The 72089-nt window shown below is 36.6% G+C and overlaps 1 protein-coding gene and 1 pseudogene across 2 annotated transcripts; one reads left to right on the top strand and one right to left on the bottom strand.

The window, feature by feature from the left end:
- Positions 1 to 22267: 22267 nt before the first annotated feature.
- On the top strand, positions 22268 to 43191 carry LOC145565076 (MLO-like protein 4; annotated as a pseudogene). Its single transcript, XR_014094960.1, has 16 exons — positions 22268 to 22332; positions 23988 to 24117; positions 24267 to 24324; positions 24836 to 25062; positions 25151 to 25265; positions 28824 to 28868; positions 29429 to 29520; positions 31763 to 31837; positions 32627 to 32712; positions 35455 to 35504; positions 35605 to 35645; positions 35760 to 35930; positions 36015 to 36050; positions 36632 to 36699; positions 37290 to 37350; positions 42599 to 43191. The product of XR_014094960.1 is annotated as an MLO-like protein 4 (transcript).
- Positions 43192 to 44579: 1388 nt separating this feature from the next.
- On the bottom strand, positions 44580 to 53308 carry LOC145565075 (uncharacterized). The gene is made up of 3 exons (XM_081625180.1): positions 52937 to 53308; positions 52798 to 52844; positions 44580 to 45297 (listed from the first exon to the last, which is right to left on the bottom strand). The coding sequence occupies exons 1-3, from the start codon at positions 53306 to 53308 to the stop codon at positions 44580 to 44582; spliced, it is 1137 nt and encodes a 378-aa protein (XP_081481306.1).
- Positions 53309 to 72089: the final 18781 nt, after the last annotated feature.

Genomic DNA, 72089 nt, shown 5'->3' with positions numbered 1-72089 from the left:
GCACCTAGTAAATCTATTGGACCACCGACTTGGGAAACCCAGACGGCAAGGGGCCAGGCTCTAGTCACCCGAGACGAACTCATGAAATTCATAACAAGTTTCAAGGGTGAAATCAAAGACTTGATCAACAAAAGGATGGCTGGCTCCAGTAAGGGTCAATCGTCCAAGAAGACTCCTCAAGCTAAAAGGAGGAAGCCAGTTTGGGACAGGTAGCCTACTCCACATCAAAAGGAGAAGGTCACGCCTGCAATTGACTCGTCAAAAGTTCTACTGCCCAAGAAGGGCACAAGAAAGGTCATCCGGAAAGTTCAACCGGATGGCAGCAAAAAATCATTCTCTGACACTCGACACATCATTGAGAACAAGAGAAACCAGCAATGAGTCGGCTTCTATGTTGAGCTTCCCAAACAACTTCAAAAACACTTACACAAGGAATTCTCAATCCTTGCATGAGAGCCATACAGGCGGCAAGACCATCCACTCTCGCCCTCAAATGATCGGGTCAGTCCCGTATGTGCCTCAGATGCCATACGGGCAATATGTCCTACCATTCATATAGTCGGTCCTCTTTGGAGGACAGGCGGCATACAATGTCCAGCCCCTAGATTGGCAGCTCCGTTTGCTCAGACTTGGTGAACAAACCTCTGCGTTCACAAGGGAAATAACCGAGGCGACACAGCCGGCCAAGGTTAAGAATGTTTTGGTTGGTGCCTAAGATAGTACCACCAACCTTGAGGATCACCTCATGGCCTACACCAACCTTATGCACATGCAGGGGTTGGACGATGTCATGGTGCAGATGCTTCTAGGCTACCTTGAAGGGCATAGCCCAACAATGGTTTAGCAACTTGCCAGCCGGATGTATTGATAGCTTCAAGAGGCTTGCCTTCTTGTTTGCTTCGAACTTCTCGATGAACATCCATGCCAAGAAAACCAGTCTCGATTTGAGCACCATCCGGTAGGGGAAGAGAAAGGGTCTTCGCTCCTACATCAAGCAGTTCAATCTGGTGAGAATCCGGATTCAAGGACTGTCTGACAAGGTAGCCTACACAGACTTCTTTAAGGGTTTGAAGGACGGGTCAACCTTTAAGTTTGACCTTGTCAGGATGAGGGTTTTCATCCTCCAAGAGGCGCTGATGGAGGTAGAAAGCTTTATACAGGCCACCGACCTTTGCTCGTCAAACAATCAATTAGACTCTAAAAAGTCTGACAAACAAAAGGAGAGCCGGTCTGCTCAATAGGCTTAGAAAGCTGAAGAAAGAAAAAAGAGAAAAGAAGTGTGGGTGGTTGATGAATCTGATCAGCCGACCTAGAAGAAAAAGAAGGAATTTAAACTATACGTCCCAAGGTACGAGTTTAATAAGGATTGCTACTCCATCCTCATGGAGATAAAGGACCGGCTGACCATTTATAAGCCGAATCCAATGAAGAGTTTTGTCCAGTCACGGAACAAAAATAAATATTGTCACTTCCATGAGGATGTTGCCCATGACACCAACGACTGTTATAGCCTCAAGCGGATGTTGGGCCGTTTGGCTGACAAAGGGGTGCTAAAATCTTACATCTTGAAGTCTAAAGTGACTCTCAAGACGAATCCTGGACAGTCGTCCAAGACAGCCCAACCTACTAGTAGCTCGAACACTGACAAAGAGCTAGTCTACACCATAGCAAGCAGGTTCGCTGGAGGTGGCCAGGCCATTCGGAGCACCAAGGATCATCTAAAAAGATGTTCAATGTTGTTGATGAGGGGCAGGCATCTACCAGCAGCACCTTCCTAGAGGTCGTCATTACTGAACGAGACCTGGGCAAAGTCCATCAGTCGCATGCTGACCCGGTTGTCATTGAATGTGAGGTTGACAAATAACTGGTTGGTCGGATCCTTATAGACACGGGTAGCTCCTCTAACATCATCAGCTACAAGTGTCTGTCCAAGCTGAGGTACAAGCTGGACAGCCTGCGCATCGTCTCCCACCCAGTTGTTGGTTTTGGGGGAGGAGTCTTGCACCCAGTCGGACAAATTGCCTTACCCATCCGGCTGGGAGAAAAGGGAAAAAGGCGGCATATGATCGTCCGATTTTCGGTGGTTGAAGAGATGACTGCCTATAACCTTATTCTGGGCCGTCCTACTCTGAACGAGTGCAAGGCCGTCATCATCCCAGCTCTCATGCTGATAAAGTATGAAAAGGATGATGGCTCTGTTGGCTCCCTGAACGGAGATCAAAAGACGGCCAGGGAGTGTTATCTCTCAGACGTCAAACCCACGGTTGTAGTAGCCGGGTAGGGGAAGGAGCTAATAGACCTTGATGATGTCAGGGACCCTAATCTAGCCCCACCAGCCGCCAAGAAAAGAAACCTAATCAGCTGGTGGAGGTTAAGAAGGAAAAGAAATAGCAATCACTGACCAAAGAATGGTCAGATAAACTTCGTCCCAAGCCAGCTGGTGATCACATTGATATTCCTCTAGATGACAGTCGTCCGAGCGAATTGTTGAGGTGGGGACGGTTGCTTTTGCAAATTTGGGTGCATATTTGCACTTTCTGCTGAAGGAATTCAAAGACATTTTAATTTTTCCTTTGAAGTGGAAGAGATGCCAGGCATCAGCCCGAATCTCGCTGTCTAGAAACTCGCCGTTGATCCTAAAAAGAAGCCCATCCGGCAAAATAAAAGAAATCACGACGAGGAGAGAAGTCAGGTGGTAGCTGCCGAGGTCAAAAAGCTGTTAGACGCAGGGTTCATTCGGCCATGTAACTTCCCTGATTAGGTTGCAAACGTTATGCTTGTAAAGAAGCCGAATGGTACCTGGCGCATGTGTTTAGATTACACTAACTTGAACAAGGCATGTCCAAAGGAATTACAGTTACCTGCTTCCAAAGATAGACAGTCTAGTCAACTCTATAGCCGGGTATGCTTTGATGAGTTTTATGGATGCCTACTCAGGCTTCCATCAGATTCCCCTGTGGAATAAAGATCAAGAGAAGACGGCCTTCTCACTGATCCGGGGTTATTCTGTTATACGGTGATGCCATTTGGCTTGAAGAATGCACCTGCTACTTTCCAACGGATGATTAATACATGCTTCATTAATCAGATTAGGAGGAATGTAGAGGCGTACATCGATGACATGATAGTAAAATTCAAGCAAGAAACAGATCACCTTGCTGACCTCCGAGAAACCTTCACAACACTCAGGTGGCACAAGGTCATGCTCAATCCCAAGAAGTGTGTATTTGGTGTTGAGTCAGGGAAGTTTCTCAGATTTTTAATTGATCAAAGGGGGATAGAAACCAACCCAGAAAAGATACAAGCAGTGATTGACATGAAGTCACCCCGCACTGTAAAGAAAGTTCAAAAGCTTACCGGTTCTTTAGCGGCATTGGGGCGATTCTTCAGCCGGTCAGGTGATAAGGCCTCTATTTTTTCCAAGCGATCAAAAAGAAGACAAGGTTTGAATGGGGGGATGATGCTGAGGCGGCCTTTCAGATGTTGAAAGAACATCTAAACTCTTTGCCAAGGCTTGTTAGTCCTCTTCCCAAAGAGACAATTTACATGTACTTAGCCGTCTCAGATCATGCCCTTAGTGCCGTTCTCCTTGCTGAGAGAGACGACATTCAGCTCTCGGTCTATTTCATTATCCATGTACTCAGAAATGCCGAACTACGATACCCCATGGTTGAAAAATTTGGTCTTGCTCTTTACATGGCTGTCAAGAAGTTGAAACCTTACTTCTTGGCACATCCGGTCGTGGTCTACACAAACCAACCTCTCAAACGGCCAATGACAACCTTGGAGTCATCCGGTAGGATGCTCAAATGGGCTATTGAAATGCAAAGTCTTGAAATCACTTTCGAACCAAAAAAGGCAGTGAAGGGTCAGGCCTTCACCGACTTCATTGTCGAAATGACAAGGTCAGTTGCACCGGATAATCCTGATTAGGTTTGGAAAGTGTATGTAGACCGGAGCTCTACCATGAACGGATGTGGTGCAGGCGTTATCTGTCAGTCTCCTGAGGGGGACAAGTACGAGTATGCACTACAGTTCAAATTCCAACCCTCAAATAACGAGGCAGAGTATGAAGCCCTACTAGCCAGTATCCGCATGTGTAAGGCGGCAAGGGCAACCAAAATTGACGCCTGCTCTAATTCACAGTTAGTCATTCGCCAATACTATGGTGACTATTGTAACACCCTAGAAATTCCTTTCCTTTAAAATACTTGTTTTGCTCTTTTTAAAACTCAAAATAGAAAAATCTAAGACATTACCGCCACCGTGAAAATGGCTAAGGCAATTATCAAAGACACACAGCGGAAGACTATCTTTAAGAACATTCAAAACAATTCAACTTAAAAGTCAACCAAACGAAAGTAAAGTCAAACCAAAGTAAAACGAAGTCAACCTACAACTTGGAACCATTGTAGGCCCTTAACAAAACCGAACCAACTCAAGATCTTTGTGTTAGTCTCACATGCATAATATAATAAAATAATTAAAGTAATAAACACATCATAAACTTATGGAAACTATCATGATTCGCTCTTCACTCATGCCTATCATGAATATGCTTCATCACCTGAAAAGTTTCTCTCTACTTGTTTCAACTAATCTCCATTAAAAATAGGTCATCATAGAGCCATGATAAAGACAAGGCCAAACAAACATACAAACACACAATCAGCAAAGCTGAGTACATAAGCGCAACTAAACACACTAATATGCTATCACCTATCAACACACAACTTACCTCGTTGCACCTGTTTACAAGCATACAACATCCAACATGACTCTTAATTAAGTAACTAAATAATTTATTTAGTATTGATTACGCATCGAACAGGTTTCCCCCTAACCTGCCCCAACAAAGGGGTACTAACACGGGAGCTAACCGTGCCAGTATAAAAGAACCACTCGTAAGTGGCGGAATTCCTGCGCATAATAAAAAGGAATATACAGCGTCCGGTACTCTGTAGACACCCAAATATGTCTCCCCAAAAACCAAAACCAGTGATTAATATCTTTCACATCATTTGATTATCGAACAAGGTGAAATGTGAAAAGTCTTGTGATGCGGTTGTTTTAATAAAAATACTTCTTTCTATTTTTGAAAACATTTCTTTTCTTACTCTATTTATGAAAGTAGCCAGTCCAATTTAGTTTGGTCCATGATGAAGGTCCAATAATAGTGTAGTTGGATTGGGCTCGAAAAGAGCTTTCCAACGATATATTATAAGCCCAATTTCGATGAATAATGAGGAAGTTATGGCCTAAATACTAAATTGGGCCCGAAATGAATTTTATATGCGGCCCAATGATCTAGAGGAGGGCCTATTAATTATTATTCCTAAAGTTATTAGGATTGATTTTAATCTTCTAGAATAATCTAGAAGGTTCTTTTAAATTCTAATAGTATTAGGATTGATAATTATTATTTTAAAGAGAGTTTTATTTGGAATAAAATAAATGTTTTATGATAAACCCAATTTTAATTTGATAAACGCGGAATTTGCTGCTTAATCATATTAAGAAGAGGATTCCGCGTGCAAAGCTCGTCTTGTTTTTGACTCAGCGCAAGACGACAAGACAGTCGCCTGGCGCTAATATCTGTCGCCTGGCGCTAGTTCCTGTCGTCCGGCGCTAACTCCTGTCATTCAACGACGAGAGGTATTTTATTCTGAATGGGATTTGATTTATCTTTTTTCGATTTTCGAACTTTTTTCTTATAAATAGGGTCCTAGATCCCCGTTTTCATTCACCAACAATCACCAATCATCTATTCTCTTCTCTCTTTAAAAGCTAGAAGCTCTCTCTCTATTCTTTTTCTAAACCCTCCCTCATACAAAATTCCACATTCACAAGTTCTAGACACACCTAGCCAAGTTCGAAGTTGCCTTCGCCCTAGACGTGAAAGGTTGATGATTTCTAAAGATTTGGTCCTAAATCCCTATTTCAATTATTATTTGATTCCTAGTATCACGTTTAGGGTAATAACTAATAATTCTAATATCATGCATGTTTCTATGATGCTTCCTTTTCTTTCTAATATCATGTTAGTATCGTGTTAGGGCTAAAGATTTGATCTTTAATGCTTAATGACATGCTAGGGTTTGTTATTAATCTTGTTAGTATCATGCCTAGGATCTTGCTAATATTATTATGCTTTGAGAATATTATTATGATGATGATGGTGATTGTTGTTGTGTTGCTTGATATATATTATTGTTGTTGCTTGATCACGCCCTCTCTTGCCGGATAAAAGGGAATTTGTACTTGTAATCATGCTTAATAAGATAATTAATAATCTTGTTTAGGTTAATATGGTTATAATTCAAGTGATCGCCAATAATAGTTTTGTTTGTGCATTAATATTCAACCAACATAGATTAAACAGGTTTAGGGTTAATCTATTGATTGTGTGTTAGTCAGAAAGCGCACATGAATATGAGAAGAATAAAGTAGAGGCCTATTTTTATGGCAGGTTCAATCTCTTTTAGGTTGGATTTGTACCTTCATCCCGGAATATCCAGTCATGGTTCCAGACCACTATGGAGTTAGCGATCTCATGGATCGTGAAGGGGTGTAACCTTCACCCTGTGAACGGTTTACAAGTTCCTAAAAACTTGTTGGCGACTCTTTTACTCTAGCTTCCTTCCCTTTGGACGCCACCATGCTTAACTGTATGATCATAGTGGGGCTCAAGTGTGGGATGCTTGAAATATTCCCTACATTTTTTTGGCGACTCCACTAGGGAGGATTTCTATTTTAATTCCTAAAATTTATTTTGGCAATAATTTAGAATGAGTAGATGAGACTCGAAAAGTTCTAAGTATTTCATGTGCGTAATTTTGATTAACATTATAGGCATATGCATAAAAAGGTCCGCATTGGAAAGACCATCCGTAATGCGTCAAAAACATAAGATCTTACACGTAGGAAATTAGGGAAATTTCTTTCACAACTAAAATCGAAATAACGCTGTGAAAAACTGGAAAATTCAAGAACAGAAAGCAGCTGAGGCATGTAGGAACTAGCGCTGAGAAAACAGCGCCATCGCCAAGTGATGGCTCTGTCTCCTGGCTACAGTAATTGTCGTCTGGCGACAGTGCCATAGTCTGGCGACAAGCACTATTGTCTCGTGCCGAGTTCTTCCAATACCGAGCCAGAAATGTACCATCTTGTTTCGACTAGTTCTAGTACTGTTTGCTCGGTTTTACTTCCTGATTGAGTTTTTTCCCTTTTTTCTGAAACCCATATGTGTTCTACATATGGCCATAACCCTCTGGGAATTCATGCTCCATCTACCCAATCGAACGCTCCTGGAAACGAAGGGTACATCCGAGTTTGTTGACTTCACCAAACCGTGGAGGCGCATTTAACTCGCGGGGTCCCATCCACTCGCGCCAACCCTTCCAAAGGTAAGGCTTCCGCGTGGTGCATCTGGACTCATAACCATGGACCCTCTTTGACTAACCCATATCCTTGAACTTTAGAGAACTAGAGTCATGGTTAGGTTGCAAACTCATTGCTTCATATTGTGACTATTTGACTACTTGTGCATTATTTGCTTGTGCATAACCTATGTGTGTTTACACTAACCGTTTGTTTGACTTGTGAATGAGTCTAAATGAACTAATTAATGACTAAGGGACTTTGCTAAATTAATTAATTAATATAAATGATTAAAGTCTAAATAAATTGATCGAACTTGACTTAGTACGACTTTAGGCTTGTCCCTTTAGAGTAAAATACTGAAAACAGTCCCAGACCAATGTTCCAGAAATGACGCAAAAGTTTAGGTTATAGTGCCACGCGCTAGTGATTAGCACCAGACGACAATGTTGTCGTCTGGGGCTGGTCTTTAGCGTTTGGCGACAGTCCTGTTGCTCCGGCGACAGTCCAGTTTTCTGCTCGAGTCTTCACGAAGAGTCTAATTAATCAATTTGCTTAATCGGTTTAACCAGTTTATTAATGACAGTAGTCATGTTTTAAATTGAGTCTAAGCGCATAGTCCCATGGTCTCACACAAGAGTCAAAGCATGTCACTCACACTCACTAGTCTTAGCACACACTTTGTGTATATGTCACCATGACCATGTTTTAGGTTCATGCATGAGTCGTTTTTCCGTCATTTGAGTTAGGGGCCTATCTATTCCTAATTCTCCCATATTTCTCTATCAACATCACTTTTTTCACACATATCATTCTTCTTTTTCTTCCATGATCTCTTCTCATTTACTGTATGTTCAGTAGAGCTTAAAGTCAAAAATAAAATTTACCCCCAATTTCCCTTTCCACAGCACTGGGTCAAGGAGAGAAGGGTGTTTAATAAAGGATAACACTTTTGTCCAAGTACTATTTTTTGATAAATCGATCCGACAAAAGAGAAAAGCTAAGAAGATAATGGCGTCTCAGGAAGAAGTCATCGAACTTAGGAAGGACGTGGCTAACATAACTGAAATGATGAAGGCTATGGAACTTCAAATCAATGACCCTGTGAAGCAACAACAAATGGAGCTCATGCAAGAAAGCTTGAGCAAACTCTCCAATGACTATAGGTTCCAGGGCATTAGCTCACAAGGGGTCTTAGTGGACAAGGAGCTTCTTCCGCAGAAGTTCAATGCTAATGACATCCCTAATTTAAGCCAACTGACAATCCTTATTTTCACTTAAGGGCTTTTGAAACTATAATGAACATTAAGGGAATTGATAGGAATATTTTTCACTCTTTGTTCTCACTATCTCTAGAAACTGTTTGTCAACATTAGTTCTTTTCTCTTGATAAAGAGAAGACCTCTATTTGGGATGGAATAATAAACGCTTTTATTAATAGATATAAGTGCAACATTCAAGTTGAAACGGACCATAGACAACTTGAGATGCTAAAGCATAAAGAAAATGAAGGGTTCACCTCTTTCTTTAACAAGTGGAGGGAAACTTCCGCTAATATGGTCGAGGTCCCTACTGAAAAGGAGTCTGTAACGATGTTCATCAAGAACCTTCAAGACAAGTATTCAAAGCATTTGAAATATCAACATAATTTGAATACTTTCAAGGCTGTCTATGACATAGGTATTGAAATCGAAGATGACCTTGCAAAGCAAAAATCTACTAACAATAGCAACAATAGTGGCTAGAAAGGAAAGAAGAACGACAATCCTTCTTCTTCTAAAAACACCCACTCTAGTAACAATGTTAGTACCGTTGACCTAAATGATGTCTTATGTATGGATAATCAAGGATCTAAAAAGAAACCAAAAAGAGAGTTCACGCCCATTGGAATGACTTATGATGTTGCTTTCGTTCGTCTACATGATCGAGGATTAATCAAACCAATTGGCCCTACTGAAGATCCAACACCAGAAAGGCGATCTTCAATATGGAATCCCAACTCTTATTGCAAGTACCGTCAAGGAAATGGTCATACCACGGATGAATGTTACAGATTTCAAAATCTCATTCAAGATCTCATAGAAGCAAACAAGATCCCATTGCCTCTAGCTAGCAAGAAGACCGGGTGATGATCAAGCAAACGACATAAGGCGAGCTTCAACGACAAGATCTCATGACCTCTTTTTCTTTTTTTATTTTTTCTATCCCCATTAAGTCTAGCATAGGCACCTTTTATTTTCCATTAGATTTATTTTGTAGGATCTTTCTTTTCCCTTTAATAAAATGAGCATTTATTTTCTTGCATATGATTATCGCATTGCATTGCAATAAAAAAAAAAAAAAAAATCCATGTCGAACTAAGCACAAGGTATACTTATGATTAGAGGCACCCCTTGTAGCCATATCATATTATCTTTCACCCTTCAAATATACAATCCTTTCTTGATAAACCACTTTGAGCCTCGTCTAACGATAGACCTTTCTTTCTTTGACCCACATCTACCTAACCTAGGGATGGGATGGTGTGCAACTTATGAAATTTTCAAAGAACAAAAGCTTGAGTAATTTCAAAAAATTAAAATTAGCAAAAATAATAAAAGTTTGCAAAAGGACAAGTGTTCCAATGCCTTTGATATGAATATATCTTTGATAAGAACACGTCTCAGATTGCGTCTCTTATCGAGTGCTAGGTACCGTGCCTGAGAAACATGAATGCCAAGTGAGTGATAGGCCGCATGATCGGGATTGCCCACACTTATCAAAAAAAAATGCAAAAGCAAAAAAAGAGAGAGAGTAAAATATAAACAAAAGAGAGTTCAAAAGTGAGGAAATCTCAAGCATACGAATATAAAGATTTCAAATGCAAGATTGCGCACCTTGGGGGCTTATCTAGGGTCTTGAGCCTTTATCACCTTTCTTCTCTAACCTTTAGCCTAATCACGTTAAAACCCTTCAAAGACCTCTTTGAGGTATACACACACTTGTGCGAGGTTCGGCTAGAGCTACGTTCGGCCTGATTCCTAACGGATACATAGGCAACCTCACATTGAGGTACGACCGTAATAAAAATGCATTCATTCACATTCATATTTACATTCATACATGATCATATCAAGGGATCTCCAATGCTCATCCTATCCATTTAGAGATAGACTTGGGGGCTTGATCCCTACATTATTAAATAACCTAGCCTAAGAGTCACCACTATTTGACTCTTTTCAAAAAAAAAAATTCATACACTTAGCCTTTGCAACCTAGCTTTAGTGTCACTTTCACACACATCACAGATACATAGACAAATAATCCTCCTCATAGAAACCCTTTGTCATGAAATCTTAACACAACGATGAAGCACGCCTTGTCATATCAAGATCACTCATTATCATAATTCTTATTGCATCACAAAGTATGAAGTACTTAGCCTCCGTGCCTAAGTTACCCAAATACTTTTATCATCGAGTCAACAATTGAGATAGCCTAGGATGAACTAATCTTTGCACTATGAGATACAACATCGACATATACATTTAACTAAGCTCATTCAAAATGCACCTCAAACACCCACTTCGATTCTTTTTTGTGTCTTTCTTTTTCAAGAGAAAGTCGGTACCCTCCACAAAAATGACAGAAAATTTTTGCTTTTCTACATTTTGAGTCAAACACATCACAATACAATGCAAACGCGAGTCATGCACATTGAGTCATGTCGTGTTCAAACACATTGAGTCAACCTCAAGTCAGTCAATCACGATGAGTCATGTATAACAAACCTTAGGTCAACCCTAAGAAAAACATGAGCAAAGTCCTATAGTCCAAAATATAAATGCAAGCACACTAAGTCCCAAACGAACAAGTGGTCTTTACAAATATTTTAAAGCAAAAGGACGCAAACAACTTAGAAAATCAACTAGAGTCAGATGGTCATATTGATTGATTGGGTTCCTTGGTACGCCAGTTAGCCCCTATAAGAAAATTGACATGATTAATAGTCGGCTCGATTATAATCGCAATCAGTGATCGGCCAGACGACAATCATCTCACTTAGCTTAAGCGCCTAATCATTGGCTCATTACAAGCACCAAGGCATTGGTTCAAAAGCAAGCACATCACCAAAACGACAATATTTCCAAGAGTGAATTGTGGAGCATCATTCTTCGGCGACAAATTTTCCAAGATTGGATTGTCCCCTTTGGCAATGTTTGCAAGCGTGGATTGTTGTACTCCTTCTCTATTTGGAAAGTTTTTCCAAGTTCGGATTGTCATACATTCATCAAATCTTCGACAATTTGTCCAAGATTGGATTGTCATCTCAAACTGGCAATGTTTCCAAGCATGGATTGTCGTGCTCCTTCTCTATTTGGCAAGTTTTTCCAAGTTCGGATCGTCATACATTCATCAAATCCTTGACAATATTTCTGAGATTGGACTGTCATGCATCAAGTTCCCTATGGAAAAATTCCCAAAGGATTGTCGTAGGTCGCTATTCATCTTAATATTTCGGCAAAGGTTCCCCAACATGGATTGTTATTGATTTCAGTAGTGGTAAATTTTCCCGAGACGCATTGTTAGTAGACTCTTTTTTGCAAATGTTCCAAGACGCGGATTGTCAATTGTGGCAATATTTTCCCAAAAGGATTGTTGCATAATATTGGCAAATTTCCAAGGTGGATTGCTTTCAAGAGTTATATTCCAAGACGTGAATTGTCAACCGTAGCAAGGTTCTTATGACAGATTGTTACGAAGCATTGGCAACTTTTCCTAAAATTGGATTTTGGCAAAATTTCTGAGATACGGATTGTCGCTTCATCGTGGCAACATTTCCTAGGATGGTTTGTTGCATGGCATTGACAACTTTCCCTAAATCGGATTGTCGTACATCATTTAAGAGTTGTGTTGGCAACTATTCCTAAAGAAGAGAGGATTGTCATCACCCCCAAAGGATTGTCATCACGCGTTTCTTAACTCTTTTATCTGTTTAACTAATGCTAGTTTGCAGGTATCGGTGTTACAAGAATGATTTAGGATTGCAGAACGTTCTGAATCATTCTCCGTCCCTATTGCTACTTTGACTTTTGTTTTCGAAACTTGCATTTCTCCAAACTCAGTCAAAGTGAGGGCTTCTGTAGACACCCAAATGTTTCTCCCCAAAAACCAAACCCAGTGATGAATATCTTTCACGTCAATTGATTATCGAACAAGGTGAAATGTGAAAAGTCTTGTGATGCGGTTGTTTTAATAAAAATACTTCTTTCTGTTTTTGAAAACATTTCTTTTCTTACTTTATTTATGAAAGTAGCCAGTCCAATTTAGTTTGGTCCATGATGAGGGTCCAATAATAGTGTAGTTGGATTGGGCTCAAAAAGATCTTTCCAACAATATATTATAAGCCCAATTTCGATGAATAATGAGGAAGTTATGGCCTAAATACTAAATTGGGCCCGAAATGAATTTTATATGCGGCCCAATGATCTAGAGGAGGGCATATTAATTATTATTCCTAAAGTTATTAGGATTGATTTTAATCTTCTAGAATAATCTAGAAGGTTCTTTTAAATTCAAACAATCATTATAATTATTCAAACAATTAAACATACCAATTTAATTCTTAATTAATTAGTGACCACATAATATTTAATGTTGAATCCTTTTTAATCTATCTCGGTGTCAAAGACACCTTAAACGCATAATGTGCCACAATTCCTATCCCTCGGTGTTGAAAACACCTTAAGTGCACTAAGGCACAAACATAAAATTTATTCCTCGTGTACATAGCACTTACATAGCTCCTTTCTCATGCTTATAGCATCAATAAAAATTGTATGAACCATAATAAAATTTCCTTTTAATATTCTAAACCAAATTAAACATCTTGTTTTATTAAACATGCTTTCTATCATGCCAATAATAAAAGTGTGGTTCATACATAACATGCTAAAATAATTATTTCCATCCAATAATCCATCACAAATAATCCATACTTCATAATTCAATCTCCAACATCAACCAAATAATAAATTCCAATCACATCGTATCATGATACTAGTTGGAATCACTTATTCAAAGCCTAGCATGTTCCTATATTACCAAATAAATACCAAGTACGCGAACGTACCTCAATTCGTCTTTCCAACTAGCCAAAATGCTAGAAATACTCAACTTAAAGTCTCCTACAATACCAAATATATAACTCAATTAATCCCTTGATTACACAAATTTCCAGCAACTTTTAAACACTTTAAAACCTCTCTAACAAGCTGAAAATTTGTTTTAAAACCCTTAAAACTCTTTCTTTAACTGGGTAATTAAAACCACAAAGTAAAAACATAATTATAGTGCTTATATTAAAATTCCAGCACACTTTTTAAGGTCTAAACCCCTCAAATAAATCTGAAAATTATATTAAAACCAAATAAAACCTTCTCCGCCTATGGTTAATCAAGCCCTTTTAATTAAAACACAAAAGTAGCACTGTATAATAAAATTCCAGCTATTTATTTTAAATAAAAACTCATTAAAAGTCCATAAAGATACAATCTTTAAGCTTTATTAACACTTCCAATCAATGGGTATATAAAACCCCCAAATTAATTGCAAGTTAGAACCATAAAAATTAGTTCTTTAATAATTAAAACCCTAACTTTTAATACTCTATAAAATCTGAAAATAAAACACTTTATAATATAAAATTAACAATCTTTAATTATAAAACATACTAATCATGTTTTGAAAATTAAAATCAATATCCAAAATATAAAGTATAGGAATAATAATAAAACAAGATAAAAGAGGAGAGAGAGAGAACCACTGAGGGGTGATGGCCGGCCGGCGGTGTTTGCCGGCAGGGATGACGTGGCAGGTGGTGGCACAAGGGTGGCGTCAAGTTGGGGTCATGGCATGACCTAACTTGGTGATGTTTCACGTATGAAACATGAAAGGGAGAATGAAAGAAAAAGTAAGGGAAAAAGAAAAAATAAGAAAAAGAAAAATAAGAATAACATTGTACAAATATGATTTTTAGCCTCTTGTGTGGGAAAATGAAATGGGTTATTCCAATAAGAGTATGTAGGACTAGCTTACATACGATATTTTAAATGAGCCCAAATAATTAATAAACAGTTGGCCTAAAATATAATTTACTTTTATAAAACTTTATAATTAAAATACTTTAGCCTTTTAAAATATTTAATTAAATTACTTAAACCCTTAAATATATATTTTATAAATACTTAAGTACTTTATAAAAATACATAAAAATACGGAGTAATACAACTATGAGGCCACCCATTCGGCTATGATCAAATACCTTCAGGCGGTGAAAGCTAAAGCTGGCACATTTGCAAAATTCCATCTGAGTCAAGTGCCCAGGTCTGAAAACAATCAGGCGGATGCATTGTCAAAAATGGCATCATCTGCCTCCTATGATACGCCTCGGTCAGTCTTCTAGGAAGTAATGGAGAAAAAAAGTATTATTGAAGAAGATCCCATTGGAGTACTTGACCGAAGCTCTACTTTGATGGATGGCATCCGGGCATACTTACAAGACGACACGCTGCCTGATTCAGTGGCTGTCATGAAAAAATGAGCTGCAAATTCGAAATGAGAAACAGAGAACTCTTTAAAATCGGTTTCTTGAAGCCGCTATTGGAGTGTGTTACCCCAGAAAAGGGGCAAGAAGTCCTCGAAGAGTTGCATGTGGGATACTGCACCTCCCATATAGGCGACAGATCCCTAGCTGTCAGGGCCTAGCGACAGGGTTATTTCTGACCAACTCTTGAGTCAGATGCCATGGAGATGGTTAAAAAATGTGACAAGTGCCACTGACCTGACGACAATCCATAGCCCTGTCCCGTTTGCTAAATGGGGCATGGACATCCTGGGTTTGTATACGCTTGCACCAGGCAGAAAACGGTACATCCTCGTGGCTGTGGATTACTTCACAAAGTGAGTGGAGGTGAAGGCGGTAAAAAACATTAAGACAAAGGATGTCGTCTCTTTCATTTAGAAGAACATCATCACCTGGTTCGGGGTACCTATGTCTAAGGTTTTTGACAATGACCCTCAGTTTGAGATGCCTCATCTTAAGAATTGGTTGGGAGATCAAGGGATCTCACATTATTTTGCATCAGTCGGTTGACCCCAAGCAAACAGCAAAGTTAAAGCCTTCAACAAACTCATCTCAGACGGTATTAAAAAGAAAATTGAAAGGGTCGGTGGTTTATGGGCAGAATAATTAATTCATGTCCTATAGGCCATCCGGACAACTGAAAAGGGGGCAACCGGTGAAACCCCGTTTCTCATGGTCTACGGTGCTGAAGCCGACTTGCACATTGAGCATTATGAGTCAACTCTACGAGTCATGCTATACGACGAAGAGGCAAACTAGGAGACCATGCGGTTAGCATTGGACTCACTCCCAGAACGCAGGGACAATGTTGCCTTGCGCCATGAGATTTACCTTCTGAGAATGACCCGTGCCTACAACAAGAGAGTACACAATGGCCCCTGAAAGTGGGTGACTTTGTGTTGCAAAAAATGGAGGCAACCGGTAGGGCAAATGAGCAAGGAAAGTTAACCCCTAATTGGAAAGGTCCCTACCAGGTCTATGAAGAAGAAAGAGAGGGCACCTATCACCTGGAATCTCCAGACGGTAGGCGGCTGTCCAGAACTTGGAATGTACACAATCTAAAAAACTACTACTTCTTAGAGTTGTAAATTTTTTGTAAATGAAAAGCCTATTAATTAATGAAGAGTTGCCTTTTGTTTTCAATTCTTTTGTTTATTGCTTTATATACATGCGGAATGTCTTAAGTGCCGCCTGTGCAATGTGCAGACAACCCACTTTTACGTACTAAATATAAGCTAAGTTTAAAAATTTAGTGGCTAAACAAATGTCTTGCAAAGACACGAGGCCAATGGCCGAGTAATATTCAAATTTATAAATCCGTCTGCTCGAACATGAGTATGGCGTCCGGGGACGCCCATCCGGGTGAATTTGTTGCAGAGAGAATCTCCTATTTGGGTGACACATTGCTCTATAAACGCATACAAACGGCCGAAGTTGAACGGCCTAATTGGCCAACTCATAGCCGTCTGACAAAAATAATCTAAAGAACAATCAAGTTTACGAGAACCAGATGTCTAAAGACATCAGCTAGTGACCAAGCGTAGTTCTAACTTAGATTATTTACTGAAATTATACAAGTCCACCCAATGGGGCAAACGGACATAGATTATAATTGGATTGAAACACCCTAGACGGTGGAAAAATAGTTATCCAAATCGCCTGGGCCAACAGCTTATCCGCCTGTGCGATTGGACGACTGTGTACTTGGTTTGGGGCAATCACTACTATGATTGATTGACTTATGAACATCTCATACTCTTTAAAGTATCAAAAGTTCCCAAGCTAATCAATCAAGTTTTGAAACCAACAACACAGCCGCTCAGGGGCAAAGTACAGCCGGCTTTCCGGTTGCCGCATGCTATTAACGAGTTAGGCAAAAATTCAAGTATATACGCAAAAACTAAAAATGCAAAAATTGAATCAAATTGAACAAAACCAATTCAGTCGGCACTTTCATAGAATAAACCCGATAAAACAGCTGGAGGAGAAATTGTTGCACCGGATCTACATCCGGCAAAGGAAATTAAAATTGCTGAGGTACCCGACTCCACAGTCGATAAAAACATAGATACACGGCACACAAGCCGGAGAAAAGTAATTGGCATACTGCCGTAGAGAAATCTAAAGTTGGAATTATTGAGGTGCAGACGGGTGACCCTGAGCGTCCTCCTCAGGCAAGGGAACAACGGAGTCTTGGAGAATGTTTTCTTCTGGCTCTTGCTCCTCTCCTCCTCCGCCGCATGAGCATATTGGTAAGCCATGGCCCAGATGTCGTATTCTTTCCCCGGATGTAACGCATCCCAAGCCGTCTTCACCCGGTTTTTGTAGTCGGTTTCGTTCTCTTTGATGAGGCAGTTTTGCTCCGCCCTCAAAGTAATCTTGAAGTTAGCCTGGCCTGGGCCATCTCATTTTTTAGGCGGTTGACGTCTGCCCGGAGATCAATGTTCTCCTTGTTAACCCACTCAAGAGTCATGAGGTCCGCCTAAGCATTTTTTAGTGCAGCCTCGAAGTCCGAGGCTTTCTTCTTAGCGGTCTCCAGCTCAGCCGTTAGACGCTTGATGTTGTCTGCCTGCGTCATATCCAAGGCTTTAGATTCAAGTTCATTTATTATATTTTGATATTGGGCAATGTCTGTGGAATCTTTAGCCGCTTTATTAGCCCGCTTTACCTCTTTTCTCTTCCAGGTGTACGGCCTCTTGAGCCCATCTACCCTCAGCATAGCTTGTGAAGTACAAACGGGGCGTTAAAAAGGCAAGCGGGAAAGTACTTGGAAATTATGGGAAAATTTCATACCTCAGACAGGAGGGCCAAAATGCGTTCCAAGTTGAACGTCTCGATGCCAGGGATGGCGTCCTTGTCCTTCTTGGGAATGGCTCCAAGCATGGACTTGGCATGTTGATGTACATCCGGCCACCTGGGGGAGCGATCTGCACCATAATTAAGATTGGGTGAGTGAGCTGTATAGGCAGCACCTATCTGGTGCTGGCTGCTCGACGATCCTTCACACGTCTGCTGAGAGTGTGATTTCACTCGCAGGGCCCAGCCAAGCTCAGGCGGAGTTTCGAAAGGGTTAGCCATAACTTCAAGGATCTGTAGGCTATCATCGCCTATAGTGGCTGCAGAACCCGTTGCAGTCTTAGGTAGATCACCACCCTTCGGTACCGAATGGGCACCCGGCTTAATCCCCAGATCAATGCCTAGGCCGAAGCCTTTTAGGCTGATACTTTACCCTCCGATGCTCATGCGGCCTTTTCCAGACGGAGCATCTGGAGCCGTCTGAGTAGACGACGCTCTTTGAGATTTGTTTGGGTTGGGGTTCTCATCGTCTCGGGTCTGTTTGATCAGCTTTTGGAAGGACCTAGGAGGCTTCCCTTCTTGCAAATGAAATTGCTCATTAGACATACAGCCGATAGAAACCGTTTGCATAGATAACTCAATTCAAATGTTTACAAAAGGGTGTCAAACGGTTCATACCTTGGCCTTTATGTGGGCCCATTTGGCTTCCGCATTATCCTTGAGGATTTGGGCGGGCAGACCGCTTGGGTGTCTTGTCTTCCGAAAGCATCCTCGAAGTAGTGGCTGCAAAATAAAGGAAAGACGGTCAGTTCAAGAGTTGTGCAATACAACTGAATTTAGCAATATAAACGGCTAATTGTCGGATGCATGGTAAACCTACGCTTATCAAGCATCGTACTTAGGCCACAGATGGACAAGAATGCCTTGTCTCTCAACCATTCATGTTTCGGTATCTAGTTCTTTGGAACACTTATTACTTCCCCGGTTGAGAGGGTGTCAGTTGTGAGCTTAAAAAATCCCGGCTCTATGATATTTTCATAGTCCTCATCTGGGATAGCAGGGAACTTGCAATTCTGACCCAGAAGGTCAAGCTTCTTTTTAAACCTGCAAAGCTCGTGGTTCTCACGTCGTGTGGGGGCAGAAACTAGATAGAACTTGTTCTTCCAGTTTTCCCACTTGGACGGTTTGTCCAGGGTCATTTAATACTTGGGGTAGGTGGTCAAAGTGTACCACGCCCTCCAGCCACTTGGGTTGTGGCTGAGATAGTGCATGTGGGCAAAAGCCTCCCAGTCAGGGTGCAGACCCTGCATCTTGCAGGCGGCCATATAGCCTAGAATGTTGACCCAGGAGTTTGGGGACAACTACCAGACGCCAAGGTCATAACCCCGTAAGATTTCCTTTACTACATCATGCAGGGGGAACCAGAGACCAGCTAAAAACGCCGCCTCATAGCAACCGAAGTATTTATTGCAATTAGGCTGGTCATCCTTCCAAGCAATGGTGCCTAGCTCAGGCGGCACTCGGATCTTATACGCCCCACCTAGGGGCCTTTTGAGTTAAAGGCCTCAAGGCCCTTCTCCATGTTCGCCCTATCTTTGGCTGAAATGTGAATTCTAAGGGGATCTCTGTCCTTTTCCCATTTTTTCCTCTCCTCCACTTCACTGTCCTCGAGCGGGGAAAGGGGGTCATTTCTACTATCTTCAAAGCTTGAACCAGAGGCGGTGCTTCCCCCGTCTCTCTCTTGAGAGACCTCATCACCATCAGACCTAGAGGTAGAAGCGACCTTTTCCCCGTCTCCATCTTCGGGCCAAATCTCTTAAAAACCAGCATTGGAGACGGCCTCTTTACCGTCTCTATCCTCAGACCCATATAGGATCCCATCCCTTGGGGTGCTAGGGATCCCAGAAGGGAAGTCAACTTCTTGGTCCACCGACATGTCATCCCCTTCAATCGGTGCAACCTCATCAGATGATACCTCCAACGTACCGTCTCTCCTTCGCCGTCTGGTGGCCGTTTGTTTAGTTTGAGCCATTGTGTCCTACACAGAGACAAAGACGATCGGTTTTGGGGATGTACAACGCTACTCCATACACCTAGAGCCGACACCCCCAATCCTAAACTCAACCGTACCAAGAGACTGGCTGACTACTGACCTAGGTTGTGCCGTGTGTGTTGGTGATGAATCCATTTATTGAATATAAATATACAAACGGAAAAAACAAGAGTGATCTAAAAGGGGTAGAGATAGTACCTTAAGATTTGACTCTGAAAGGGGGTCAAGTGTTGTCTGGATGTAATAGGCGGGATGGAAGCGTTTTGCTTTTATATAGCACAAGCGAACATCAACTGGCTGGGCAGGCGGACAAAGAGGGATCTGTTTGTGAATAACACAGACGGTTGTCAGACACTCTCTCTCTAAAAAACTTTGACTCTCTCTCTCTAGAATTTTTTGGAAACATTCAAAATAAGGGGTTGGTAAAAGTCATGTTTATAGAGGGGTAAATTCAGGGGCATCCCTGTAATTTCCCCAGAATGTGAAAGGTTAAACCTAAATTTACTGTTGAAATTAACCTATCAGTAACAGAGTGACAAATGTCACAGATGCCACATGGCAAGCCACGTCACATCTGTGAGGGGAAAATATTTTTGGTAAAAATACCCATACCAAGTGGCCCAATTAGAAGGTGACACATGTCACCTTTAGAGAGTTCCAAAATGGACCAATCATCTTTCGACATGTGTCCCTCCTAGAATGTTGGGAAAAAGACTGCCTTTACGGCCCAAATCCCGAGAAAGCCGCAATGCGACGTAGCCCATCAATCCTAGGTTTTCTGTAACCTAGGCAGGGGCACAATTCCCGATGACCCTATAACTAGGGAGATTTCCCCATTTTTAGGGGCACGTTCCTTTATTACTCTGACCTACATCTCTTACATCAGAGAATTCACCTGATCTCGGAATCCGAGCGGATCTCACTTTTACCTTTCCGCACTTTTTACTCCCTTCGAACAATGCTAACTTGATCGTTGGAGGCGGAGCTCCTACCAACCGGAGTCTCCGTGTTTTGCAGGTATAGACCGCGTGGAATCAGTCTTGGTGACGTAACTCTCCCGAGGGACCAAAAAACACCCAAAACACAAATGATATGGGTACAAAACCAATTATATTAGAAAGTAGATTTTAAGAGCTTTCCAATGATATATTATAAGCCCAATTCCGACTTCCGAATCAAAAGTTATGGGTTTCGGAAAATCAGATTTTTTGTAGGAGTGAAATCGGTAGAGTCGTATAGAATCGTAGAATCGGTACCGAGTCTAACTGATTATACCGATTCTATGAGTGACCCTACATCACAGCAATTCTACCGACGATTACATCGTTTAAGCAGATTGGGATCGTAGAATCGTACGATTCTATAATCAAAGTCGCGATTTTAATAACATTGATTAGGGGTATATGGTGAATTTTTGTAACAACACGGGGTATATGGTGAATTCAAAAAATTTCAGGGGCATATGGTGAATAAACAAAAAAGTCAAGGGTATATGGTGAATAACCAGAATAATTAATTGCTTGAATTGCATTTAACGAAGTGCATGAGGGACCCTTAAATAAGCTTAGGAAAATAACAAACTGAATAAAAAATTAGGAGCACTACAAGAACTAGGTTACACCACTATTCCTTAACAAATATATCTATATGATAATATGTTAGTTTATTCATTAGATTAAGTAAACAACTACTTAGCTACTGCTACAAAGAAATAGAAATTAACTATAACTACTTTGACTTACTACTTACTACTTTAAATTAAAGGACTATATTAGTTTTGACTTTAATTAGTTGGTGTGATGTATGTGAGATTGCTTTTATGTTGAGGAACGTTAATTGACCAGTCCTATACCACCAACACTACAACAAACCCCAACCCTAACACCACCTTATTTATTTAATAGAAAACCTTAAGAAAAATATATAAAATAAGGGCATGGTTTACCCTAAATGGTAGGTCTTCGTCTTCTTCCATTGATTTTGACCTCCAAATTCAAGCTCCATTGCTTGAGAATTCATGCTTCATTATTAAGGAGAGAGATAACGACAGATCAATATCTTCCAAGCCCAAAATAAGTAAAAGACGTTGTATCCCTAGCAGAATACACAAAAGGACTAAAATAATTCCTTGAGAAACATATTTTGTTTCTCATGTTGAGTAAGTTGGATTTTCTCTTAAAAGTCAAATCAATGCCTTTTAAACTTAGTAACATTCAAAATTTTCTATTTTTTAAATTTTATAATTTATAAATTTTAAATTTGGGTACCATGCTTGACATGAAATAACCGTGAACTCGAGTCAGGACATGAGGCTGCTTTTCAACTACTCGAACAATCGAGCATCAACATTTTTGAGTACTTGAAAAATCAAGTACTCGAATCGGAACACCCCTAATAGCAAGGTGAATACGGAAATGTTGAAATCTAGGGATGAAGGAAAGCATAGAAGAACCAATTTTCAAGATGAAGAGCCGATTGGGTTACTAAATGAGAGCTAAACAAAAAATTTTATTAAGAACTATATTTTTTGTAATTGTATGAAGCATTGCTACCTAAGAATAAAGTGGTGTTCTAGGGCTCTTGACCCAACCCTACTAGAATTGCCAACTTGTGACAAACATAAAATAGTCACTAAAATTTAACAATAAGCGAAACAAATTTAAAGCTCCAAACTAACTAAGCATATTAGAAAGCAAGGGATCGTCCATTAGGAAAGGTATGATGAATGCTAGAGAGATATTGCAATTAAGCTAATTTGAAGTCACGCATGTATATATATTTGTGGTTTGATCTAAAGTCTAATAACAAATCACACTAAGGTGTTGAGGAAAATTCAAGGAATTAAAACCACTAGGGGATGAGAACCCACTTAATTTATAGGAATCAAGCAATTAAGAAATCATTCGACAAATGTCAACAAGGACTACCTCTAAAGAGCAGTTGATGACAATCAGGAGCTGTTCTTAAACAATCTAAACCTTGAAGATGTATAAGAACTAGTCATTGGAGTTGTGCTTGATTTATTACATTGAATCATGCAGCGTAATTAGCAATTTGCAATACTAAACCAAATTGATCACTAGACTTGAGAAAGATGATACAACTTGCCTCCAAAATATTCTTGTCAGAAGCAAGATAAAAAAACACATAAGAAACCAAATGATCCTAAGAGTGACGCGACTATATACTTGGCAGGCATATTCAAGCTGCAAAACATAAATTAGTCACTTCATTACACATAATAATGATGCACATCCATTATATTCCATTAGAAAAATAACACATGTTTGTTTTACACAATTTTTATTGATTGAAAATGAAAGTCATTATATTGACCCACCCAGTCCCCGCTACTAACAGGACCCATTGATCAAGTACAAGTTTATGGGACCAAAATAGACCTGATCAAGGTGAGCCCAACTCGACCCAGCCCGATTTTGATCGGGTTTTAGACAGTTTTTCCCGGTCCAACCCAATTCTTTAAAAATTTTAGGCAAGCTTGGAAAATCAAATTTATGCAATTTTAGTTAATGTTTTTGGCTCGGCCCAAATTTGGCCCATAAATCCCACATGGCCTGCTAGTTTGGATAGGTTTGTGCACATATATTTAAGCTCGAAGTTTGATCCCCCTGACCTCAGGAATGGGCTTATTTTCTTATTTCGGTTTAACCCGCCTATTGATCACCTTTAGACCAAAGTTATAAATAACCTTGAAGTAGTACCCAGAGTGTTTATGCATTATGACGGAAGTTAACTTTTGATCCAAAATTTGACTAAGAATAATTTCAAGTTAAAATCAATGCACGTGTAGTGTTTGTTTATTTGTCTGAACCAACTGGGGGACAAGAAAACCCTTTAATAACAATGAACAACTAATAAAAATTCAACTTCCATTGATCCCATCGCAAGTCCCAACTAGCATTTTCCAGAAAATTTAATGCACAGTATCAATTTCACTATAATTAAGATAATATTAATTTTTTCTAGGTTTAACATTCAAAGATATTAAAAAAAAAAAAAAACTAATAAAACCCAGTTCTTTCCGTATTTTCTGGATCTTATTTCACAATACAAGTATACCCACAAATTTCTAGACATAATTTTGAAGTTCTATGAATTGAATTTGTGCAATAGATTGCTGTAAAAAATGTTAAGAGAAGGAAAATCTCTTGCAGAAACTCCAACATGGTCTGTTGCAACAGTTACTTCAATTATGATTTTTGTTTGTTTTCTTGTAGAAAGGTGCATTTACTGGTTTGGCAAGGTGAGAACTTTGAATACATTATCCTCACTTTAATTGATGAAAAATGTAACTGGTTTTTTTTTTTTTTTTCTTTTTCTTTTTTTTTTTTTTAAAGTTTTTCTTTTGAAGTGAAATTTTGAGGTTTTATATTTTTAATTTTAAATTTGCAGTGGTTGAAGAAAACTAGGAGGAAGGCTTTGTATGCTTCATTAGAGAAGATTAAAGAAGGTAATTTGACTTCAAAGCCTGTAATTAACTAACATTTGTTGTAAATTTTAGTTAAGAATGTATAATAGTAAGATTAGTTGCTTCAATTGTTTAGTTTTAATATTTTTTTTGGGTATTATCTTGTGTATTTGCTACCTTATGTGATCTGTTATCTGGCTTTGTTATTTTGCTTATTGGTAGTCGAGTTGGTATCATAAGCATGCTTCAATTCTTAGGTTATACACTGGAGAACATGATGTACCGGCGATCAAGCTTGTAACTTTTATAATTTGCTTTGTTTTCTGTTAGTGTGGTTTGGAGATGTGATAACTCAGTATATTTGACAATGATCTTTGGATTTTGATGCTCATTTTTGTTCTTTGGTCTGCTTTTATTATAGCAACGATTAATGTGTAATGATATACAAGCCATTCATGAAGCTAGCAAATTCTTAGAAGTCGAAATATCATGGTTCTTGACAGTGAGTAGTTGCCCATTATGAGGTGTAACTTGTTTTCTCTTGCTTGTGCAGAGCTTATGCTGTTGGGCCTTATTTCTTTGTTGTTAGGACAATTTGCTAGATGGATTTCTGAGATATGTGTAGATTCGTCTCTTTTCAACAGTCGATTTTATGCTTGTTCCGAGGAAGATTACACTTCCCATGAGAAATTTTTTATTAGAGAATCATTTCCCTCTTCAAATGAGACTGATATACCTCCAAAGGGACTGTTCAATTCCGTTTCTCATCGATGTCCTGAAGTACGTTGGTTCCCTTACACTCAAGTTCTTGTTACTTGTTAGGCATGCAGTTACCTTTTTCAAAGTTATAAATTTCTGATTGCTGCAGGGTCGCGAACCTTTTGTGTCTTATGAAGGTCTTGAGCAGCTTCACCGGTTCTTATTTGTGCTCGGTATTACCCATGTTCTATATAGTTGTGTTGCTGTTGGTTTGGCTATGATACTAATAATTCTTATTAATTCATGAATGGGACATGCTGGAAGCAAGTTATGCTAATGCCAATATAATTATTTGAGATGCGAGGTTTTCATATGTATGTGTAATATACACTATGTTACATGGATTCAGGAACGGGTGCCGGACACGGACACGTGTCCAAGTGTCCGATCCTGCAAGTTCCAATTTTAGGATACGGGGACTCTCTCTGATATTTGGACACGGGTACAGGGACACGTCAATACGTCACTTTAATTCTGCTGATAAATGGGAATCTTCTTATCTACATCTTCTTTATATTAATGGTGGTTTTCGAACAAGATATATTTTTCTTTCATGTTTCTTCTCTTTTTTCCTCTCCTCTATTAATGGAAGTGTCCGAGTGCATAGTGAAGGATCGGATGTGTCCGTGTCCGTGAAGTGTCGTGTGGACACAGATGTCCGATTAACATAGAATATACATCTATCTATAAATAAACTAAAATAACACTGCTGACATCATCACTTTTTAAATTGTACACATGTCAAGTTGTGGTTGAAATTTTTCCCGCCTAAATTAATTGCTGACATCATATTTTTGTTTTTTACCTTAAATTATTACAATAGTGTGTTTTTTTTTTTTTTTTTTTTTTTTTTTTTTTTTTTTTTTTTTTTTTTTGAAAACAACTATTATATTATATTATATTCCATATATTATATTAGGATGAATTTGAGTTACTATTTGGCTTCAAAATATAATTACTCTCGGTTAAAGAGCACTTCGTATTGCATAATTTACTTAAATTTATACTCTTTTTCAAAATTAGTTAGATCTAAATAGCATTGCAATTAATGGTTAGGTTTTTATAATTTATCTCATACGAGGGACATATGTAAAATAAATATTTATTCAAAGAAATTTTTTATGTCTTGCATCGCACGAGGCTTATCTAGTATATATTAGCTAAGCAACCATTAAAGAATTAGACAAGAAAAACCAAGGATAAGATGGTGGTAATGACCCAACACCGGCTATTGGTAATGACTATTCGTCTGAAAGAGAAGGCGAAGAAAAAAGTTAGACAAGAAGAACCAAGGATAAGATGGTGGACCCTAAGGGATGCAAAAGCTAAGGTCTTTACAGAAAAGGTAATTGAAGAAGCGGATTGGGATGGAGAGGTGGATCCGGACATGACCTGGTTACGAATGAAGAACTGTTTCCTAAGAGTGGCCAAAGAGGTCTTAGGGGAAGTAAGGGGAAGAACTTCGGTACAGAGAGATACTTCGTGGTGGAATGAAGAGGTGAAAGCAGTAATTAAGCAAAAAAGGGAATGCTATCAAGCCTTAGGAAAATGTAGGAGTGATGAAACCTTTGCAGCGTATAAGGAGGCTAAGAGTAAGGCAAAGGCAGCTGTTCGCCAAGCAAAAGAAAAGGCATATCAGGAGGTTTATGAAAAGCTTGATTCCAAGGAGGGAGAAAGGATCATTTATAAGATGGCAAAGAGAAGACAAGAGGCAAGGAAGGATATTGGCATGGTGAAGTGTGTCAAAGATAAGAACCAAATGGTCCTAGTGCAAGAGGAGGGCATCAAGGACAGGTGGAAGGGGTACTTCGATGAATTATTTAATGGAAGTAATGGAGTTGTGATAGGAGATACCTCTATGAGTGATGAAGAAATCAACATGGAGTATGTGCGAAGGATTAGGAGAGTAGAGGTGGAGATTGCACTGAGGAAGATGAAACCTAAGAAGGCGGTTGGCCCTGATGGGGTACCGATAGAGGTGTGGAGGTGTTTGGGTAAGATTGGTATTGATTGGTTAACAAACCTTTTCAACAAGATATGGACGGCTACAAGGATCCCACAAGATTGGAGGAAGAGCACCTTGGTCCCGGTTTATAAAAACAAAGGAGACGCTCAAGATTGTTCTAACTATCGAGGAATTAAGCTTATGAGCCATACTATGAAGTTGTGGGAAAGGGTGATTGAACAAAGGTTGAGGGCATGCACAAGCATTTCAGATAACCAATTTGGTTTTATGCCTGGGAGATCTACTATGGAGGCAATCCATTTGATAAGACAAATGATGGAGTTTTATAGGGTAAAGAAGAAAGATCTTCATATGGTCTTTATTGATTTAGAGAAGGCATATGACAAGGTGCCAAGAGAGATACTTTGGTGGGCAATGTTGAAGAAAGGTATCCCACGAAGGTATGTAGACCTAGTTAAGGATATGTATCGGGATGTGTCAACAAATGTGAGGACATGCGGAGGGTTGACAAAAGATTTCCCTATTACAATCGGATTGCATCAAGGGTCTGCATTAAGCCCTTTTCTTTTTGCAACGGTTCTAGACGAATTAACTAGACCAATTCAAGATGAGGTTCCATGGTGTATGCTGTTCGCAGATGATATCGTTTTGGTGGATGAGACTAAGGATGGGGTTAATGTCAAGTTGGAGCAATGGAGGCAAAGGTTGGAATCTAGAGGGTTTAAGCTAAGTCGGAGTAAGACTGAATATTTGGTATGTCGTTTTGGCACTCAGAGGGGGACAAGCAATGAAGTGGTGAGTTTGGATGGAAAGGATTTGACCATGAGTGAATGTTTTAAGTACCTAGGGTCGATCATCCAGAAGAATGGTGACATTGATCAAGACGTGACCCACAGGATTAAGTCAGGGTGGCTTAAATGGAGAGCGGCCACGGGAGTGCTATGCGACCGCAGCATTCCCTTAAAGTTGAAGGGAAAATTCTACAGGACTGCCATAAGACCAGTGTTGCTCTATGGTACAGAATGTTGGGCTTCTAAGAAAGAGCATATTAAAAAGATGGAGGTTACGGAAATGCGCATGTTAAGGTGGATGTGTGGAAACACTTTAAGAGATAGAATCAGAAATGAGGTTATTCGCAAGAAAGTAGGTGTGGCGGGCATTGTAGATAAATTAAGGGAAAATCGTCTGCGTTGGTTTGGACATGTAAGACGGAGACCCGAGGGTGCACCGGTGCGAAGAGTGGAAGAGTGGGACCATGGAGGGATTAAACGAGGAAGAGGGAGACCAAAGATGACTTGGTTGGAAGGAGTGAGGAAGGATATGAAGTGCATGGATTTACGTGAGGATGAAGTTTTGGATCGTAAGGGATGGAGGAGAAAGATTTATGTTGATGACTACACGGAATAATCAAATTTGGTTCATGTTAGCCGACCCCACTTTTGGGATTAAGGCTTTGATTGATTGATTGATTGATTGAACCATTAAAGAATTACAAAAATTAAACATGAGACTGGGTCTTTGATGCATGGGTTTTGTTGAGTGGCTGCGTAACAAATATACAAGCTAGAATATATGAAAGTTTTTGACTGCAAATTATAAGCAAGATTAAAAGCTAATTGAAAATCTTGAAAGTGGTGAAAATAGCGTGAAGGATTACCTTGGAATCCCATATGAAGAGAAGTGCATACATCTGATCAGATTATAGGTTTTTTTTTTTTTTTTTTTTTTTTTTTTTTTTTTTTTTTAATTTTTTTATTTATTTACTTTTTTTACTAGTAAAGCATGCATCATTCATCTTCTTTTGATTGTATCTTGTAGATATACAGTTGGAGAAAATGGGAAGCCCAGGCAATTTTGCAAGGTAAATGAAGGAATGAATTGTTATGAAACAACTATTAAAATTGTTTTGATGTTCATTGTATGGTGTGGGTACTTACACTACTGAATGCATCGCAATTTTGCCTATTTCTATTTTCATTTTCATTATCTATCATTGGAGTAATTATCTGACATCTTTCCCATCCAGTTATTTATATTCTAGCAGCAAGAGCATTTTTGTCCATTATATGATATTTAATTCAAGTAATATATTGGATCGTTTGGTTGACAAGGGAAATAACTCCCCACAAGAATTGACAAATAATGGGAATTAATTTCCCACATTAGAAATCCCATGAATTGTTGCTTGTTATTCATGGAGGAATTTGCAAATCATGGGAATTTCAAGTTACCAAGGGGGTACTTGGTAATTTAATTCCCATGTTTTGTGGGAATTGGAAATTCCCATGAATTTGAAATTCCCACATTTTTATGTTTTGTGGTCAACCAAACAAAACCTCAATATCTAAATTCCCATGAATTGGAAATGTTAGAGCTGTATGTTTCAAGTGCCTTTTTTCACTTAATATTGCTACTGTGCAGCAAAGAGGAACAAGGTGATGAGGCGACAAACCACCTTTGCTTTCCATCATGCATCACATCCTTGGAGCAGAAACCGGGTTCTAATTTGGATGGTAATTTGATGGTTTCTTTGTGTGACACGTTGTTTATTTAATGTTACCTTGCTCTTTGAATGACCTTGTTTGCTTCTTAAAATTGTGAGATTTGAAAATCCAGTCTTGATCCATTTCGTGTAGAGCTTGAACATTTCTATATAATTTGTAACACAAGCAATCAAGATTATCTTCCATTTATTCTCGTTGCACCAGTGCACCTTTAAGTAATCTTAGCCTATTGTGCAAAGGCCATTCCTTGAAAATTCTTAGAAGATTGAAAAACAGAAAGAAAAACATACTGTAATATGTCTCTATTATATGAGAACTCATCAGTTAGGCTTCTTAGATCTTTATCACTTGATTAATTTCTGGCAAGATTGAATGTACGACAGAGGGAGAATTTGTTTGGGCGGTGGTGGCTTGATGTGGGAAGATTATGGATAGAGATAAAATATGGAGGATAGGAGGAAAGAGAAACATGCTTTCTTTTTCTTTTTTTTTTTTTTTGAGCTGAATACACATTAACTAATTTACCTAACTTTTTCTTATAGCTCTTTTGATTTGATTTTCCTTTTAAATAGTTGTACAGAAGTAACTAACATTCATTTCAAGTACCCAAACTGCAACTGAATCCAAAATTGAGTACCCAAATAATTACTTAACTCGTAAACTAACTTAGATTACTAGGCCTTAGATTATGTTAAGAGTATTATTTATATATTGATTTATTTATTTATTCAACACAAAACTGGGGATGTATTACTTAATTAGAATAACAGTATATGTTACGAACATGCTCCTTTTGAACAAATGAAAATCTGGATCATTGCAAAAAATAATCCACCATTACCACTAATACATATAAAGTTTATACAAACAAAAGAACAGTTCTAGGCTGTACTACTTAGATTATAAACAGCAGCAGAAGGATAGCCACAGCAGCCTGCACTAAGCTGCACCAAAGCTCCTTTTGTCTTGATCATAGATGATCTTGACTCTATTGATCATAGATGGTCTTGAATCCATCATAGTGACACAAGGTAACAGAATAAAAACAAACTTTATGAGGAACATAAAGAAAAATAAGACTTTATTATTATGGTTCTTTCCCTTTTATTTCTTGTCATTTACTTCTATGAGAGAGGTTGTGGAGAAGAGTGTACACCAAAAATTGGCAAGATCAGGATAAAATTGCAGTAACAGAAATACTGAAGCAAAAAAGAGCGATGCCTTTAGACATTATAGCTTTTTGTGGTCAACTGTCAAGTCCTATAAGGCTATAACAGCTCAAATCACATTTCCTTTTTTTTTTTTGGTTGAAGTCATTTTGGCTCTGTTGGTTGGAGTACTTGTTGGAACTTCATTTCGTGTCAGTAGTGATAGTCTTAAATTATGTTTAGTAACTTTCAGACATATGTTGTTTATAGTGATAAATAAGTCTTGTATAAGGTGAACTTACGTTAATTTTATTGTAAGACGGTCAATTTCAAGGTAACTTTAATCACTTTAAGGGTAACTTTTAATTTATGATGAATTTGATTGTATATATGTGTACTTTGTAATGGATACATGTTATGAAGGCTAATATGATTAATCTATTATGTTATAAGTGTTTTTTAAAGGTAAAAATTTTGTAGGAAAACAATAACTTTTGTAGTATATAAGGGTAACTTTAAATACTTTTTGGGTAACCTTAGACTGTCATACAATAACTTAAAGTCTACCTTAATCAAGAATTTGTGATACTGACAACCTTTTCTTTTCTGTAATAATTATTTTATATAGGTTATTTTAATCTGCTTGATAACCCTTTTTCATCAGAGGGCATTTTCTATTTATTAATTATCGATCTATGTGTAGTGATTTATTAAAGATTGAAGGTAGCAAAGCTAACATCTTACGTTCTTTTTTAATCTCAAAGTATTTCTCTTTGGGAAGTTGCAAATTAATTGCAACATTACTTATTTGGCTAATGTTCTCTATCTTTTATCACATGGCTCTTTCTTTTTATCTCTCTCTATCTTTCTCCTCTCATGAAATACCATGCATCACCTCCACGTTGCAATTAAAAGGAACGGAGGAAGTATAAAAAGATGGACATATCTTGCTGTACATTATTATGGCTACATAATTATCATTAGCTTATGTGGATTCCTTCTTAAGATCATACCTTGTGTTGTCGTGTCATAGAGATTAAGCACTGTATGACTTTTTCAATGTTACTTTTGTTCTCAAGCTGATCTATCCTTTATTCATGCAGCTATGCTTTCTTCGACAATTCAAGAGTTCTATACGGAAGTCAGATTATATGGCACTGCGTTTGGGTTTTATAACCGTAAGTGTCACTTTGACATCCCTGTCCTTGAAATAGTTCATATGTGTTTGTGTTTTGCTTATTTCTTTGAAGGTGAGTCAGCTTATCCTGGTATCATAGCTGGATGGGCCTGAATGCTTGATGTTGTGAATTTTTTATATCTATGTGTAACAGTAAATTTTTGTCCTATGTATGATGTTAACTCTGGAAGAAGCACTTTGCACTGTATTTGTTATTCTTGTGCTTGGAAGTCTTAGTATGGATGACTCTTTCTCATATAGTCGTATGTAATGCTGAGAAACAACTGCTGAAATTCTAATATATTAACTCAGATTTCAGTATATATCTGTTTGAATGCAGTGCACCTCTGCTACACTCTTTCTTCTACATTTTCCAACTCTTTCTTCATCTTTTCCTAGATTTCCTTTCTTTTATAAGAAGTGAAATACCCAGCCTTGATTACTATGACATCAGAGAATAACAGTAAAATTTCTGCGTTGAAAACATGTCCACGTCATCCAGAAAATTGAATTATTATGATCCATAACAATCTTATAGCCGGCTTTCTATTCTAGTTGGGTTGATGCAATTTCAAATTACCTTGCATGATTGATACAGCCATCTTATAACAGCTGATTCTATAATATGTGATTTATAGCTGCTTTCTCTGTGTGGTTGAGGTTCAGATGAGATGTGTCAGGACAGCAACTGTTAACATATCTATGTGTTGCAAAATTACTCACATTGTATGATTAACGGTTCCACTTTAAGTAGTTGACTTGATGATGTTTCGTTAAAACTTGTTTGCAGAATCACAGACTACCCCAACTCTATGACTTTCACAAATACATGGTTAGGAGCATGGAAGATGAATTTCACACAATAGTGGGAATCAGGTATACAGTTCTTTGTTGACTAGAGATAATTTTTTATTCGTTTATTTTAACTCTATGTCCCATATTGCAGAAATTTTATAATTTACAGTCCCTTGTTATGGTGCTAATGTCAAATTTGATTTTAATACCTCACAAATACTTGTGCCTTTTGAGTCGATTACCTTGGAAAGACATTACATATCTTTTTAGGCATTTAGAACACAGAAAATGTACAAATTGTGTTAAGAAATATTTCTTGGGCTAGCACTTCTTGACTTCTATTTATTGGGTCCAGCATACCTCTCACAAAAAAGTTTCTGTTGTATAACGATATTTACCTTTACGGGCTCATATTTGGTGGAAGTATGAAGTAGAATTTTGAAAAGTTTTATGGCCTTGTCCTCTGATTTTAGGAGGAATGTCCGGTAATTTATTTTAGTTGGCCTCTAAATGATCTAATTGTCAGAGATCAGACATCTTGTGTTCGTACTCTAATTTGGTAGGTATTATTTTTTTTTTTAACTATCTTACTCTGTGTGACCTAAATGTATTAATATCTTATTAATTCATGTGGTCATGATTCGTGTTTAAATCTGCTTACAGTTTCTCACTGTCTGTTCTCTACTACTAGATATTTGGAACTGATTTGATGATATAAGTCATGTTTGAGTCAGGTTTAGCCGTTTAGCTTGACTTGAACTCACAAGTTGCATGCTCAAGCTTGATTTAGGTAAAAAAATCAAGCTCTAATTCCAGGTCCGACTTGAAAAAAAATATCCTGCTGCTGCATTGTTTTATTTTCCAGTATTGGGGTGCATCATTGCATGTAATATGCTAGCATCAAGAGTTGGAAAACTAGTCATGTCAGGTCTAGCTTGTTTTCGTGTTGATAACAAATGAGTTCAAAGTTCCTGTTATGGTTCCTAAATTTTATTTTGAATAAATTGGTGATTGAGTGAGTCAAATGAATTAAGGTTGGTTATTTTTGGATTGGAATTTTCATTTCTCACCTAATCCATCTATTAGATAGGTCATTCATGCCAATCTGTTTGAATCAATCTGTTAATAAACCAAACCCAATCCAACTTTTACAAGGTCAGGTTCTGGTTGTGTTGTGTCATGCTTGCTTTTGTCAACTCCAGCTATAGCAGTTTTGGACCCTAAATTACAGGATTATGTAGATTACATGTCACAAATTGTTTGCTCCATATGTAAATGAGGAGAACAATAAGTTAGAGATATCTCATATCTGTAATCAACTTAATGGTGATTATGTCAAATCGCATTCTTCTTCAACCGGGAAAGAAAGCTGGATGTAATTTTTTTTTTAGTTTCTTCAATTGTTATGGAAGAAACATAGTATATGGTATACCAGCTTTGAATTTGTAAATTTGATACGACTCATACGAGGTATGGAGTATCTCTAACTTGAACTTGATAGGACAAGTGGAAACTAAGAAATCTGAATCTTAATATATCTTGAGTCAAGATGATTTGATCTTCAAGGAGAACATGCTAAATCTGATGCCCTGGTGGAAGGAAAATCCAGTGTATTTCCCATTTCTTTTTTTAAACTTGGCAGAAAAATTGATTGTTCCAATTGTAGCGTATAAGGAAACCTTTAGTACTGGCGGTCGTTATAGTGGATCGTTATAGATGCTTATCTGGCTCAAAAGAATGTACAAATGTCGATATATGCATAGATGGAGGTGAATGGTGTAAATCCTTCCATGGAGTAAAAAGAAATAAGGTAAGGATACTTCATTATTTTTTATTACATCCTTTTTTAAAAAACAATTTATTTTTTATTTTTTGTCTTCAACACTCTTTATACATTAGGTACTATATGTTATTTTCTTTAATAGAAATGTAACTACTTACATCCTGATACTTTGCCGGAAAAGGAAAAAAAAAAAAAGAAGATGAAAATCAACCTCAGGAATAGATTATTACAATATTTCCAAAGAATCGACAGAGTGACAGCTCAATTGGATTTAATCATGAAATAATTAAAGTTGAGTCGTAATATTGGTGGTTTACAATTAGTAAAAAAAAAGCTGTTTCATTTATTTATTTATTTTACAAGGAGTGACATTTGGAAATTAATCCATAGTGTTCATTATCAAGACTTATTTTGGGTAAATTGGTAGTTTCCTTAAAACTATTGTGAATTTGTGTCACATTAATGTAATCTTGTATCCTGTTTGTTTATGAGGAGATTTTTTAAAATTTTAATAATTTCTTGTAAAAGGTGGATGATTGTTTTGTAATCCTTTTCAACAACTTTTTTGTTTTTGTTTTTGTTTTTTTTTTTTTTTTTTTTTTTTTTTTTTGGTTTTTTAATAAAATAATGAGCAACATTTCATTTCACCTTGTGAGCCTAGATTGAGCCAAACTTATGCTGCCTCAGTGGATCAGGCTAAACTCCCAAGCTTGAGTCAAACTTCAAGTTTTTGAGCTTATAAGTTGAGTTGACCTTGGATATGAGCTTTGAGCATTCAAATCTAGCTGATCAAAATTGAGCTTGATTTGTAACATAAGCATGTCTATGAGAGGAATAGGAATACAGTTATAACGAGTTTAAGCAGTAAAACTTCTCTTAAGTTGTCTTCCTTGGAACATTAATGGTTAGCTAAGGTTAAATGCATATCAATGCTTTATGGTTATGTCCAAGAGGAACGTTTAATATAATGAAGCTTAATAATTTCCCTTTTCTTGGAATGTTATTTTAAGATCTTATGCTAGATATCTTCAATTTTGCAGTTGGCCATTATGGGGTTATGCAATACTATGCATCCTGCTCAATGTTCACGGTACTTTTTCTAATTGAAGAAGATAAGACTTTAACCCAATTTCTTACATATTGTTATATTATGATTCTCTTTGAACTTCAATCTATGATGTAATATGCAGGGCTGAACATTTATTTTTGGCTTTCATTCATCCCTGTAATTGTAAGTTTTTTTTGTCTCTATCTGCTTATTTTCCTAAGAAAATTACGAGCACCTTTTTGATGTTATTTAAATTGTGGATAATGGATATATGTATACTTTCATTCTTCCCTATAGCTTGTCATGCTGGTTGGTACAAAACTTGAGCATGTCGTCTCCCTTTTGGCACTAGAAATTGCAGCACCATCGTGTCCATCTACCAGGACTCAGGTGAAGCCACGTGATGAGCTCTTTTGGTTTGGGAAACCAGAAATGATATTATGGTTAATTCAGTTCATTTCATTCCAGGTAACTTGATCTCAGTATTATTCTCTAGCTCTTTATATAATGTATTACTACATCCTTACGGCTTGTTTTCTTTGGTACATGCAGAATGCTTTTGAAATGGCAACTTTTCTCTGGTCCTTGGTGAGTTTTCTCCCCAACTCCCCACTTCTTGTCACACACCCAATATATGTTTGTACACGTATGCTTTTATTATAATTTGTTTTAGTGTTTGGGGTGATTCAGAGGAATAAGAGGGAAATTGCGATTAAACAAATATTGAGGCATGTGAGAACACCTTCACAGATACTAGATCTGCCTCTAACCAGTGCAAAGAGAACGTCATATATGTTTCCGGGATAAAATTTATCTTATGGTGTTGCTCTTGCAATGCTCAACGAATAGACACTAAAAGATCAAGTACGAGATAGAACAAAAATGAAGGATTCTTCTCTAATCGTGGAAGACTATCACAATACCCTAGACTTTGATTCATGCTACTTTATAAATTCACGATCAATGATACGACATGTGTCCATCATGTCTTTTCAAACAAATTTTCTTACAATACTTCTGTGATATAAGAAGTTTAGAAGTGAGTGTTACTCTATGAATAACTATTATACATTGAGATAATCTATCTCACATGCAATTTTGGGAACAACACAATCACCCCTCTGCAATCTTTTGAGTGATAATCTGGTAATCTTTTTCTCCCTTTGCAGTGGGGATTTGAGCAGCGGTCTTGTTTTATGAAGAACCATGCTATGGTAATCATCCGTTTGGTTTCTGGGTATGTAAATTATAAATGTCATTCCTTTTGCTTCTTGTCACATTTCATTTATAGAAAGAATGGAAACATATTGTTCTGTAATTTCATATGGTTGTACTTTCAATAAAGTTGTAAATATTCAGCTCTCATGGTTTGGATTATACAAATTACTAAAAAATCATAAGTTATTTTACTCACTCTAACTTCTGAATTTTACTTTCGTAAACTAGCTACTTGATTACTGTTAGAAGTAGAGTGATGCTAAGACAGCTAGAATTATAAAAAAAAATTAGACATGCACTCCACAATTATTGGGCAGTTGCGTTGTCTTTTCAATTCATAGAAGCTGTCTAAATACATTTGGCCAGTGAACAAAATCATATAAGGACATAAGGTAGTTAATCATATCAAACTATTGCGATTTAGGTACTCGGACTGTGACACTTTGCGTGTCTTATAGCCAGATCTTATGTTCTCTTGATGCATGTAAGAATTTACACTTGTAAAAATTAAAGTGAACGTTTGGTTTATTCTGAAAAATTCATTGTTGCTGTTACTAAATACTATGAGTAGTATATTCTTATTATCTGCCTTTACAATCTTAACTGCAGAGTTCTCATTCAAATCTGGTGCAGCTACAGTACTGTCCCTCTTAGTGTTATTATAACACAGGTGAGCACGTTGCAATTTGTTGTAGGATTTTCATTTCCCCTAAGTTGATGACATTTTACATCTTTTATATTAAATTCATCTGTAAAAGGAACTAATAACAATTCAAAATTAAAAAATTGAAATAAGAAAAATGAGGATGAGGAAGATTGTATGGGTGGAGATTGAGCGCGTGCGACTTTGGCAGCCATGGCAGTGGGTACTCGTACTCAATCTTCCTCGGAAATTGGACACAACAAACAGAAATACTCACATAAACTTAAAAAAGGTAAGAATAAAGAAAAGCATGGAACTAAAGAGATTGAAGATGGTGGAATCGGAAACCCAGAACTTGAGAAGTTCATGGAAGACATTCTTTCACCGACCTCGAGCTTCAATGGAGGATCTGGAGAAGGGAAAGGGTGATACAAACATTTTCAGACTTGGTTAGTGCAGTAAAGGGGAGTACAAAGATCTCGTTGCAATTGCAAGGTAACCCAGATACTCGAACCCCTGTTTTGCATGCGATTTCCGCTTCTAAAAATCTACTGCAAAAATTCGATGATGAATTGGGCATTGTTGATTATAATGAAATTGGAGTTAATTCTGATGATTCTAGTTGCATTAAAATTGATTTGGATGATATTCAAGAAGAAATTGATTTATGGAATTCCTGTGTTCTTTGCTATGTTTGTGGTGCTAACCCACCTTTAGCTGTAATGGAGGGTTTCATGGAGGGAGCTGTAATGGAGGGTTTCTGTAGGAGGGTTTGGAGGAATATGGGGGTAGATAAGGTGTCTTTGAAAGATAAGGGAATTTTCTTGGTTCGATTCACTACCATGGAAAACAGAGACAAGGTATTAAATGGACATAAATTGTTCTTCGATAATAAACCAGAAATTCTGAAACCTTGGTCTGCTGATTTGGTTATAACTCAGGAAGAATTTAAGGTGATTCCTATCTGGGTTCAACTCAGTTGGATCTGAGTATTGGGGTGAAAAATTGATGAAAAAATTAGTTGGAAAACTAGGGAATTGGGTGAAAATTGATAATGCAACTGCACGAAGGGAGAAGTTGCAATATGCTAGAGTCATGATTGAGGTGGGGTTTGATCAGAAGCTGCCTGATACTATCTCCTTCATCAATGAGAATGGAGTTAGAACTGAGGTCCAAGTGAAGTATGAATGGAGACTAGTTGTGTGTTTCACTTGCAAGAAGGTTGGGCATACAGTTGAGAAGTGTAGGGGGAAGAAGAAGCAAAATTGGATCCCAAAAACTGTCCATCATGAGAAGGTGACAGTGGCTAGTACTGCAATAGTTCCTGTTAAGGCTGGAGCTCAGGATCACAAAGAAGTTAATGAGGTTGAACCAAACTAGATTGAGGTCTTCCAGAACCTGTTAGCTAGGAAGAGCCCACATAAGGTGGAAAAGGTGGAAACTAAGAATGCTTTTGCTATCTTGGATGGCATAGGTCAAAAAGAAGTTGAACATGTTCACGCTGCACAGGGACACAGTCATGGATAGTGTCCTTTCTTGGAATGTTAGGGGAGCCAACTTAGCCAGCAAACAAAAATAGATAAACCAATTCATTGTTGCTAATAAATGTGGCTTAGTTGGGCTCCTAGAAACTACGGTAAAGTCTCACAATATAGGGAAGCTTTATCTTGGTGTGTTTGAAGGGTGGAGTTTTACTTGCAACAATAGTAAGCATCCTAGGGGAAGAATTGTTGTTGCATGGAAATCTCAGTTGTTTGATGTAAATATCTTGCTATGCACTAGTCAATTGGTTCATTGCTATGTTAATGTTAGAAGCAGGAATGAGAGTTTTCATTGCACTTTCATTTATGCTTTTAACACTAATTCTGAACGGATGGCTCTTTGGAATGATCTTAGGACTCTTCAGTATTTCAATTGGTACTCCCTGGATTGTCTTTGGGGATTTCAATTGTGTTTTGGAAGCAGAAGAAAGAATAGGAGGCTGTCTCTTGGAATGAAATGGCTGATTTTAGAGCTTGTATTGATGACTGTGACTTGGCTGACATGAAGTATAGTGGTAACTTTTACACTTGGAATATTAAGCAGGGGAAGCCAGAGTGTTCTCTAAGTTAGATAGGGGCTTAGTGAACTATAAATGTGCAATTTGTTCCTCTGGGATGTTTTTCAGTAATGAAGGGGATTTTAATCATGTGTATCTTGAGCAACAAATGGGGAAGAAACCTTTCACGTATTTCAATATGTGGAGTAAAAGACCTGAGTTCAGCAATCTGGTGCTTGAAGCTTGGCAAAATGAAGTGGAAGGGACCCATGTATAGAGTTGTGAGAAAACAGTGAGAAAACTGAAGATTGTGAAGAAAAGCTTGATTGAGCTAAATAAATTTGGATGTAAAATGTTGAAATCCAATACAATCTAGCTAAGCAAAAGCTGGATTCTTGCCAGAGTGCTCTTCATAGTATCATAGTAACCCTGGAGATTTAGGAAGTAGAGAAGCTGTACAAAATGCTAGAAAATTATTCTCTGAAGCTCAGGAAGTGTATTGTTCCTTTATGAGACAAAAGGCAAAGTCTAATCGGATTGCTGATGGTGATCAAAATACAGCTTTATTTCATAGAGCTCTATAAATAAAGAACCTTAATGGGGACAGGGTTGATATGAGTGAAGTCCCTATAATATCTTGTTGGGAACAAGTGTTGATAATAGGATCCCTGCAAATGTTGCTGTTATTCAGAGGAGCTGGGTTCCCTTCTGACTGCTCCTTTTACTCGGGATGAAGTTAAAAGGGCAATGTTTGCAATAAATGAAAATAAAGCTCCTGGTCCAGATGGATTTGTAAGCAATTTCTATAAGGTCAGCTCGGATATAATTGGCAATGAAGTATGTAGAGCAGTCCTTAATTTTCTTTAGACTGGGAAAATGCCGAAGAAATTAACAACACTGCCATTACTTTGGTTCCAAAGGTGAATTGTCCTGTAAATGTGACAGAGTTCAGGCCAATAGCATGCTGTAATGTTATTTACAAATGTACATTTTAAAGGTTCTGTGTGATAGATTGAAGATGGTGCTCACTGAGATTATTGCAGAGAACCAGAGTGCCTTTGTACACAGCAGACACATTGTGCATAACATCATGGTCTGTCAAGACTCAGTAAGACAGTATGGGAGAGATTCTGCAGCACCTAGTTGTCTTATCAAGCTGGATTTGAATAAAGCATACGACACAGTTGAATTGAAGAAATGATGAATGCTTCGAGCTTCCCTAAGCATTTTATTCTGCTGGTCATGACCCGTGTGAGAACTCCTAAATTTTCACTGAAAATTAATGGACCTATGCATGGTTTTTTCAATGCAAAAAGAGGGCTTAGGCAAGGAGATCCCCTTTCTCCTTTGTTGTTTGTTCTATACATTGAATACTTGTCTAGGATTCTGAAAGTGATGAGCACTAAGTCCAATTTCAAGTTTCACCCAAGGTGTAAGGCTGCTGGTCTTACTCACCTTTGTTTTGCTGATGATCTGATTCTATGCTGTAGAGGTGAGCTAAAATCAGTGAAGTTAATGATGATAGGGTTTAATGCTTTCTCAAGAGCTACTGATTTAACCTGAGAAAACACTGTTTATCGTGCTGGAATGACTGAGAATGTCTTGCAAGAAGTCCTGAGCATGACATGGTTTAGTAAAGGTAGCCTTCCTTTTGGATACTTGGGTGTTCCCATTTGTTCTAAAAGGTTACTGCTGTTGAGTGTGAGCACCTGGTAGATAAAATGTGTGCCAGAATTAGAATTTGGGGTTCTAAACATATTTCTTTTGCTGCTAGAGCAATTTAGGGTTTAATGAGTATTCAGGTTGGGCTCAAATCATTATATTGCCTAAAGTTGTGTTTGAGAACATCAATGGAGTTTGTAGAAACTTTCTCTGGCATGGGAGTTTGTAGAAACTTTCTCTGGCATGGGAGCTTGCATCATAAACCTGGCTATGTTGCTTTGGATAAAGTCTGTAGAAAGAAAGCATTGGGAGGTTTAGGTCTGTAGGATGCCGAGACCTGGAATATCAGTCTTGGGGAAGCATGTCTGGGCAAGGAAAAGAGAACCTTTGGGTAAAATGGATAAGTGTGGTGTATTTAAAAGGGCAGAACTGGTATAATTATCAGCCTGGTATGGGTTCTAGTTGGTATTGGAGGAAGATTTGTAGTGTGAAAGATAAACTCGAGTGTATATTCTGTCAAATCCTTTGGCAAGGCAGATTTCAGACAGCAGGGTATATAAGGAACTGATGTAGGATGCTGAAAGATGCAGATGGGATAAGCTAATTTGGGAAAGATTGGCTATCCCAAAGCATCAGTTCATAGCATGGCTGGCTATTCAGGCAGATTATTAACTAGGGACAGGTTGCAGCAGTTTGGTGTAACTGCCTCTACTGAGTGTTTACTATGTGTGGCTCAAAATGAGTCTTATGCTCATTTATTCTTTGAATGCCTGTATAGTAGAAGGATCTGGGATGAGATTAGTAGCTGGATTAGTGTTTCGAGTAGAGGATATAGTTTGCAGAATGCTGTGAGAAGAACAAGATGCTGCAAGCCTGGGTTTAAGCAATGCCTGCTGAGAGTTTGTACTTTAGCAGCTGTCTATTGGATATGGAAGGCTAGGAATACTGCACATTGGGAGTCTAAGGTGTTGTGCATACATACAGTTGTAAAGTTTGTAAAAATAGAAATTAGAGATAGATTGTTAACTGTAAAGTCGAAAAGAATCATTAGTGTAGATAGGGATTGGTTACAGGAGCAATTTGTATAGGCTTGCTCCGAGTTTTTTCAAGGCAGTTTGTTCTGCCAGTGAGTTCTGCTCCCTTTTTAGGGACTGGTTTGTAAAATAGTTTTAGAGCAACAAAACTACTTACTTACCCAAAAATAAATAAAAAAAATTCAAAATTATTTGAATATAGAACTTTTGGAAAAGTTTTTCATTGGTGATGCAGTTATGCATCAGTGTGAGTTCGAGTTCTATAACAACCAAGACTATTGCTTTAATGTGATTGTAATTGCCTACATTTCATGTTATTCAACAATCGATTTAGCTGTACAACATGCAATTTGTTCCAAAATTTTCTGCTGCCACAGCACATTGAACAGACTCCGAACCCCATTATGATGGAACTAGCCATACTCTCTCGACTTCACTAACATGGTTTCTGAAACTGCGATATAACTTGTTCACTGCCACTTAACTAATATAAATGATAGAATAATAGTCTAATTCTTTTGTTGACCTTTGACGATGCTAGATGGGATCTAAGTGCAAGAAAGCCTTGGTTGCAGAAAGTGTGAGAGATTCCTTGCACAACTGGTGTAAGAGAGTTAAGGAGAAGTCAAGACGTTCACTTGCAGCAAGGTCAGTTTGCTCCCTTGACGACATAGACGAAGTAACGACAGTTGCATCCCTCACGCTATCACGAAGCTCTTCTGTTGCTTCTTTAAATGAGGTCAAAATTACAGAGGTAGAGCATCCAAATGAAGCAGGACCGCAAGATTCTGTTGTTGTCCCTGACGAGCTTTCATTCCGTATGTCAGAGTATATTTCTCAGTCAGCTGAAAATACGTTTCTAGATACACCTGATCACGAGCCCTTAAGTAATGATGATGAAGGAAAGGCTGAGACTCTTGCAGATTTGCTACAAAAAACCTGAATTTTAGAGGTTGTGGTTCTTCTAATGCTTGTTACATTTAGTTTTGTAATTCTTTTCATTGTTAGAGTAGCACATAATTTATACTACGTATAATCTAGCTCAAATGTATTAACCACCAGGTTGAAAATTTATAACTATTTTTTTTCTTCTCATTTTTTAAAATAATATTGATACAACTACCAACCAAGTTTAGTTGCATTCGGAGATTTGCAAAATAAGTTGTTGAATTAGTGATATGTTAAACTCTCATCTTTCATTAATTCTTATAATGTGTCCTATCTTTTAATTGAATTCTCTTATAACAAAGAAGGTAATACATTAATATATATTTTCGCCGTCAGTAGCAGATCCAGGATTTCTAACTAAGGGCAACATTGAGGCATTGAATAATAAGAGAAAAAAAAGGGTTAGAATGAGTTATTATATAGCCTTTATATTCTAAACATTTATTTTGGTATATAAATTTTTATTTTACAAATATAAAATAATTTAGGAAAATTCTCAATGGTATTCTTGAGGTTCCTTTTTTCTCAACGGTAAACACTAACTTTTTAAATTATTTATGGTAATCAATAATTAGCTAAACTAATTCAATGGTAACTTAATAACATTAATCCTTTAGTATTAGCCTAACTGTAGTTAACTTAAGTCAAAAAGACTAATTTACCCTTAAAAATCAGTTTTCCCTCCAAATCAAATTGCCCTTTTCCCTCCTAAACCAGAATCCCCAATTCTTCTCTTTATACACCCTAGAATCGGAAATCTGAATCCCCATTTCCTATTTCAATTATTTGCAAATAAGCTAATTTTCTCAATGAAATTCTCTAGATCTTCTCATGTTAGGGGTATCACCATTGATGAGAAGCTTGATTGGGTGAAGCATGTCCATTGCTACTGCAAGCCATCGCAGGTTGTTGCTGTCAAGGTTTCTGAAACGACAAAAAATCCAAGAAGGCTGTTTTACAAGTGCAGGGCTTGCGATTTTTTTGCTTGGCTGAAGGAGGAAGATGTAATTAGGTCGGGAGAAGAATTGGAGGTTGACCAGAGTCCCATTGTTGTTTTGAATGAAAAGGTGGATGGATTAGTGAAGTATATCAAAGGAATTGTTAAAATTGGTCTGATTATGTACTTTATTATGCTAATTGTTGTTGTAAATCGAAATTAGGAAGATGTAATTAGGGAGAATTGTAGTAGCCCAAGTTTTAGTCAAGTTCAAGTTTATGTATTCCCTTATTATGTACTACTTTCTAATTGAATAAAAGTTTATTAATTTCCCTAATTTTGCATTCTATTTTTTCTGTATCAACAAGATTAAAAGAAGAGATAATACATGCTTATAAGACATATATAAATGATGTGATTTGATTAAATTCAAAGTATCAGAGAGATACCAAAAGTAATTCATCATATTGAAGCTTACATCATTGCAGAATGTGTTACCAAAAACATCAAAATGTGATATAGCAATGAGACCATTAACTAAGTTTGTCCAAAAACACATCATTAACTAAGCTTGTCCAAAAAAAACCATCAACTAAAACATGATTGTAGCATATTACAACTAAGGATTAGGCTGGAACTAAGGAGCGGGTTGGGATGTAGACACACCAGTCTTATTCCTCTTTGCTCTTGGGGATCTTCTTAATGGTTGTGAAGAAGATGCAGTTGCAGGATCTGGTTGACTGTGAGATACTCCTTGTCTCTTAGGGGCTTGTTTTTTCTTTAGTTCTACTGTTGTTGCATCCAAACCAACCTTCTCTTTGCCTGTCATTCCACCTTGACATGTTTGTGCATTGTGGCCAAAGGTTTGGCATTTGCTGCACCTGACAGTTTTAAATCTTTTCCCCTTAGCTTGCTCACCCTCTTCCCTCCTTCTGTTTCTTGCAAGTCTACTTATTCCTCTCTTCATCTTCGGTGGGGCTATCTCAAGATACTGACTTTGTGGCCATTGCACCACATCAGGTATTGCCTTGATGGTGTTGCCATAAATTAGTTTGTACTTGCTGATTGAGTACCAGTCAGTGACATACTTATGAGGGTCATCATTTGAGTGTAAGATGGCCCTCATGGCATGCTTACATGGCAAGCCAGTCAACTTCCATGCATTACAAACACAAGTCCCTGCCCTCAGATTTACAGGTAGGACTGATCTCCCATCCAACACCTTATATTCACCTTCCCGACTTACCAAGCACTTGCATGATCTTGATTCTTGGCTAATGACTTGGAGTCTTTTGATTATGTTTGGACATATATCACCTCTCCATTTTTCACATGCCTCTCTTCTAATAGCCATCCTGACCATGGTGAGTGTAGACACCAAATTGTGTCTCCCCAAAACCAAACCCAGTGATGAATACCTTTCACGTCGAACCATAATCGAATGAGGTGAAAGTGTGAAAAGTCAAGTGTTGCGGTTAGTTTTTATTAAAATCCTTCTTTCTGTTTTCGAAAACCCACTCTATTTTATAAAAACGTCCATTTCAGTTTATTTTGGTCCATGATAAGGGTCCAATAATGGTGTAATTGGATGGGGCTTTAAAAGACCTTTCCAACGATATATTATAAGCCCAATTCCGATGAATAATGAGGAAGTTATGACCAAAATACTAAACTGGGCCCAAACCGGATTTTACCTACGACCCAATGATCATGAGGAGGGTCCAAAGGTTTAATCCTATTCCTAAACTAATTAGGATTGATTAGAATCTTCTATAAGTTTCTAAAATATCTTAATTATCCTTTTTTGAAAAGATAAGATCATGGAATTTGATTTGAATATAAACTTTCCTTCTTTAAAACTTTCCTAATTCTATTCGGATTTAAAGATGTTCAAAGATAGTCAGATATTATTTTCGTGTCTCATATTTTTTATCCAAATTTTATATGGTTGGATAGATCTTGAAATTATCTTTCCAATGATATATTATAATAATAAATCCGAGTTATAACGAAAAAGATATTAAAGATATACAAAACTCTATCCAAAACTGACACCCTTTCACTATTTCGTCCATATCTTTTTATCTATAAAAGATTTTAATCTGATTCGAATTGCATTAGAAATTAGATTTCAAGAGCTTTCCAACGACATATTATATGACTTATTTGAATTCTAGATCAAAAGATATGATAAAAACAAAATCCGCAAAAACTATCTCTGTCGCCAAACGACAGGCTTGTCGCCTCGCGACAGACTCTGTCGCCTGGCGACAAGGTCGGTTTGTTAGCGACAGAGTGGAGTTTTATTTCTTATCAAATTCTATGTTTTTCCGGACTTTTTCCTTATAAATAGGGTCCGAACCTCTGTTTTTAATCATCAATTCTCATCAACTTTTATCAATTATCATCAACTCTTAATCAACTTTCATGATCTCTCATCAACTCTCATCCTTAATTCTCTCTATTCTCTCTCTAAGCAATATATGCTTTCTTTCTCTCCCTATTTCTAAACCAACCTTTCTACATACAATATTCCGCATTCACAAGACTTAGAGTCTCTTAGCCAAGTTCGAAGTTGCCTTCTCCCTAGACGTGCAAGGTTGATAATTTCTGAGGGTTTGGTCCAAATCTAGTCTAAACTTTATTTAAATTGATTTTAATTTAATTCTTTAATTATTCTTTATTGATTTTCATTGAAGTTTACTAACTTGTGTATTTTGTTATTAGAAAGAGGTACGAGGCTTCAAAGTATGTAATCTTATTACTCTCTTTCAATGTAGAAAGCATGCTTATTATTGTTTTATGATTCCTAGTATCATGTTAGGATGTTATTTTATGCTTTCTAGTATCATGTTTAGGGTGCCTTTAATCTTTTCTAATATCATGTTATCATGTTAGTACCATGTTAGGTTTAAAGCTTTGATCTTTATTGTTTAGTGACATGCTAAGGTTTGTTATTAATCTTGTTAGTATCATGCCTAGGATCTTGCTATTATATTTAAGCTTTATTATGCCTTATCATGCTATTATCGTTATTGTTATTGATTTATTATTATGTTGCTTGATATTGATTATATTTATTGTTATTGCTTGATCACACCTTTTATGATTGTTAAAGGGAATTTGTACTTGAAATCACGCTTAATAAGATAATTATTAATTTGGTTTAGGCTAATGTGATTTTAATTCAAGTGATCGCCGATAATAGTCTTATTTGTGCATTAATATTCAACCAACATAGATTAAACAGGGTAGGTTTAATATAATGTTTGTATGTTATTCGAAAAGCGCGCATGAATACGAGCAGAACAAAGTAGAGGCCTATTTTATAGGGCGGGTCCTTTCTTTTGTAGATTGGATTCGTACCCTCATCCCCGGACCCTATTTGGTTCAATACCTTATGGAGTAGTTGATGGTCCTTTTGGATTGTCTTTTGGGTTTACAAGTTCCTAAAACTTGTTGGCGACTCTTTTTGCTCTTTTTCTTTCCCTTTGGAACGCCACCGTACTTTAGTGTATGATCACAGTGGGGTTCAAGTTTGGGGTTATCGTAATGCTTGAAATATTCCCTACAGTTTTGTTTTTTCTTTATTTGATGTAATGATTTCTGAATTTAATAATATGTCTTCTTCCCCGTATTCTTCTTGTTCTTCTTTATCTAAAGATGACGAGCATTGCTTAACTAATGATGAAAATGATAAAGAAATAATTAAAGCAATGGAAACACTTGAAAATAAGACTCCAACAACGCACCAACAACCAAACAACGCCGACTGTAAAAAAAAAATTCGCCGAATTAAGCACAAGGTATACCAATGATTTAAGGCACCCCTTGTAGCCATATCATATCTCTCACCCTTTAAATATATAATCCTTTTCTTGATAAACCACTTTGAGCCTCGTCTAACGATAGACCTTTCTTTTTCAACCCACATCTACTAACCTTGGGATGGGATGGTGTGTAACTTATGCAAGTTCCAAATATGAAAGCTTGAGTGATTTCAAAAGAGTAAAATAAAAATAAGCAAAAATGAATAAAAGTGTACAAAAGGGCAAGTGTTCCAATGTCTTGGATATAAAAATATCTTTGATAAGAACATGTCTCAGATTGCGTCTCTTATCGAGTGCTCGGTACCGTGCCTGAGAAACATGAATGCCAAGTGAGTGGTAGACCGCATGATCGAGATTGCCCACACTTATAAAAAAAAAAGAGAGAGAGCTCAAAAAAATGAGAAACCTCAAGCATAAAAATAAAAAAGATTCAAAAGCATGGTTGCACACCTTGGGGACTTATTCCCTTTCTTTCTTTAACCTTTAGCCTAACCACATTACAACCCTTAAAAGACCTTTTTGAGGTATACACACACTTGTGCGAGGTTCGGCTAGAGCTACGTTTGGCCTGATTCCTAACGGATACGTAGGCAACCCAGACAGGGTGCGGCCACTTTAATCTTTTCAAATTCTGTATCCCCGAAATAAAAACGCATGTCTGCAAAGTCTCAAAACTGGCGCCAGACGATAGCCTCTGTCGCCAGGCGACAGAGCCCAATCGTCAGCGACAGTAAATCAGATAGCAGCGCCAGCTTTCTGCGAGTGTCTAGACCAGTTTCGCATATTCTGGAAATTTATTCGACTTCCGTACTCGAATTCATTCTCCGAAAAATAAATGTTGTAATTGTTTTCATTGCTTTAATTGAAAGTTAATTAAAATAAAAGCTGGAATTTTATTAATTAATAAAGAAAGTACATTATTGATAAAATAAAAGCTGAAAAAATTAACTAAAACAAATTAACTTTGTCTAATAAATCAAAGGAAAAACAATGCTCTAATCTTTTTTCTCTTTCTTGATTCTTTTCCAATTTGTGTCTTCATTTTCTTCCTCTTGATCCATAACCTTTGCTAGGAGACAACCATTAGAAGACCTACACTCTATCTTAGTATAGATGGTTTCTCCCTCCGCTAGAACTCCATGTTTCTTTTCTACCCAAGCTTCCTTCTTTGTAGAGTCAACTTTTCTTTTTCCTTGATTTTTCTTAGAACTTTTCTTTCCTGGCATAATAGGAGTTTTGAATTCAATCCTTTCCCCTAGACGTTCTTTAGCAGGGACCTTTTTGTCACCTAGACGATCCTTCACATTGGTCTTCTCAATTTTGACTTGAGATTTTTGAAATCTTCCATCAAGCCATTGTTTCACCTTATTTGACAAACAAGGTGGCTCCTTATGGGTAATCACCTCCCATAAGGGCCTACCCCTCCAGTATCCATCAAAACGCTCAATCTCTTGTGACACAGGAAATTCATAAGGACGACGGAGATCTCCGGTAGGAATAGTTTGTGCAAGACCATATTGTCTCATAACTCTACAAGGAAAATAAAAGGTTAATCTAGACAAGCTCGGGAGACGACAATATGCTTGGTTACTACAACCAACCATTGCCTCAATCTTCCACCAAGGAACAATCCAGTTTATGGTAAAGTCACCGGCAGCAAACACCTTGCTCCACTCACGGCGACCTATTTTCAAAAATCGTTTCTTTCGCCGGACTATGCAATTTGGAACATATGTGTGTATATCGTCAGGAGGATTAATAAGCTTTAACCTCTCCATGAGCCATATCTGTAAAATATGTATTTAATTAGTATTACAGTGAAAAATAATATTCTTTAATTCTTGAAAAATTAAAAATAGCATTATTTTATACCTGTAATAAAATTGGAGAACCTCGAAAAGGTGCTCTTGGATTCTTTCTTAATTCATCCAACCATAGCATAGTCTCTCCAACAATTAGCGGCATTGGATTTCTCCCAGATTCAACTTGTTCTATAACAGATATAATCATTGATTGGCCTTCATTATCCTTACCACTAACTAAGAATAATTGGTTAAACAAGCAATAAAGAAAAGCCCTTCTCTTATAGACACGGAAATCGGGATTGGGATTATCATAAAAATAATGTGCAAATTCCGTCAAATCAACTATATTACCATGCACTATATGTTTTAAAGCCGTACCCCTCAAATCAAAAAAGCGTCCAAAATCTTTATAATAATATTCATTAATTCTAGGCATTACCGCAAGACCTGTGGAATAATAACCTATAATAGCTCCAAATTCTTCCGGTAAAGGACATATTTCATCATGGAAAAATCTAAAGCAGTGAGTATCAATATCCCAATAGTCTATGGCAGAATAAATAAAATCAATGTCAAGACTCATCCCCTTGATTCCAAACATACCCCCCATATGACAAATATCTAATGCTTTTTTATCTTTAGCAGTTAACTGACGACACCATTCATCCATGTATCCACAAAACGTTCTTTTAGCTAAAGGCATGATTTCTAGTTAATTAGCTAATTCATAAACTGGTTAAATTATGCAGTAAACGGATGATTCGGGGGCTATTTATAACTTTTTTTTCATAGCAGACTTCAAATCCTGTAGGAAACAGGAAAGCACGTCTGTCGCCAGGCGACGAAATTGTCGCGTGGCGACAAAGGCTGTCGCATGGCGACAAGATGAATTACGCGGCACCGGTTTATCTCTTTGCAGCGACACCTATTACGCGTAGGTAACCGTGTTTTTACGTACTTGGTTTCGACTTTGACTTGACTCACTGTTCTATTCCTATTCATACACCCTTATTATCATTATTATTATTATTATCACTATTATTATTATTATTATTATTATCATATATCATATTAAGCTTAATTAATTTTAGGCTTATCATATTTTCTTCCTTCATTTTTCTTTTTTTCATTTCTTTTTTGGGGGAGAGAGTCGGTACCCTCCACTAATATTAAAAATGACGGAAATTTTGCGCAAAAATTACACTTTCTCACACACTTACATGCACAACACATTTGTTATAAAATAATAAATCAGGCAAATAAATGTTAATAAATAATAAAGTGCATATATATACAAGTGCCTAGTACATGAGTCATATGAATAAGATAGACAAAGTCCTACAAAAGTCAAAAATAAATAAACACAGGTACAACTATGGCGCCGGAGGTCGCAAGTCGCGAGGGATGCCGAATGTATCGAAAAATGTCCTACTCTGCAGAGTGCGTGGCCTCTCCTTATGGTTTTGTGGGTCTAGTTTAGTAATTTGGGTTCCTTGGTACGCCAGTTAGCCCCTTTAAGCAAATTGACATGATTTAGTCAGCTTGATTGCAATGCACTGAGTGATCGACTTGATGAAAGATCGTCTCACTTAGCATAAAGCGCCTAAGTATTGGCTCATAATAAGGCACCGAAATATTGGTTCAACAGAGGCACCGAAATATTGGTTCAATAGATGCACCAAAGTAATGGTTTACAAAGACAAAAGCACCGAAGTACTAGCACAAATATACAAAAGCGATGATAACAATATATTAAGGGTCAATAGGTAAAATGATTCTTTGGCGATGTCCCAACATAGAGAGGAGTTGTCTAGTGGCGAAGCACGGCCGTGGCGAGGTAGTGTCACAAATAGTGGAGATGGCGAAGCAAGGTCAACTTCGACGGTCCCTCAAGGTAAAGAAGAGATTGTCTATAGCGGCGACGTACTGCCGTGGCGACGTACGGCCACAACCTAGAAGATGACGACATACAGTTATTTTCGACGATGTTCCCGAAATACTATGGAGGATTGTCACCAAGAATATTGAAGACGACGACATATGGTTATCTTCAACGATGGCGTTCACGAGGCACTGTGGGTGTTGTCACAAACAACAAATGAAGCAACAGCAAAACGGTTACGTTCAGAGACGTGTGCTCGACGGTGCAAGATACGCGTTTCTTACCTCTTTTATCTGTTTTAACTAATGATTGTTTTACAGGTATCGGCGTTATAAGAATGATTTGGGATCGCAGAACGTTTTGAATCATTCTCCGTCCCTATCGATACTTTGACTTTCGTTTTCGAAACTTAAGTTTCTCTAAACTCAGTGAAAGTGGGGGCTTCTGTAGACACCAAATTGTGTCTCCCCAAAACCAAACCCAGTGATGAATATCTTTCACGTCGAACCATAATCGAATGAGGTGAAAGTGTGAAAAGTCAAGTGTTGCGGTTAGTTTTTATTAAAATCCTTCTTTCTGTTTTCGAAAACCCACTCTATTTTATAAAAACGTCCATTTCAGTTTATTTTGGTCCATGATAAGGGTCCAATAATAGTTTAATTGGATGGGGCTTTAAAAGACCTTTCCAACGATATATTATAAGCCCAATTCCGATGAATAATGAGGAAGTTATGGCCAAAATACTAAACTGGGCCCAAACTGGATTTTACCTACGACCTAATGATCATGAGGAGGGTCCAAAGGTTTAATCCTATTCCTAAACTAATTAGGATTGATTAGAATCTTCTATAAGTTTCTAAAATATCTTAATTATCCTTTTTTGAAAAGATAAGATCATGGAATTTGATTTGAATATAAACTTTCCTTCTTTAAAACTTTCCTAATTCTATTCGGATTTAAAGATGTTCAAAGATAGTCAGATATTATTTTCGTGTCTCATATTTTTTATCCAAATTTTATATGGTTGGATAGATCTTGAAATTATCTTTCCAATGATATATTATAATAATAAATCTGAGTTATAACGAAAAAGATATTAAAGATATACGAAACTCTATCCAAAACTGACACCCTTTCACTATTTCGTCCATATCTTTTTATCTATAAAAGATTTTAATCTGATTCGAATTTCATTAGAAAGTAGATTTCAATAGATTTCCAACGACATATTATATGACTTATTTGGACTTCTAGATCAAAAGATATGATAAAAACAAAATCCGCAAAAACTGTCTCTGTCGCCAAACGACAGGCTTGTCGCCTCGCCGAAATAAGTACCTCCTTCCTACTTTAGGCCACAAGTCTTGAATTGCAGCCTCAATACCCTTCCAAGAACATACAGAAGTTATAAGTTAGTTTACAATAGTATATATGAAATAAATGGATAAAATGAACACTAATGCTAGAAAATCATTACCTTCTGCCTATCAGAGATTATACACCATTCATCCCCTCTTCCACTATCTTTTAAAGCATTCTTCAAATGCCATAAAAAGAACTTCCATGTCTCAGCATCCTCTCCTTCCACAATTTCCCAAGCAATTGGAAAGATTTCATTATTACCATCCATAGCCACTGCTGACAGTAGCACTCCACCATAATGACCTTTGAGATGAGCTCCATCCACCCCTATGAGACTTCTGCAGCTAGCTTTGAGCCCATCTAATGAAGCTTTGAAGGCAATGAATACACTACTAAATGCTAGAGGCCTTTCAGGATGGTTTGTATCATTCCATGCACAAAATGCCAAACTCCCTGGGTTTAACTCTTTGATCACATCACAATACATAGGCAGATCTTTGTATGACACATCATGCCTGCCATGGATCTCCTCCAATGCTTGTGTTCTGACTCAGTATGAGCCATATTGATCCCATATGTTTGGAATAGTAGATCATTTAGTGACTTTGCAGGGATGTCATTGTTTGCTCTAATGTCATCTAACAAGACTCTCTTTGCCCATTTGCAATTCACCATGGAATTTCTGAGCTCAACTCCCTAGCAAGTGTGTTCTGAATTCTCAATGAACTTAATAGCCCATGTTGTACCATCTGGTAGAAGAGAGGCATGTAATCTCCAATTGCAGCTCATATCTAAGCATGAAACTGAGTACCTGAAGTTGCTTACATAGTCAACAATGATAGCAAATCCACATTGTATGCAATAGTCCCTCACAACATCTCTCATATGTTTCTTATCTGTGAACAACTGCCATGGCTTCAAAACAATTTTACCAAAACCCTCATCCTTATACACTTCACCATTTTTGTATAATTTTGCAAAATAATTATCCTGCTCATTTTCACACTCAAATTGAGGTTCCTCAAATGTATCAAAACCATCCTCAATCAAAGGACCATACTCATCTCCTAACATCTTATATTCTGTATCCACACTCTCTTTAGTGTCTTCATTATCATACTCAGTTGGGCTGTACCCTTCATCATCAACATCATCATCTTCCACACTCAATGTATGGTCACCATCATCCCTAAGGCTAATGGACAAACTCCTTCTAGTACTACCTACCCTAGAAGATTGATTATGCTCACAGCCACTTACACTACTGCTAGTAACAACTCCATGTCTCTTAGCAGTAGTCCTAGGAATTCTCCTCTTATAAAAGAGTGATGCTCTATAAGACTCACCAGACTCTCTTTCATGTGAATTTTTACTACTCCTAGCAAACTCTCCTATGTTTTTAATAGGTTGTAACAGTGATTGGGTTGATGGGTGAGGGGGTTGTGTTTGTTGTGTATGTAGCTCAGAAGGTATTTGGCTGTCATTTTCTTCAGTAGGGTGATTAAGAGGCTGGTTTGGATCCCATGGAGTGGGAGAAATGTTACACCAATAGTCAAATGTATCACCCCTCCCTTTACTTCTTCCTCTCCCTCTCCCACTCCTATTCCCTCTACCTGTCTTATTTACAGCCCCTCTGCCTTTGCCTCTCCCCATCTCTGTACCTGTATATTGCCCTCTCCCTCTCCCTCTTCCTCTACCATTGCCCTAGCCTCTCCCTCTACCAGTTCCCCTACCCCTCCCTTTCCCTCTTCCAGTTGTAGTCTCTATTGGAGTATCAGGTTCCCTATCACTCTCACCTATCTCCGTCCCTCTATTAGGTGAATCCAGAATGTCAGCCCATGTCTCATCTATGCATTGATTAATAACATGGTCAGTCTGCTCCAAATCTTGTTCATCTATTGGAAGTTTACCTACTGCAATCATATGCCTCTCAAAGTCTTCTTTAGTAACAACCTCAGCTTCCACTGACTCAGGCACATTAGATTTTTTTTTTGCTAGGTGTGAGTTTAGATCTCCTGACAATCACTTTAGGTTCAACAGCAACAGACTTGTCCATACTAAGAGGTTCAATGATTGATGGCGTCATAGCAGTTGGTGTCTTCCCTAACATTAGCGACCTAGTACCTTGGACAACTTTACTATCCTTATCCACTGTTCCTACCCATATGTATATCTCCTTCTTCTCAGGCAAATTACCAAACATTTTCATTAAGTCAGTATCACTTTGAAGACTAACATGCTTCATTTTAAACACATAACAAAATGTAGGGTGTTCTGGAGCTTCCAAATTGTTCTTAGTTGCTTTCTCCCAATACTCTATAATAAGATCTATTAAATTTGTCTTATCAACGTCCTCAACAACAACAGACACATCTTTACCCCTATATTGAAACTGTAACACAACATTGTCACCCATTCTGCATCAAGTATAAGAAACATGTATAAGCTCATGACCTAGATCATCAAGTATAATATTCAAGTAATTTTAACAATACAACCCCAAAATTAACTCCATACACAACACAACATTAATTTTAAAAAATGAATCAACAAAAACAACAGCAGTAGTAGTAATTCACCAATACCCTATACATTTAACAAAACATAGCATACAACAAATTAAATCCAAATAAATACATACCTGGCTTTGAATCGCACCGCAAATGGTATAATTATCCCAAAGATCTGACCTTGCTGACAATCGCAACCTCTTCGAATCAAATTTGTCGGCAAATTCACCCAATTTACTCGTTAACAGTACAACCCAGATTTCCCTCAATATGACTCAAACCTCCCAATAAACCCTAAATTAATTGCGACTAAAAAATCCTTCATAATTACCTAAATTTTCCAGATTTTTGACCCAATAATTTTAAGTTGCTTCGATTTTGCAATGAAAGAGTGAAGAATTCAAATGAAGATGATGAAGTTCTAAGGTTTTAATCAGCCACTTTGACAAGACATAGTTGGTTGGCTAAAGTAAATAGGGTTATTTTAGTCAATTTATCTTTTCCCTCCCTTTTAAACATAAACCATGGTTTGTATTCCTTATAATGCTTGACTCAAGTTACCATTGAATTATTTTAGCTAATTATTGATTACCATAGATAATTTAAAAAGTTAGTGTTTACCGTTGAGAAAAAAAAGGAACCTCAAGAGTACCATTGAGAATTTCCCAATAATTTATATTATAGTTATCAATATAATGCAATGATCAAATTTTAAAGTACTCTGCATGTTTAAACAAATACCTTTCTATGTAATCTACATCTAACATTCAGAAGTTTAAAAACTAGTACTTTTTTTTTATAAGATAAAAAATAAAAAAATAAAATAAAAATTATAAAAACTAGTACTAGTACTTTGTATATGGTAATTTGTACTAGTATATATTATAAATTTTCTTTATTGCCTTACTCATATATATAAAACTAAATAGTAAATAAATTACTTAAATCCATGTACTGAAATGAACGTATGTGCAATAAAATGGGAAGAATTTCATCAGATAAAGGAGTTTTTAAGAATAATAAGTTACTCATTCAAAAAAATCTTTATAATTTATATCGTTAAATTATGAGTATATATTTATTTTACAATCTAAAAATTATAAAAAATTTCATAAATAAGTAAATGAGAGACTTTAAAAAAAAAGTTGAATATATGATTAATATAATTGTACACACATACAGTAGAAGCAAAAGGGAAGCAAAAAAAAAAAAAAAAAAAGACCCTAAGAGGCCTGCTGTATACACAACAGGTCTCTTTTAGTTAAAGTAGGAAAAAAAAAACAAGAGACTTGTTACATACACAACAGGTCTCTTTTAGTTGCAGTAGGAAAAAAAACAAGAGACCCCAAGTGACCTCTTACATACACAGCAGGCAGTGGCGGATCCAGGAATTTGAAGTAAGGGTGGCACTAGAAACTACCAAATAAAAAAATTCCTAATAACTTGAGCCTCAAACTATTTTTAAGCTAATGATAACACATGTAGTTAGCTAGCATAGATCAAATTAATTTTTTTTTAACACAATGTATTGTGTTATCATTCAAAAGTAACTATAAAATCTAAAAAACGATCAAATTCCAGGCCCATGACTCCATGAGGTTTTTACAAATAAATTATATACTCCATACTAGTTACAAAGTATCAAATACTCAATATGACAATCAAATCAATAAATAATAGTCAAAGTAATGTAGAGTAAATAGTAATATTTATCAAAATACTCATGTTAATTATGAAATATTTGAAGTCATTTTAATATATACGTAAATGTCAAGAATGGAAGGGAAAAAAGCACCGATAGTTAAAAAAAAGTAAAACAAAGATATATACGTAAATGTCAAGAAGCTAAGGCATGAAAGGGAAAAAAATCATTGATAATTTAAAAATGAAAACAAATACTAAAGGCACAAAAGGGAAAAAAGTCAAAAAGGGAAGAGAAAAAAAAGCATGGATAATTTTTTTTATTAAAAACATTGATAAAAAAGAAAAATAAATACTAAAGCTAAAGGGGAAAATGAATGTAAAACATTGATTAATTATTTTTTGGAAAAACAAAGACTGAAGGCAAAAAAAAGGGTAAATGAATGCAAAAAAAAAAAAAGGAAATGAACGGAGAGAGATTCGAACCTTAACCAACCAACACATAGCAATTTATTACACTCCTTTGTTACCATTGCAGCAACTTACCATTCATGACATAAAATGCAGTGTAAAATATATATACCTTATATTAAAACAGGTTATTTTATACAATTTTTTTTTTTTTTTTTTTTTGAGGGGGAGGCACATGCCCCCCAGGTTCCAACGTGGGTCCGCCAGTGACAGCAGGTCTCTTTTAGTTTGAAACTGAAAGCACTGGCAGTTGGTGTGGAGTACAAACAATTTGCTATGGCTGAATCAAAGAGACCCTTGTGCCTTCTTAAGGTTCACCTCTATCCGCCGTTTTTTTTTTTATATGTATCATTTTATGAATAAGAAATTTTCAAATTAGGTGCATTACTTTTCTTTTAATCCATACTACATGGGTCCTCTCTCTCTATCTCTCATATCTCTAAAAACTGTCTAAAATTCCATATTTTTACAAATGATACATCTAAAAAACGAAGGAACGATGAAGAGTAGAAAGTAATAAAATACTCCCTCCGTCCCATAATACATGAGACGTTGGACTTTTTTTCACTATTCATGCATTAGGTTTGACCATGATTTTTTTACTAACATAATAAAAATATATTTTAAAATAAAATATGTTGTTAGATGGTTTTAATATAAAGTTTCATAAAATAATTTTTAAAATAATTTTCATTAATATTTAATTATATAAAAGTAAAGTCCAACTAGTGCATTGACATGTGTGCAATGTTTGAATGTGTCATATGTATTATGAGACAGAGGAAGTATGATGGAAGTGGGGTTGGTTGAACAGTAAAAAAATCTAAAAAAGCAAAAGTGAGTATCAATGAGGTGGAGAGAAAAATATGAAAAATATTAAGATATGATATGAGGGACCACTGGTGAAGAGGAAAATAGTAAAATATTGTGAAAGGTTTTCAAAAAAGAAAATGGAGTAAGTAATAAAATACAGTCGCAAAAGGAAAGTGGAGCAAATAATAAAATACGAAAGGAGTAACAACTTTTACAACTTCACAATTCTCTATAACTATTGCTTTTTTCTTTTTTTACATCAGGATAAAGAACATCCCAAAATGAGAATGTCCAGTAAGACCTAAGACGGCAAAAATATATAACATCAATTCTATAACTATAACGAAAGAAAGTTCGTTATTGCTACATAATTGAAGGATGTGTGTAAACTTAGGAATAATATTCATACGTAAATTATTCATGGCATAATTTTTTTTCACTCATGTTCTAAGATAGTAAGATTAAATAGATACTTATATACTCAAGTTACAAAATAAATTAGTTGTGATTATACATTTTCCAAGCAAAGAGGCATTATATAAACATTTTTACCGACCAAATATTTTACCCTATTTGTTCATGGATTATTAATTCGAATTATTTGATTATTTTTCCGTTCGCCATATCTAAATTTAGCTGGGCACCACAAGATTAGAAATAAGAGAAGGAGTGCAAGATTAAAAATTGTTGGCATAACTTTGAGTATAACCAGAAAGTAAGAATAAATAAGAAAAACGTAAATAAATACTTAGATCGTGGATACCCAAATTTCTCACGGTAAGAAATAAGGACGTTTGTCTCAGTGACAATGTCGTAAATATTTATTCAATACGCTCCACCATATGAATATTTAAGAATTTAAAATAGGAAAATAAAGGGAAATAGATTCTAGAATGTTTTGTCCATAAATTAACGTGGTAAAAGCACACATATGTATAAGACGGTAATCATTGAAGGAGCTCAAACCACCTACACCAAAATCACTATTTTCACCATCATCTCACAACTGTCAGCTTTTTTTCCTCTTCATTCTTACGTCGACATCATCATCTTGTTCCTTGCCATCACCTTCTTCCTCCGCAACCATTTCCGCTGCCAAGCTAAAAGAAAATCCTAAGAACAAATGGAGAATAGAATGACATGGTTAATCCAAAATGATAGGGGTGTCGTCTTCCTCCATTTAATTCCCCATGTAAGTCTGGTCGTGAGCTCCATTAAAGCGTAATAGTCTTTTTCTTTTAATTAGTTTGAATACTATTGTATGATCAAAGGGGTCTATTAAAAGAGGCAAAGCGCTAGTGTTTGGGTATATTAATACCATATGAGATGTGAAGAGGGTACTTATCGAACGAAGGTTAATTTATGGGATAACATTGAAGCATTGTACAACAAAGTACGGGAACAAATTCCCAACTAGGAAATCAGTAAGAGAACCAAGAAACCTTTGCAAGTTAGGTGGAATCATATAAATGTATTGTTTGGAAAATAGGTTGAGTGTTACTCATTTTTCAAAGGTAAAGAACCATAAAGTGGAGAAACGCAACAAGATAAGGAGATGCATGCTCATGAAAGCTTTCACAATCAAGCAATATGGTAAACATTTTGTGTTGACACGTTGTTGACACACTATGAAGAAAAAAAGAAGAAACGGGGTGATGGAACCATGTTACTACCTTCTAATCGAGAAAGTAAAAGAGTAGGGTCCAATTATTGATTGGGTGATAGTGAAGAAAATCGTAAGTTAAAAAGAGAAAGAGTAAAGCTAAGGAGTAGACTACTTCTGCCATCAACATTGATAGTTTGTTTGACCTGTACTATTGATGAGGTTAGTCTTAAGAGGCATGAGTAAGGAAGAAGGATGGGTATTCCTTAATCAAAGTGCAAGGTGAATGTAAACCGAAAAGAAAGAGGCATAAATTACGATTTTAAAAATAATATTGACAAATTTTAATCGTGGCAACGATGGTGAAGAATTGTATAAGAAATTGAAAATTGATTTCTAGGTTAGGTGTGCTTAGTAGTACGTTGTAATAGCCTATTATCTTAGCTAATCATGAATTATTGATACTAAATTTTTTTTTGAGGGAAATTTTTTTTTGAGGGAAAATATTGATACTAATTTAAACATACCATAATGATAAATTTTAATTAAATCTTTAACTATAGTTAGTTTTATTTTTAACATTTAAATTATTTTAGAAATAATTAAAAAGTTACTTCCCTCCCTTCACCAGCAAGCCACCCCTCTCCTGTCTTCACCCCCCGCTAGAGCCCAACCCAGCCCCCTTTCCTGGTAAGCCCACCACCCATCCCCCACCCTTTTCGTTGTCCCTCCCCCTTAACCACCATCCCCCTCGTGAATTTAGGGGTGACATGAGCCTCAAGGCAAACAAAACTAACCGATTTCAATCTCTCTCCATAAAAACACCTCCTTTTCTCTCCAAGCTTTTGCTCTGTTTTTCTCGAATTTCACAACAATGTTATCCCTTCCAATGGAGTTAATCACCTCCATTCTTACCCGGTTACCTACAAAATCACAACTTTGCTTCAAATGCGTTTCCAAGCTAGAATTCCTTAATCAACAACACCCGTTTATTTGTCTTCTGAATTTGAACTATGGAAGTCACCTGGAATTGACTTCATTGACGTGGGGTTCTAAAATTGATGCTAATAACAATTTGACGAGATTCCTAGTGGCTATGTTTTTCTAGGGTGGGGGGAGGGTCGATTTGGAGTTTCGGGAGTAGGAGAGGGGTTTCTAGGTTTGGAGGCAAAGGAGGGAGGTGGGGGGTTGCACCAGCCCGGGGGGAGGGGAGGGGTTCTAGGTGCCGACAATAGGGGGAGGGGCCTAGGTTGCTAGTGGGGGAGGGGCGGTGAGCTTTTTTTATTAAATTATTTTAATAATAATTAATAAAGCAACCATAGTTAGATTTTAATAAAAATAGTGTTAATAAATTTGGTAATCAATAATTCATGATTATCAAAGTTTTTGCAATTTACTAAAGAGCAAAATTAAGAATAAAGGGTTACCAAAGAAAATTTTCCTAGATTAAATGGTATTTATTATATTAATTTTATTAGATTTCAATGTTATAGAAATACTTTTAGTTAATCTAAATGTTATAGAGTTAAGTCTAGTGCTTCAACTTTAATGGAAGTATAATAGTTCAAATTTATATAATATCTTAATATCTATAATTATAAAAATGAATTACAATATCTTATGTATGCTTTATATTTACAAATGGTCCTATCATATATTTTCTAACATACCATTGACGTGCTATTTGTATTATTATGAATATCTCATGATTCTTATCAACATACTTTTACATGATATCTTCAATTTTATTTTCAGAAGATATTCAATAAATCTCATCGATCCCGTCAGTTTTTACTTTCTTATCTTATATATCCAATAAATCTTATCTGCAAATTCTTTCCACTTTATAAACTTAATGTTCACTTCACATGTTATATTACACATTTACTTTCCTTCCTCACAAATCTCCTATTTCTTACAAAAACTATAAGAGTTTTCATTATCGAAATGTTTTTTAACTTCAGTTTGGGTTCTTCAAGTTCTAGCAATGAAAGATATCACTAAATGTTGATATTTTACATTTTGGAGAGTGAACAATTGCAAGGATTAGAGGATACAATAAGAGTTGTTACTTCATCGATTGAATGGCCCAAAGGGAAAGTATTATAAGCCAAGAGATCATGAAGGGGCTCACAAACATTTGGTAGTAGATTACTTTAGTAGCACGCTACTCTACGATGATGAAAGTTTTCAGCAAAGGTTTCGCTTGCGAAAGAATGTTTTTATGTGTATTGTCAATACTCTAACTAAAGTTGGTGATTTCCTTAAGCAAAAAACAGATGTCAATGAAAAACTAGGTGGTGCTTCAAACTTGCAAAAGTGCACTACGACTATAATAGAAAATTGTTAGAGGCTAGTTTAACTTGCTTCCATTTACATTCAAACAAATCAAATAAATACAACTATTTTTTATTATACTAAGAATTCAACTAATTGTCTAAAATTAAGGAAATATAGTCCCATAAACATGGCCACTAACATCACCCATGCTAACAACTCTTAAAAAAAAAAAAAAACTCCAACAAAAACTATATATTATCATTATAATTAATTACCTACATAATAATTAACGATTTTGAATCATCAACTCAACAATCAGTTGATTATGTTGATGAGTACCTCAAATTGGGTACAAGTACGACAAGATAATGTCTTATTTTGTTGAGGGAATTATTAAGTAAAAATTGACATTTACTACTAATAAAAGCACCATGTATCACATTTACTACCCATTTAAAAAAATATTTTATATTACTACCACCATAATTCCCTAACTGTAGAAATAACTACCAGTGACTAACCCCGTTACTGTTTCTGTCTGTGGGGTCCACACCAACGGCTAGTTTATGCATCCCCCTTTTTAATTTCTCTTCCTCAACCTTTTGCTCTTAATCTGTTCGTTGCTCAATCTTCAGTAGAATAATTGCCCCCTAAAAAACACAAATTGATTGAAACAATCTTAAAGGGATTTCATTGAGCAAGGTAATTGGAATTTGGTGAGTGAATTTGCGAAGAAATATCAAGGGAGAAAAAGGTATGGTCGCTGTTCAATTTGAAGAATTTTGCAAATTAATCTTATAATCTTAAATTAACGCTATGATTAGATTAGATGTAGTGTTTAATAATGTTGTGTTTGGTAAATCGAATTGAAATTGGGCTAATTTGTTGTTAATTGAAGCATTGAAAATTTAGGGTTTGTTGGTGAAATTGTAATTGGGGTTTTTTGCTTGGGTGTGTTAATTGTGAAATTGACACTTTAGGGTGTGAATTAATGTGTTTGGTAATGTAATTGTTCATTAATTTGGTTGATTTGCAGGAAAGTATGTCTTTAATTAGGAGTTCACCCTCCAAATATAAGAAATGTAATTGTGGCATTCCCATGGCAAGGCTGACCTCATGGACTAGGGTGAACCCTGGAAGAAAGTTCTTGGTCTGCAAGTTTTATGATCCTAACACATAAACAAGGGGTTGCAAGTGCTTTGAGTGGGTGGATGAAGATGGGAGTGATTGGCAAAAGGAAGTGATAAATCAACTACTCTTGGACAAAAAACTGATGAAGGGTGAGATGAACTCAATGTAAAGATAAATAGAAGACCTTACTAGCCAGAGAAGGTGCTTGTTGAGTGAGAATGACAATCTCAAAGTGAAGTGCAAAGATTTGAATGCCGAGAGGAAGAAATACTCAAGGGAAGGGCAACAAAATAGTACTGGGTGTGGGTCTATTGTTGTGGGTGTTGTGTTATGTTTTCTGTTGATGATTGTAGGAGCTGTAGTTTTGCTTAAAAAAGTGTAGAGTAGTAGTTGTAAGTGTTATGTATGTTTGCTCAAATGAAGTGGGCATTTTGAACTTATAACAACTTAAATTATGAATGAAAAAGCTTGGATTCTGAGACAACAAACATTCTTTCCAAGTTTCACAACATACTGTCATACCATTGCAAAGTTAAGTCTTGCATTGTTTACAAAAACAAGATAATATGTAGTAGTTAATGATTATAGACAGAGGTTCAAACTTATAGTTCAGAATTCACTAAAGCAAAAGCTAATTGTTCTACATAATCAGTACAATAAACAAGTTAGACTGCTTTCTTTTTGCCCTTTGCTTGGTTCTTGGAGGGGACTGTTGTAGTTATTGTAGAGGCTTGGGATTGTCGTGTGCATGCAGTATGCTGGGAGCTGATAGGTTGGTGTTGTTGCTGGTTTTCTTGTGGGAAGGACTTGTTGGCAATGCTCCATGGCCCATCACCTTCTACAGTCTGTGTTGTTCGGTCAGTAGATTCAAAGCAATAGACATAGAGTACTTACATTTCTTGCAGCCCTTTCTGCCTTTTTTCTCCTCTTCTCTTGCAACTAAGGGGTATTAAGGACAGGCTTGCCACCCTTTTTAGGCTTAGATGTTGATGTTGCTGTTGGTGGTGGTGGTGGTTCAGTGCTAGGTGCATTACCACAAGTCTTGGCATAATGGCCAAGTTGGCCACAGTTCTTGCATCTTTTCTGGATCTTAGGGGCCTTAGGTTGAGTATCTTTGCTTTGTCCTGCTCCCTCTCCCTTTTCTAGCTTCCTCTTCTTAGATTTAGGCCTCCTAACATAACCCTAACTGGAGGAGGGAGTGGTTGTCTCATGTCAATTTTCTCCCAGGCCTGACATAGGCTTTATAGCATCTTGATAGGCAAGAATGTAGGTTGCCCTGCTATAATATGCATCAACATAGTCATCTGGATCTGTCCTTTTGTCTAGAATACATGCAAAAGCATGTACACAAGGAATTCTAGTCAACTGCCAATGATAACAAGAGCATGTTCTTTGCTGTAGGAACCACCACTTTATCCCCATTCAACTCAACCTCATAGTTGTCCCCTCTAGATAGTTGGACTATGCAATACCTAGCAACCTTTTCTATTCTCTCAAACACCTTAGCCACATAAGGAGTATTTTTCCCTTCCATTTTCTGAATTCTCTCCCATTTCTCACTATTCCTCTTCATCATATATTTCCTCATCCACTCCATTTGAGTGAGAATGAGTTTATTCCTAGCATCCTTGATCACAGAATTAAATGTTTCATAAACATTGTTCAATATCATGTTTGACTTGCAAAAATCAGAAAAATGCATGCCTACTCCAATGTTGTGCTAGTATATTTGCTAAGTATTCATAGGCATCTTCTGACAGACATCTTATGGACTCCATGGCTACCTCAAAATCAAAATACCATGACAAAAAGGAAAAATAAAACACAAACTTAGAACATGTGTATATAAACCAAACCAGCAGACAACAAACCACCAACACAAAGCACCAATTATAGAACCAAAACACAACACTTACCAGAGTAGTGGCCCTAGCTGCATTCCAGAAGAGCTCCTTGAAGGTTGAAGCAGTAAACTGGAGCTTGAAATTAGCCCATATGTGTCTCACACAATATCTCTTCTCAGCCATTGGTAGAAGCTATTCAAAAGCTTCCAGCAGACCTTAAAAAAAAGACCAACATTCAAGGTTATATTCAAATGTGAAAGCATGACAAAAAAAAAAAAAAAAAAGAGAGAAAAAAAAAAGAAAATTACCTTCTATCTATCTGACATGAAAGTCAGACCCAAACCCTCAGCCACATCACCAACATCATTCTTCAAACACTCCAAAAACCATCCCCAGGTTTCTTTGTTTTCCACCTCAACTGTTGCCCATGCAAATGGAAATATTTGATTATTTTCATCCTTCCCTACAGCTACCAGTATTTAACCTTGATATGAGCCCTTTAGATGACATCCATCAAGACCAATCAGAGGCCTACAGACTCTGTTAAAACCAAATCTCAAAGCTGACAAGCAGCAGTACATCCTTAAAAAGAGTGGTGGTTCTAGTTTATCAACTTCCTGTAAGATATACACCTTACTCTCAAGATTGTACTTAATCATTGCTTTGCCATAATCCCATACCCTAGCATACTGCTCTGAAGCAGACCCATATATCATCAACTTAGCCCTAGCTCTTGCTAACCATGCTTTGCCATACCCAACTTCTATTCCCAAATCAGTCAACACCCTAGCCCTAAAACTCTTCATTTTCCAAGTTGGATTAACTCTCCACTCTTCAACATACTTTTCAGCCAAGAATTCAGCTGTCACACATGTATTCATCTTTGTCCTCATACACCTGTGCTTAAGTCTCAACTCTTTAATTTCCCAAGCACAACTACCATAGATCTTCCTTGCAGCCACCTTAAACTCACACCTTCTCACTTCATCATTGCATGTGCATAGTGGCAAGTTACTCCTCTTAGAATTCCACTCACAATTACACCTCCTTCTGTAGAAAGTATTAATCCTTTCCCCTACATTGTGCAGGTAGTAGAACTCATACCTGTTTTCTATAGCATGTGTCCTCAAGGCCTTCCTTAACATACCAACATTGCTGAACTTGAGCGTCTCAACTAAGACCACTGGCTTCTTGAAGTCCGTGTCTTCCCTGAACCAGGGACTAGTATCTTCTTCTTCATCTGAACCATTCAGACTCCTCAGCTCATCTAAGTCACTCCCCTCTACTTGTAGCTCAAGATCCTTGCATCCAATGTCTTGCCTTAGTTGTTTAAGCTTCTTCTCTGAGTGGTCAACAACCTGCAAAGTCCTTTCAACCTCTCCCACTAAACCCTGTCTTGTTTGTATATGCCAATCTTCTTGATCCTCTTCACTGCCAGCTAGATCCTCTTCACCAGCCTTCCACTCTATATCCAGATCACTAACATCTGATGAAGATGAGGATCCTGTTTCTGATCCAGTTTCATCACCCTTAAAAAGTGTCCTTTTACAGACTTTCAATGCTTTCCTTTTTTCTTTGCCCTTCCCCTTTTCACTCACACCACTTACACCCTGCCCCTTTGTACAATCTTTGGTAAATCTAGGGCTTCTCCTCACCACGGCCTGAATTGGCTTCCTAGGTTTTAGTTTAGGTTTAGGCAAAGAAGCTGTTTTTGGCTCACTCTCAGAAAAGCTTTCTAAACCTTGGGCTCCTCCTGCAAACAGGTACAATGCTCAAATCTGGGCTCTTTTTGGTTTCTGATGGGCCTTTTATATTTGAGCAGTGTTGTGTGTGAGATGGATTGTTGTGGGATGGGTTTGAACTAGAAGGTTGAGATCCATTACCATTTTGTTTTTGGTCATTTGGATTAGAATTGGATGGCTGTGATCCAGATGCAGATGGGTTGGATGTGGTTGGATTATCCAAAATTACATCAGGAGGGTGATACCTATCCTAGTCTTCCAACCCCACAGTTTGAAATAGCTCCACATGCCCCTCACTATGTTTGGACTCTAAGAAGCCCCTAATATCATCATCATTGTCAATCCTTCTCTTCCCAGTAACCCAAGTCTTCCCTTTCTCCTTATACCACAAGCTATAAATCTCAGGAACTTCCCACCCCAAAGCTATAAATCCTTCACTACAAAGATACCTTAAGTGACTCACACTCCTCATAAATGACACAGGGACAACATACATCCAATAAACAACCCTAGCTTCATAAACCAAATACTACTTCCCCCTACGATGCTTTTCCACAAACCCTCCAAATAATCTAAGCTTAATGTCAATAGTATCATCCTCACCATCCATATTATTCTACAATTAAAGCAAGTCAAACATACAACAAATCAATTTATAATTCACATATCAAATTCCACAAATTAACACCAATTAACAATTATAAACAACAACACAGCATAACACATGACTGTACACCCACACAAGATTAATTAATTATTAATTAAGGGATCAAATTAATCAAAGCGCGCAACTCTAGGGTTTACTATCAACTTTTCTGCCTAAATTGCCCAAATTCAACATAATATATTGCAATTAAACCACCATTGATGCTTTTCTGGACCACAACAAGTACGAAAAAGGGTTCTTACCTGTCAAATGTTGTCAGAGAATCTTCAAGCTTCCACTTCAGCAATGGAGATGACAGTGTTCCCAGTTGGACCTTCTCTTCCACTTAGAATCTTACACGCACACAAACCCTAGATTTGAGGATAAGTTAGAGAGAGAGAGAGATCGAGGAACTTGTGTAAGAGAGAGAAAGAGATTCGTAGTCAAAAGGAGGTAAAAAAATTCAATGAAGTGAATAATGGAGGTTGAGAGTATTGAATGGGAAGAGATAGAGAGAGACAGAGATAATTAGAGGGAAAGAGAAGGATGGTAGTTAATAAGGTGGGCCCTACTAATGACATATTGACAGAATCCGTCAACTGGTAGTTATTTCTACAGTTAGGGAATTATGGTGGTAGCAATATAAAATATTTTTTTAAATGGGTAGTAAATGTGATACATGGTGCTTTTGCTGGTAGTAAATGTTAATTTTTTCAATTATTAATAATTTCTTTGAAATTTACTTGAGGAAGCCAACTCCGGAGGACCTATACAATCTCTTATGTGAGGGACAAAGTTGTGGCTTTCCTATCATGATTGGGAGCATCGCTTACATGCATTCGCATTGGACACTAGGAACTCTACCTTACTTCCTTATCTATTTTACTTAGTGCACTCTAGGAATTACTTTTGATTAGGTGATGCGAATTTAGCCTATCAAAATTTGGTGTTGTTGTCAGGGAAACTGTTTTTTTTTTTTTTTTTTCTAATTTTTTTTCGAGTTTAGATTTTTTTTTTTTTTTTTTATTCCTTATGAGTTGAAAATATACATGCATGTGTTTCTAGATGATACTTCCTCCGTTTCTTTTTAGTTGACACGTTTCTTAAGTCATGTTTTCCAATGCACACATTCAATTGTTAATATCTTTAATTATTGAAAAGCATAAATTATAAAAAATTGATATTTTGAAAATATATATGGTGACGAATCTAACAAGACCCCACATGTCTATATTTTTCATTATGTATGAATTACAAAACACGATCAAAGAAAAGTGTGTGAATAGTGCTAAAGTCAAAATGTGTCAACTAAAAAAAAAACGGAGGTAGTATATATTGTTTTTTTACACAACTTGATTACTATTATTGTCAACGTCTTTATCATGAAAATCCTGATTATCCTTTTAGTGAGTTTTTTGTGCGTGCTCCTAATGATTTTAGAGTCTTTCCATATATATATATATGATGATTTTCGAAAATGATTGGTTGTAAATGAAAGCTATTGGATGGAAAGTTTTATAATACGAATGCTATTGAGGATGTAGAACCATCCATTAAAATAAATTGCTTTCAGAATCGGTGGTTGAAAAATCATTAGTTGTAGAAATGGTGGTTGAAGACTCCTTTGTCAATGAACTTATTCGTGAGGGTAAAATAGTCAAGTCATTATTGGGTGATGATAAAGATGAAGACTACCTCCATGCTCAATATATTAATTCTACACTTTTGTTTTTACAAGAATTCTACACTTTTAACGGAGGAAGTAGAAGGTTGTAATATATTTTCATCTCTTTCTTTCGAATTTTACTTTTACCGTGAGTTTTCAGTGTCTACTCTTAATCTTTTCTTTGTGAAGATAAGTATGCTTGCAGTTAAGTCATATCTAGTGCTTCATAAAATATTTTCGGGAGCGTTTGATAAATTACTTAAGGCATTGAATTCTTCCTATTAAAAGGGAGTATGGTCGTGCGGGACCTTGATAAACTAGCGCTTTGGGGGAGCCAACCCATATTTTATTGCTTTTTAGTTTCGTCTTTTCTTATATTTGTGTGTTTTTATTTGTTTCGCTTCTAGAGACGTATGGATGGACAACGTATCTTATGTTTTTGGAATTTTCTAAATAAGCAGATTTTGATCTAGTAGGTTTAATTACAAGGAGAAGAAAACTAAATTGCATTCGGGTTTGATCAGGAAGAGATCAGGCGCACGTATGGATCAACAAAACTGCTCAACTTCAAAACACTATGCCATAACTTTCTTGTTTCTTAACAAATTTTGCATGTGACCTATCGTTGGAAAGTTGTTCAAGTCTACTTTCCAATTCAACTAGAATAACTAGACTATAACATATATATATATATACATACATATATATATATATATATATATATATATATATATATATATATATATATATATATATATATATATATATATATATATATATATATATATATATATCAAAAGTTAGGAAATTTTTACTTTTTCCACCAAAAAAATCGCGAAAATATTTTTTACCACCAAAACTTCTTAAGGATTTACTTTACCATCTAAAAAAAATCTGGAAATTGTTTTTCACCACATGTCATAAAAAAACCCTTAAATCTAACGTAATTTTAAAAATTCTTTGATTTTTTGTTCCAAAGATATGCTCTTAAATGGTTTGGGTTGTTTTGGCTCTTTGGATTCGATTTGAGGTCATAAATGCCTTGTTTTGCCTACTAAAAAATACCTCATTTTGCATGAAACACACAAAATGAGGCATTTACGATAATTTTTTGTAAATTCTTACCTCAAATCGGAACGAGAGGTACAAAATGACTCCCAAAATCACTAAAGAATATGTTTTTGGCCGAATATCAAATAATTTTTTTTAAACCGTTAGATTTAATAGTTTTCTTGATGGCATGTGGTGAAAAATAATTTTTAGAATTTTTTTGGTGGAAAAATAAAATTTTGAGAAGTTTTGGTGGTAAAAAACAATTTCGTGATTTTTTTTTTTTTTTTTTTTTTGTGGTAAAAGTTAAAATATTCCAAAAATTATGATCGAAAGAGTGCACCTGACTCAATTTTGATCTTTTTCCCACTGATATTTTGTTTCATTCTTGCCCAAATTTGTTCAAAAGAGATGCATTTCGATCTCAAGACTTTGGTGACATTGATGTGGTGATGATAATGAGGACTAGTCACCTTGATTACTAGCTTCCCTTTAAGACAATGAGGACATTGTTTGATTTAGGTTGGGATCGGGAAGTTCTCTTGATGAAGATATGGTACATCTTTCACACTCTCTCTTTATATTTTCATTTTTTTTTCTCTTTCTATTGTAATTTTTTTGGTCTGCTTAGTTTAGGTTTTATTGCTTATTATATTAGATTTTATTCTAGATTAGATTTTATTGGTTTTTAAAAAAATAAAAGAAACCAAAAATATGTTCCAATGATTATGATCATGCTTCTATGGGCCTGAAATTTTTTTGATTCTTGGTATATGATTATAAATATTGTGGATTAGTTGATCATGATTTGATATTTGATCGCTTCCTAACATGCGTCAATTTTTCCTAACTACATGTGCATATAGTGCTTGACTATTTGATTTGGTCTAAGCTTATGCTAAAACAAATTCACATTTTACACGGTCTCCAATGCATTATTCAATCATTTATTTCTTTGATTGTGCATTAGTAAACATTATACAAAGTTGATATATTGAAAATTTATAACAATATGAATCTAATAAGATCCAACTTGATAATGTTTTATCCTATATATTCACAATTAGACATTGAATAAATGGGTAGAATCAGGAAAATAGAGGTAGTACAAGCGTACAACTTTTATGTATTTTGGGAACTTCAATTCATATATTTTAGGGTTTTTAATAATTTTTAGACAACTTATTACCATAAATATTTGTACAAATAGTTACTATAAACCCTATCTTTTTAAAAGTTTATCGAAAAATTAGTGTAGACATTGAAAAACCATCCACTAGATTCATATTCATAGTTAAGTTTCAAAAAAAAAAAAGAAAAAAAAAAGGAAAAAAAAAGATTCTTAACAACCATACATTGTTGATGCTATATTGATATATTAATTAAGCTCCTAGTTTTATTTATAAGGTGTTATATTAAAGGTTCTTGAGTTGCATTGTTAAAAAATTGATAAACTAGCTTATCTTTTCTCCATCATATAAAAGGTGTTATGGTCAGTTATACATTAAGTACGAGTAATTTTAGATATATGGTGGATTTGTTGATTACGCAGAATATAAAAGTAAAACTCTTCTAAAAAACACCTCAAGAAAAAAAAAATCTATATGAAATAACTAACCCCTGTATTATATGGGCTAAAAGGCTAATCAAGTACTTCCTCCGTTCTTTTTTTATTGCACCATAAGGGATTTCACGCTTGCCAATGCATTACTTTAGCTATCAATATCTTCAATTATACTTTTGTAAAAATTATAAAAATTTGATATTTGAAAAGTAGAGTTCGATACGAATCTAACTAGATCCCACATGACTATATTTTTCCTAATGTATAAATTACAAATGATGGTCAAAGAAGATTAAGTGAATAGTTT

Source organism: Chenopodium album, chromosome 10, assembly GCF_948465745.1.
Source record: "Chenopodium album chromosome 10, dcCheAlbu1.1, whole genome shotgun sequence".
Taxonomy (NCBI): Eukaryota; Viridiplantae; Streptophyta; class Magnoliopsida; order Caryophyllales; family Amaranthaceae; genus Chenopodium; species Chenopodium album.
This window is presented reverse-complemented; position numbering and strand designations above follow the sequence as displayed.

Bases quoted from the DNA above. Each gene is read 5' to 3' on its own strand.
- LOC145565075 (XM_081625180.1), bottom strand. From the start codon at position 53,308: ATGTATTGTGATGTGATCAAAGAGTTAAACCCAGGGAGTTTGGCATTT. The intron at 52,845-52,936 runs GTAATGATTTTC...TGTTCTTGGAAG, and splicing joins TAATCTCTGATAGGCAGAAG to GGTATTGAGGCTGCAATTCA. The intron at 45,298-52,797 runs GTACTTATTTCG...CACCATGGTCAG, and splicing joins TGGCCTAAAGTAGGAAGGAG to GATGGCTATTAGAAGAGAGG.